The sequence below is a fragment of the Myotis yumanensis genome, unplaced genomic scaffold (genome assembly GCF_028538775.1).
Source record: "Myotis yumanensis isolate MYYU_CA2020_CCGP unplaced genomic scaffold, mMyoYum1.0.hap1 SCAF_14, whole genome shotgun sequence".
Taxonomy (NCBI): Eukaryota; Metazoa; Chordata; class Mammalia; order Chiroptera; family Vespertilionidae; genus Myotis; species Myotis yumanensis.
In genome coordinates, this window is record NW_027223765.1 from 27,102,856 (window position 1) to 27,165,559 (window position 62,704).

At 40.8% G+C, this 62,704-nt stretch overlaps 2 protein-coding genes across 17 annotated transcripts; one reads left to right on the forward strand and one right to left on the reverse strand.

Moving 5' to 3' along the window:
* Positions 1-6,971: 6,971 nt before the first annotated feature.
* On the reverse strand, positions 6,972-13,800 carry ANAPC13 (anaphase promoting complex subunit 13). Of its 4 annotated transcripts, none has more exons than XM_070433459.1 (3): positions 13,697-13,800; positions 11,088-11,213; positions 6,972-7,835 (listed from the first exon to the last, which is right to left on the reverse strand). In XM_070433459.1, the coding sequence occupies exons 2-3, from the start codon at positions 11,184-11,186 to the stop codon at positions 7,710-7,712; spliced, it is 225 nt and encodes a 74-aa protein (XP_070289560.1). In that variant the 5' UTR covers positions 11,187-11,213; positions 13,697-13,800; the 3' UTR covers positions 6,972-7,709. The 4 variants fall into 4 exon arrangements, with proteins under 4 accessions (XP_070289560.1, XP_070289562.1, XP_070289561.1 ...); XM_070433461.1 differs by having other exon boundaries at positions 13,701-13,791; XM_070433460.1 differs by lacking the exon at positions 13,697-13,800 and adding an exon at positions 13,553-13,689.
* CEP63 (centrosomal protein 63) lies at positions 13,479-55,829 on the forward strand. Of its 13 annotated transcripts, none has more exons than XM_070433449.1 (16): positions 13,843-13,894; positions 16,457-16,494; positions 22,396-22,464; positions 23,406-23,583; positions 30,882-30,977; positions 31,791-31,913; positions 34,271-34,384; positions 41,115-41,348; positions 41,583-41,722; positions 42,507-42,641; positions 45,500-45,614; positions 46,297-46,494; positions 47,895-47,981; positions 52,257-52,462; positions 53,429-53,708; positions 55,451-55,829. In XM_070433449.1, the coding sequence occupies exons 2-16, from the start codon at positions 16,466-16,468 to the stop codon at positions 55,607-55,609; spliced, it is 2,163 nt and encodes a 720-aa protein (XP_070289550.1). In that variant the 5' UTR covers positions 13,843-13,894; positions 16,457-16,465; the 3' UTR covers positions 55,610-55,829. The 13 variants fall into 13 exon arrangements, with proteins under 13 accessions (XP_070289551.1, XP_070289557.1, XP_070289546.1 ...); XM_070433443.1 differs by lacking the exon at positions 13,843-13,894 and adding an exon at positions 14,179-14,196; XM_070433450.1 differs by lacking the exons at positions 13,843-13,894; positions 16,457-16,494 and adding an exon at positions 13,479-13,562.
* Positions 55,830-62,704: the final 6,875 nt, after the last annotated feature.

Consider the following 62,704-nt stretch of genomic DNA (forward strand, 5'->3'; position numbering starts at 1 on the left):
GCAGTCTATTTAAAAGCCAAACCTACCACTAAATGCAGCAGTATTCTCTGACACACCCCCTTCCCCCCTTCCCCCCCAAAATATATTCCCACATGTTTCCAGACACACTAGCCCCACCCCTGAGTTGGAAGGATGAGAGGGAGGGAGGGGAAAACTGATATTGAATTAGAAATAACAGGATTTCACCAGAAGGTACCTTCCCAGCTCACTTTCTAATCTCTGGATGTTCAAGTCAAGCTTGTCTTTCAATGGCTATCTTTTCACAATGTCTCCATCCATCCATCCATCCATCCATCCATCCGTTTGTCCATTTTTCCATTATTTATTGAGCACTTACAGTGCACGAGGCACACTGACCACTTTGTTCTTAGATTGTGGCTCTTGCATAAGTGTTTTATCTGGCCCAGCACATTATAATCTCAGGTGTAATCCATGTCTGATCCTCCGCTGCATCTGCGAGTGCTTCCCACAGAGCTGATGTTCCTGCTGAATGTTAGTGGGATGAAAATCCCCGAATGCTGACACAAGTTTTAACATACATCCAAATCTCTATTCAAAGGCAGCGAGAATATTTTTCAGAACAATGCTATTTTTATTTTTGCAATATCTACATTATTATTTCTGAAAATTTCCCATAACCCCACCACTTTTTCAGAAGGAAATGAAGATGTGACAATTTCCTTCCTCAGCCAGTTTAGCCTTATCCTTGGAGGCAATGATTGCCAATAGTTTTTTGTCTTTTCTTCTTCTAGACTTTGCAAAAACAGTTTAATGCAAATTCACATGCAGATATGCCTATGTGTTCATTTATTATGTTTAAATTAGCACATATATGAAGAGCTGTATGAAACATGAGAATAAATTATGGATTTACAAAGTAAATATATTATGACGTTTAACGTAAGTGTATGTAGTTCTTTATAGCTACAGAAACGGTTTTGAATACATTGTACTCATTTTGGTCCCCAGCCCTGTGATGTAGGCTCAGAGAAGTTGACAGGCAGACTCCTGGTACGTGGTGGAGCTAAAACTTGAACCTAGATCTTCTACCTCCTAATTCATTCTGTTTCTACTATGCAAAATAATTCCTGAGGGTTATTTGGGAATGATTATTGACATAATTAAATTATTCTTTGTTTGACTTCAGAGCATCAATGTGGAATTCATTTGAAAGCTTATTTTATTATATTGAAAACAGACAAGAGCTGACATTTATCAGGTGCTAACCATGTGCCAGAAACTGTTCTAAGCACTTCACTTGCATTGTCCCTTTAGCCTCCAATAAACCTATCATTTAAGTGGCTCTATCAACCCTATTTCCAATGAGGAAACTGAGGTTCAGGAAGGTCAATAACTGGTTTTGGGATGCTGGCACATGCTATACTTTTTTTTTGTTTTGTTTAATTTTAAAAAGTTTCTTATTGTTGAAAGTATTACATATCTCCCCTTTCTCCCCCCTGCCCCCATTGACCTCCTCCAGCCCCCCATTCCCCCACCCCCACCCCAGGCTTTCAGCACCCTATTGTCTGGGCCCATGGGTTATGCATATATGCATACAAGGTCTTTGGTTGATTACCTCCCGCCCACCCACCCTCCCCTGCCTTCCATCCGAGATTCTGCACTCTGTTCCATGCTTCCATGTCTCTGGATCTACTCCGTTCGTCAGTTTATTTTGTTACTTTGATTCTACATATGAGTGTAATCATGTGAAACTTGTATTTCTCTGACTTATTTCACTTACCATGATACTCTCCAGGTCCCTCCATGCTGTCTCAAAGGTAAGAGATTCTTCTTTTTTACTGCTGCATAGTATTCCATGGTATAAATGTACCACAGCTTTTTTATCCACTCATCTACTGATACACTGGGTTTTGAACCTAGGTCTTTCTGCCTCCAAAGTCTGTACTCTTAGCCATTATACTTTTCAGTTTTGTTTACACATAATTTCAAATAAGAAACTAATATCCTATGTAATAAAAGGCTTATATGCAAATTGTCCCCACGGACAGGAGTTTGATCTACTGGGAGTTAGATGTGCACTGACCACCAGGGGGCAGCTCGGAACATGGTGAGTGTCCGTGATGTGGCGCTGGCGGCAGGTGGCAGTGGAGGCACTGCTGCCCCGATGGGCCCCGATGAGAGTGCGACCACGGTGGGATGGTGGAGCAGGTGAGTGGGCGGCGCCAGGCCACGGCGGGTGCAAGCAGGAGCCCTGATCTCCCCGCTGGTCACCTCACAGATTGGCCCAGATCGCCGGCCAGGCCTAGGGACCCTACCCGTGCATGAATTTCGTGCACCGGGCCTCTAGTATAAAACAGGGTCCAAACTTGATGTAAGTTGTACTTTAAAGGTACTTGCAATATAAAAGAAGATAAGTCTAGTGCATAGAGTAAGGTATTTAGATAAATGCTTGAATATGGGGAAGAAAAACGTTAAGAAAGGATGAAGTAGGAACACACACAGATAAAGATTGATTGCTTGGTTGATTGAGAGGAAGAGAGAAACTGGGCAAAGAAGTTGGAAGCAGTGAGTGGGAGGCGTGGGGACCAGAGCTGCAGCCCTTCTTGCTCCTGCCAAGAGCCCAGTCCATCTGGGACTCTCCAACCCAGCCGGATGCTCATTTTCCTGGGACTCCCAAAGCCAATGCTTCCTGTCCTCCTGGGCTCGGAACTGGGACACATGAGCACCTAGCCCCCCAGAGGGCAGCCCTGGGTGAGCAGGAGCTGTGAGTGAAGAGGAAGGCATCTCTCAACATCTGCACAGCCCCCAGAGAGGCTGGGAGGAGAGCAGTGGGGAACACAAGAGCTGGAAGATGGGCCGGGAGAGAAGTGCCTCAAGCCAGACTGGCCCATGGTCCTTTCTGTCTGGGCTGAGCCAGGGGTGGCCATGTGGGTCTTAGTTGACAGATGTTAGGGCAGTCCTACTGGCGAAGAGGTAGGGATGCTGCCACTTCACTCTGCCTCAGGAAGTGCTGCACAGTTAGGTCGGATGCCAGTTAGCGTGACTACCGATCTGTGAGCATGGGGTGGGGGCAGGGAACTGCTGGAGACCGAGATGAGGGTGGGAGGGAGCATGGCAGAGATGCCAAGAGAGTGGAGGCAAGATCGTGGCATGGGTGGAGGAAAACCCCTTTTGCCCTTGGGTGGTGGCACCACGATAAAGGGGATCTGAGTCACCAGGGAAGGCATGGAATAACTGGGATGGGTTTATACACCCAACTCCCTCACTTCCTTTGGAGTCACTTGGTTGTTTTCAAATTCTCCACCCTTTGCTGGCTCCCTGTCTCTACCCGTCAAATCTGGTTCTCGTGTGTGTATATATGTGCTGGCTCGAGGTAAGAATAAAATGAGCTCAAAACATAGAAAATGGTGACTGACAAGTTTTGATCTATAAAAACGTGTTTTGTTTTTTTTCATATGGTTCAACATGAAGGGGTAAATTAAATATCCAGGTAGAAACCTATCATAAATGAATGTGTTGATCATTATTCCAGCTCTGTAATTGTGCTTCTGGTAATTAATTTCAGCCAGAGGCTCTGTTCTGAGACAACTTCATTGCTACACCCCGGGCGACAGAAGATTCAAGACAATGGGTCAAGTTAGTCGCCATCCCCCAGGGAACCCCTACAGATGGTTGCTATAGATTTAAGGACCAGCTACATAACTTATTGGGCCTGGTGCAAAATGAAAACATGGGTCCCTTGATGAAAAATTATCTGAATGTGGGACCCTGTGTGACTGCACAGGTTGCATGGCCATGAAGCCAGTACTTGTTGGCTAAGGGTCAAAGGTCAAGGTCAAGATTACCCATTTGCCTTTCCATGACAGCCCCTAACCCCCTCACCCCCCAATTGCTTTCCTCAGGATCTGACCAATGGCATATGAAGTGGCAAGGAACTGGGGAAAGAATTTAACTGTGGGTAAATCAAGAAAGGAAGCTTTGGCCTGGCCAGTGTGGTTCAGTGGTTGTCAACCCATGAACCAAGAGGTCATGGGTTCGATTCCTGGTCAGGGCACACGACTGAGTTGTGGGCTCTATCCCCAGTAGGGGGTGTGCAGGAGGCAGCCGATCAATGTTTCTATCTCTCTATTCCCCCCTCTCTAAAAATCAATAAAAAACGCATTAAAATCTATTAAAAAACATAATCTCGAGTGAGGATTAAAAAAAAGTTAAAGGAAGGTCTGGAAAACAGTCATTCCATAATGATGGCTAAATCATCTAAATGATTTAACACCAAAACATGGGGAAACGCTTAATGAAAGAGTCCCCAGGCCTGAGGAAGAGTTGGGGTCACAGGTGAGCAAAGTTCTGAACTGCCCTCACCTTCCAGGTGCCCTCACTTGACCTCTTATGAAGCACCAGTGAGGAGCCCACTAGGTGAGCTGCCCAGCCCAAGGGTGGGTGGCCAGAATCCCAGGGCTTCACATATGCAGAATGACTTCCAAGCAAAACACATTTATTCAGTATCTTCAGTTTCAAGTTTACTGAGTGATCTGCCAGGGATTGACTTTCTTATAGGGATTGACGCCCCCTGCTGGCACGCTACTAACTAGCATGCCTACTAAACTGTTCACTCTCAATGTACCCAAATTGGAAAATACACACTTGGGATTTAACCTTGAACAAAAACCAGTGAAAACAGCATGACTCATGCGGCTATGAGTTATATATGGATTTGGTAATAGGTTGAATTTTTAAATGTTTCATGACTCCCAGGTTCCTAATAAAAATTATTCTTTAGCTCAATTATAGAAACATGGTTAACATTTTGAAATTCTGAATGTCCTGATGGAATATTCCTCCCATTTCAGAATGAAGTGGTCACAGTAGGCTTTACAGGGAGGTCGCGTGGTCCAGGGAGAGGACGCAGGTTTGGGGATCAGACAGCCTACATTGGAATTCATTTACAGTTTGAGTGATTTGGAGTAAGTCTTTAACTTGGAACATGTCATTTAAGTTGCCATCTCCTGATCAGGGAGGGTAAAAATATCCACCTTCAAAGTGGACACTGGGGCTAGAGATCATGTGTCCGAAGCACATGAAAGCATTCCGCTAACCGTCGTTATTGTTACTATATTATTCAGATGTGGGTCTAACTTGGGCTTGAAGGGATGGGGCTCCTGGACCCACATTCTACGCTCCCAGAGGACAGAGACTGCATCTGGAGTCCTGTGTCTGATTCAGAGAATTCACCCCTGGCTCACAAGGGCAGGGTTCACACTGGGCACGCGAGTCTCTTTTGAACCACACAAACACGATCTAGGTGCTGTCGCCATGCAATATGCCTCTCACTGGGCACATCTGGGTAATTCTACTTCTAAGAGGTATTCCAAGTTCCTTTATTTCCACCTCCATCCTGTTAGCCCAAGCCACCATCATCTCTCACCTGAGCCAAGCAAAGTTCTCTGTCTTCCAACTTCTACTCCTGCCTGCTCAAAACCAGAGGGACTTATATTTAAAAAGATAAAATATAATGAAGGGCCACCCCACCTCCTCCTGCCTGGCCTCCACCTTCCTTGTAATGCCAGTCCCACCTCCCGGATCTATGCAATTTGTTTTCTCTGCAATCACTCCTTATCCCGTTCTTCCTCTGGCTACTCCTACCCATCCTCCAGGTGTTGGCTCACACACTCAAGGAGGGTACAAGAAATATCACATGTCCTTCAAGTCTTCTTGGCCTCACTGTGCAGCACTGAAGCTGTAGTCATGGAGTGTTCTTTCCTTCTCTTAGGGTCTTGCCAGCATTTAGGATGCTCATGAATGACCTGGAACATGAGTGAGGACCTCTATTAGTACTCTCCGTCCACCAGGGTCACTGCTCCTGTCCTCACTGCCTACGCTGAGGGGCCCTTGAAGGAGGTGATTCCAATGCTGCAGGATCTTGGCCTTGGCTGGAAGACTCAGAATTGAGCTTCAGGTCTCTTTTTGGGGGCACCCCAAACCATGTTACTGAATACCACCAGTGACTGGGCACAGCTTTCTACTCCTAAAAGGCTCCTTCTCTCCTTCCCTGCTTCCCAAACAAGAGATAGGCTTGTTTTGGGGCATGTCTGCTTTCTGCTATGGACAGGAAGCATAAAGGGCCTGGCCACTTCCTTGGAGAGTGAGAAACATTCAGAAACACAATTCAACTTCAAATTACGTGCTAGAAAGCTACTTATCACAAGATCTACCCATAATGGCTCAATCTGAATCAGGTCCCCCCAGTCAGGGCCCGGACCCGCTTTACCTGGTCTGTGTGCCCATTCCCTGGATACTGTGTTGGCTTCTCAGGGCTGCACTGTTCTCTGCAGAGCCACATCCCCTGACCAACAGGCACACTGCGTAAAAGGCCTAGCCTCTGGTCTCAAAGTGGGACAACTCTTGGTGCCACCACTTTCACAGCTGCTGTGGGGTCTGCCTTAGGCTAGACTTCAGCTGAAGTCACATCTTCGCTCACCTTTCCCCTTGCCCTATCCTGCTGCTCCCGAGCACAGCAGCCTCTAGAAATCCTTTGCACGAGAAACTCTGCCTCAGGCTTTGCACCCAAGTGACATCCAATTTTTCTTCCTAGAATGTCACAATTTGAAATTATAACTTTGTATGGCTCCGGGTTCAATGCTTGTTTATCCTACTAAACAAAGGCAGAGGCCCTGTTTATTGTGTTCATTGCTGTATTCCCCCGCACAAAGCCTGTGCCTCCCACACAGAACACACACATGCTTGCACCTGGATGTTTGGATCACAGGAGAGTTGTTACACAAGGTTTCTACTGAAACCCCCAAATCAGCTTACTTGTTTGTGATTTAATTCTTCCTCCTAAGAGCTAGGTAAACAGAAGGACCCAGTGAAAACAGGATGAGAAGAGATTTCAATTACTCGGTGTTTTCAGTTTTTCAATGATGGATACGTAAGTATAAGCCAGGGCTTCCTCCCAGAGTTTACAATCTAGACAGAGAACAAGGCAGACACCACTTCACGGAGGCAAATAATTCCAAGGAGGTAATATAAGTGTTTTGCAAAGTACAAGTTCTCATACAATTTATAACTAAATACTGGCTCCATGGTGTTCTGGTTATATCTCAAAGGGCTCTGAGAAAGTAAATCCCATTACTAGATAAAACTAGTGGTTCATCTATCTAGCTGAAGATCCTTTCCAGAAGCATCGAAAGTGGTGGGGAGAGCAGAGGAAATGTCAGATTGTTTAATTTATAAAAGTATCCAAGGTATGAAAACATCACCGGGAATCTCAGGCATCCCAGCAGTCAGTGAATGGGCTTCAGAATGGCTAATACATCTCCACACCCACTCAGACTGCGTCTCCAAATGGGGTACATGGGAAGTTAGTCCTTCTCCTTAGCCTGGCTCCCTCCCTTCGCCTTTTCCTCTCATATCTTCAAGCACCTGTCACAGGACACACACAAGCAGATGGGAAGTGTTAAACTCGGACAGTAAAGCAAAATTAAAGGCAAATGTTTAACCAAACATGTTTAAACACAAGCTAGCAAATGAAGAACTTTAGGTTCAAAGAGCCAAATATTCTGCATTCCTGAGAAATCTCAACCCATTTCCCATTCTGGTATTTCCACACTGCACTTTGCCGCCACAAATTAAGTGGGTGTACATTTTTGAGTGTTGGATCACTAAAAGATTTCAATTAGGAGACTGATAGAAAACATTCTGTATCTCTGTATTAAAAAAAAATTTGTCCATGAGAAGGGAGCCAGGCGTCAGTTTCCTGCAGGGGGGACGTTCTCGTGCAGGTACTGTAAGGCCAAGTCGGTCCACTTCATCTCTTGTTCTTTAACAGATTCTGTGGTGCCACCGTTGTCCTGCTCAGGTTCAGGAAGCTCATTCTGAAAAGGTACAGTGGATATTCAGGACGACAGTACACTGTACATTAACAAACCCCTTAAAACTCAAGAGCACGTAGAATTAAACCGAGTTCCTAGAGACAGGTAGCATAATTGGCAGAAATGTATCCTAAAGAAAGAGCTAGAATAAAAAGGTGTGAGGAAGTATCATTCAGGTCCTCTCCAGAAGGAATGATGGTCTCATGGCTCTAGCATTTGTGCAGGAGGCTAAGGGCACAGCTTTCGGAAGCTACCAGGATCCAAGCCCACCACTCTACCGCTTGGGTTGCTCAGGCAAGGTGTTCAACCCCTTGGAGTCTTTGTTTCCTCTCTGAAAATAAGAGAAATGTAGCCATCACCTCCTAGGACTGCCGTGAGACTAAACACTGTGATTTAGCTCAAGTGCTTAGCACTATGCAGGACGTCCATGTTCAAGGAATATTTGCTATTATTGTTAATGGCTGGGAAAACAGAAAAGAGTCTTTTTTAAAATTCTATTAAGGGGCTGCCTTAATAAAATCTCACATTTGCTGGCATATTCCTTAAGCACAAGAAATGTATTAAGAAACTACCCTGCACCCAACATGCCTAGATTATAATGGAGCTAAGTGGGAGCAGTGAAAATGTAGCATAATATGAGACTACCCCCTAGTGGTGGAGCTGGGCAAATGACAAATGCATATCCTGCCAGCATTTTCTTAAAATGGTAAGCCATGGGCCACACTTAGTGTAGAATGTGGAATAATTTCCATATATATTACCCCAGCTTTATTGAGGTTTAATTTACATATAACATTCTGCAAGTTTAAGGTGTACAACATGATTTGCTACACATATAATGTGAAATAATTACCACAATAAGGCTAGTTAGCACATCCATTACCTCACATAGTTACCATTTTTGTGTGTGTAGTGAGAACTTTTAAGAAAGTTTCCTTATATTTTAAATGTAAATGTATTACTACCAGGACTCTGCTTGGTATCAGAGTTCACTGATACCAATATATTTCTTTTTAATTATCTGAATTTACATTTCTTTTAGGGTTAGCAAATTGTTATTCACTATCCAGACTTATGATTTTCCAATGGATTCCAATTTGCAATATATGAATATGTTCTTCTCCTTTAGAATTATTTTAATATATATATAACGATTTATTTATAATATGATAAGCATGTTTGAATCAGATACATCCTGCTCTACAAGCTGAGAGAAACTATCACTTATTGTAAAGGAATAATATACGTTAACTTAAAGTGAAAGTTTGGTTCCAGTAATTAGTTATAGCTGACAAAGCATAAACAAGTTCTTGCTTAATGAATTAGTTAATTCAGAGGCAGGCAACTTTGCTTAATTTCATCCCATCTGTGGTATGTGTTCTAAAATGATGTCTTTAATCTGGTCACGATTGTCCCTTGGCAATGAATACCAACATATAAAATTGCATATGTGCTTGGAAAACAAACACAAAATATCATAAATGCAACCATCTATTATGGTACACTGTAAAAATGACCACAATTCTTTGCAGCTACTCTATGAAAAGGCAGTGTATTTCCCCATCCCTCACTCACTTTCAAAGACTTTAAAGCTCTGAGCCTCTGCACAGTCCCCACTGCTGGAGTGCCCTTGTCCACCCCCACTAAACTGCTGGTCCTCCCTTATGACCAGCTTAAACATTACTTTCTCTCTGTGGCTTCTCCTAGACTAGGAGCCACTTCCTATACCACGGTGGCTGTTCATGACAACCCCCTTAAAACCCTTATTATAATAATTTTTTGTTTTTGTGTGCTTCCTCCCTAGACACGCAGGGGCAGACACTGTATCTTATGTTTACATAATCTGGCACACACAAGGCTTCCAAAGACACACTTATGGAATGAAAGAAATCGAAGTTCACAGGACAGGATCTGGAGCCTCACAGACCCAGGTGTGAAGTCCAACTTATCAGCTACCCAATCCTGGGCAGGTTCCCCTCTCTGATCCTATTCCTTTCCTGTAAAATGGGGATAACAGCACCATCTTGCAAGGCTGTTTCAAGATTAGAGATAATGTATGTCCAATTTCAACCTCCGTCCATGGCATAAAACTGGTTTTCACTAAATGGCAGCTATAATTCTCATGACCCTCTCTTTTGACTATTTTTCTAAAGTTGAAATAAGCTGTGATTATGTGATATGTGTATTACTCATTGAACATATTATCATCTCTTATTCTTAAATGAAAACATTGTTGAGCTAGATTTTCTTTCTCTGTAATAGCAGCAGCAGTCTATCCGTAAGCTCTATCTTAGTAACAGCTCTTGTCAGGATAGTTGGCATACTTCAAAGAAAAGCATTCCTCTATGATATAAATAGAATATTTAATAAGCACTTATACAAGCTAAGCTTTTAGATAATTTACTACATAAGTTTAACAAACTCTTTGCAGGGCAATTTCACAGAGAGCAGACAAGTGTATTCCAGGAGCCTATTGATCCAAAGGCAAAAGGAGAAAAGCCAGATTTTTTAAATTATTTTCCAGGGAACTTAGGATAGGTGTATGTTCTAAGCATGTGAGTTTTTAATAATATCAACAAGCCAGTGGTAGGGAAGTAAGAAATACCATATAGCTTATATGGCACTGCTTTGTATTCTTTCCCATCTTATGCATTAAACCCTCATTATCTGGCTTACTGGCTTACTGGCTTTGGTGTAATTGACAGAAAAGGCTCAGAAGACCTGGTTCCAGTCCTGGAATGACCCCTAACTAAGGTCACATCAGCTTTCTGAACCACATTTTTCTTTAAGTAAAAAGTCTAGATCAGTGGTTCTCAACCTTCCTAATGCCGCGACCCTTTAATACAGTTCCTCATGCTGTGGTGACCCCTAACCATAAAATTATTTTTGTTGCTACTTCATAACTGTAATTTTGCTACTGTTATGAATCATAATGTAAATATCTGATATGCAGGATGTATTCTCATTGTTAGAAATTGAACATAATTAAAGCATAGTGATTAATCACAAAAACAATATGTAATTATATATGTGTTTTCCAATGGTCTTAGGCGACCCCTGTGAAAGGGCTGTTCGACCTCCAAAGGGGTCACGACCCACAGGTTGAGAACTGCTGGTCTAGATGCTCTCCGGAAGCTTCTATTCAGTGGACTCTACAGCTTTGATTTCTTTGCCTTACTAGTTTATCTGCCCATTGATATTCTACCTCTACCAGGGCCCTCTGACCCATTCCCCCCAGCACAAATGACAGCCTACCAGTGGTATTGCCACATCCTCGTAGGGCAGCTTATCTTCTCGCCAAGCATCATCAATCAAATCCAAGATCCTTCCATCTCTCTGTACTTCACTGTCCATTCTCCTGCAGCTCTGATCTTGTCAAATCTGTCAGTCAAAGAGGTTATTTCTAAAACACAGACTCAGGAGGTGATGTAATCCAGCACTAGGGTCCCCCAGGTTTCTTAGCTTGGATGTGTCGTCTGACATATAAGCCTGGGAAAGACTCGTCTTCTCATCTGGGTCAGGTGACAACTTATTTATATGTAATCACAGTCCCTCCTTTCTCTTTCCCCTCCAGCTGATAAATGCTTTGTAGTGTACACTGAACAGAGGACATGGCCCAGACCAGTGGCATGTGACAGGAAGGCAATACATTTGAGGGCCTCTGTTCTAAGGCCACAGCACATCTCGAATGCAGCTTTTCTTTCCCCACTGGCACATTCACCTTTCCCTTTCAGGATGCCTTTGGCGAGTCCCTGGCTCATAAGCAAGCCTCCTCTCTGGTCCCTGTAGCGTTTCCTGCACCATTTTTACAAGAGTCACCACCTGCCTTGCCTCGAATGTTGGCATTCTTAGCCCAAGAAGCTAAATGATAACACTGAATTATACAAAGTGACCAACCACAGACCTGACAGAAATCCTCAGCTGGGCTTCTAAATACATGGCCTCCTATCTTAAGGTGGTACTCAGGCTGGGCCCTGAAAGCAGCATCTCCAGGTGAGCACTAGTGGTAGGGCTCCATGCTGCTTGCTTTTCCTTCCCTTTGGGGTGACTCTTAATGCTGCACGCCCTTTAATGCCTGGTCAAGATACTTACTTGTCATGCTGATCCCCCCCCCCCCCCCCCCCCCTTTTACTTTTCCCTACACAGCTTTCGCCAGCCTGGAAAGGTACCTCTGGGTTCCTTGTTTCCAAGTTTGGGCTATTCTTCATCACAGGCATCACTCTATTGTGCTCCCTGCTACAAAACACCCTGATGGCCTGCTGGTCAATGGCACCAAAGGTACTCGCAGTCACTCCCACCTCTAGGAGGATGAAAACTCATACAAGAAACCAACTTTGGGAGAGGAATCCACCTCCTTCATGTAGGCCTGTGCTTGTCTCCAACAGTATGACTGCAAGATTGCCCTGACACGTGGAAAATAATTGTGCAGGTGGGACCAGGGGAAGGGTTTTTACCCCCATGATAAGGATGCAGACAAAACTGAAGCCCAGCTACTTCTGCACCAGTGAACCAGATGAGGTCTTAATGTTTCCCACAAGAATTAATCCAGTATTACCCAGTAAATAACTCAAAACAAGGACCGCGTCTTTAGAATATTTACACACAGGGGGTCCTTACCCTCAGCTCCAGTTATGTTTCTGGAGTCCCTGTATTACAAGAGCCCCCCTTTTTCCTGCTGCCACGCCTCTGACCTTGATGCCCTGGCCTCTGGGATACCCTCCTCCTTATTCTCTGCTGATCAAAACCTGATGATCTTCCCGGTGCCCACAAAGATTCTACCTTTTTTTGTACATTTTTCTCAAATGACCCCAGCTTCAGCAGCATTCTGCTCTTGAACACTTCCTTCTTGTTCTTATTATCCACTAACCATACTTGGTTGGCTCCGTGACAGACTGCTCAGGGATTATCACCTCCAACTGTTAATGTGTACATTTTGTAACAGTGACTCAACACATCTTTCCCCTATTTGGCCTCAATCTTTTTTCACCTGTCACTCTTTCCAACACCTCTAAGCCTATCCTACTGTCCGTCCTCTACACTTCAAAGCCTCTATCCCCCATCACTAACCTGTACTTTTCCTTTCAAACTCAACGTGGGCCTAAGATCACCCGGGTCAACACCCCATTTCTAGAGTAAGGAGCTAAGGTGTTTCCTTAAGGGGCTGGAAAGCATCGAGGCAGGCACTGCGTCCAGGACGCGGCCCCTGTCCCAAGCCCTTGCTACACTGGGCAGAATGAACCACTACCAGTTTCCTGAACAAACTTACACGTGTGGTTGTCCCGATCCCGAAATGCTCGTTCCTTTCTTTTCCCCCCAGCTGCTCTAAAAAACTTGGTTCCTGCAGAAGGCCTTCTGCAAGCCCCCCGGCAGAGCACAGCGCCCCCTCCTGTGCAGGTCCCAGCTCCCAGTGCGCAGAGTGGTCCCCGATTGGGAGCTGGTCACACCGCCGGTTCCACACACTTCCCAGACACTCGGTGCGTGCGTTCGCCGGGGCAGGGGCACGTTTTATCCATCTCTGTGTTTTATAAATACTCAGTGACACGATCAAAGCAAGAAGGGCTTTTCCCTTGCTAGAAATGACCCTCGCAGGCCACCACCATCGGTACGGCTGTGTGGGGCCGCCCACAGCACCCACTTCCGGCTTCGGGCTGGATAGACCAAAAGTGGAGGCGGGGGAGGTACAGGTCCCGGCCCACCACGCAAGCCCCTTTCTACCCGACCTGGCCAGCGGTAAGGGCAGTGAGGAGGAGGACGAGGTGAAGACAGCGGCCTCGGCCGATGGGAGTGGAGGGGAAGTGTGACGCTGAGGAACGAGCTCGTTCCCGCTCTCCAAAAGCAAGGCTAGGGGCGCGGGAAACCCTTACCAACCCGGCGCTGCACCACGTGACCGGCACGCCTCTTCCTCTGGGCCCCGGATGTGGACGAGCCCATTTGCTTGCACGGCGGGGAGGTCAGGAAGAAGGTTGTTCCATTAAAAGTAGGGGGGCACGGGGCGGAACAAGCGTGCGGACGGCGGAGGCTGGACGTCAGGTTGGGCGTGACGCGCGCGCGCCCGGCCGAAGGTAACGGCGGGAAGACTCGGGCGCGCGCGCGCGCGCGGCGGCCCCCTAACCGCATGTGCGCTCGGAGGATGGGCGAAGGGCGGGCGTGTCCTAGTCCGGAGGCGGCCCTGGCCGCGGCGGGGCCCTCGGCCGCGCGGGTCTATGGCCCGGGGCTGGCCTCCGCGGCAGCCCGCAGGCCGTCAGGCCCGCCTGCCCCGCCCCGGGCTCGCCCCGGCGCCCCGCCCCTCGGCCTCCCCGCGTACGGCCGGCGGACCCGCGGAGGCGGACATGGCCTCGCCGGGCGCGCTGTCCGGGCCAGCCAGGTGGTCAGCCCTTCCCCGAGGCCGGGCCGGCGGGGGACGGGGTGGGCGAGCTGCTCCCGAGCCCTGGGCTCCCCCGCACTGACCCTCCTGCCTCGTCTGCCCTGTGTGGTTGGTCAGCTTGCTGCTGGCGTTGTTGTGATTCGGGGCAGGTGATGCCGTTTCGCCTACGGTGGGAGGGTTAGCCATTTAAAACAAGTGGATTCGTTTAAAAACATGAATGTTAGTACAGGAGGGTCTGAAGTGGGGGAACCTTGAACGGTGGATTGCTCCATGCAAATCATGGCTGGGAAGTCAGTGATGACTGAGGGTGTGACGGGGATGGTGCCCTAGGGACACTCTAATAATGAAGATGTCGCAGAGAGAAGATGAGCGAGAATTCGGTGACTAGTCTTCATTTTAGTTGCAGTACACTTATTTGCACAAAGTCGTTTTTCTTGAGCCTTACATCTGATTCCTGAAACTTTTTAAAGTGTTATTCCTTTTAATAAATCAGGGTTATAGGGAAGGTACCCTATAGTTTCACAGTTCCCCACATGCTTGCACTTAATTTTATAGATAAAAGGAAATCATAACAATCATCAGCCACACGTTACCTTCAAATAGTAACGTTTAGATTTATAGCTGTAGCTTAAAGATGTAGTAAAGTGCATTATTTTATTACGTGGAATGTAGATTTGGAACCTTTAGATTGACTTTTATCCTGACCTTGTCCTTTGTATATTATCAGTGATCAATATAATTTCTATATATAAAAGGCTAATATGCAAAGTGTCCCCTCAGGAGTTCCACCCTGAGACCGGGAGTTCGCTCACTATGATGTGCACTGACCACCAGGGGGTGGTGCGAAGGAAGGCCCGCGGGCAGCTGGCAGCGGGATTGCTGGCCAGGCCTAGGGACCCAACCTGTGCACGAATTTCATGCAGCGGGCCTCTCGTGTCATAATAAAGACAATGTAAAATGTGTTAAAGCTTTATAAACATTGTCACACTCACTGCCCTTTAAAATGTATGTAGATTCAGGTTTTAAAAATTATAATTGTGTATGTCAATTGTACTGATTCCATTTTCCTCCCACTGAAAGGATGACTGCTTGGTCCTTCCTGTTGCCCGTAGTAGAGGTGGCCGATGTAGTCCACTCTCAGAGCTTCCTACTCTAAAAAAAAACGTCAACTTGTTATTGATTTCAGACACTGATTTTTTTTTTTTTTTTTTTTTTTTATGTTAGGGTTGTGTTTTTTCTTCTCTCCAAGAGCTAGGCTTATGTTTTTCAGTTTTGCAAAACCACAGTACTGTCATCCACCTATGAAAATTAATAAAAATTCCATAATGTCAGTATTCAGTCTGGGTTCAGATTTCCCCTGTCCCTTAAACGTCTTTTTATAATTAACTTGTTTGGGTCAAAAATCCCATGGAAATCCACATGTTGCATTTGATTGATACACCTTTTAAAGCTTTTAAATCTAGCCGTTCCCTTGCCTCCCCTTCCCCTTAACATTCTAGATTTAGCTAATTACATCTGTATTAACATGTACATCTGTTTCCTTTATTGTCATTAAACTAGTAGATCTAGAATTGTACTGTCCACTATAGTACTCACCAGCCAGCTGTGGCTATTTAAATGAATTAAAATGAAATAAAACCAAAAATTCAGTTCCCTAGTCACATTAGCCACATTTCAAGGACCTGTAGTCACAGGTGCCTTGTGGCTACTGTTTGGTGTAGATAAAAAATGTTTCCATGATTGCAGAAATATCTGTTTAACAGCACTGATCTAGAAGTTTGATCAGATTCAACCTTGATTTTTTTTTTTTTTTTTTTTTTTTGGTTGGAGCAGGAAGGGGGGGCACAAGGGAGGAAGCTAGAAGTGGGGGGAGCAAGGCGATGTCCTTTGGTGCAGTACACTTCCTGTTGCATTAATTATTAGAGAGGCACACAAGGAATTGTCCCTCTTTGTGATGTTAAGATTGAGCAGCATAGTGGGTTCAAGTGTTGTCAGCCCCATCCATTCATCATGAAATTCCCTGTGAGCCTTTCCCTTAAAAGGGAAGTCTTCTCATGGATTTAGATTGCCTACATCCATTATTATATCAGGAGTTTAATGTGGTGATTTTACAATTCTATCATTCCTTCAGTATTTATTAGCTGGAAATCTTTCATGAAGAACTTTCTCCCACCAGCTATTTGACTACCATCAGTTGTTTGAAACACAACTTGTACAGGAGAGGCAAGAAAAATGCTTAATTCTTTCCCTCTATTTTCAGACTACAGTAATGAGTTGGTGGCCTAACGACCTCCAAAGGTAACCATGAGGGTTTTTGCCTTTTAAAAAATCATCTTGAACTTAATTGACTTGAATATATTTAAACTGTTTTAACCTCTTGCAGTCATTTTTTATTTTTTGGATGCTCAAATTGTCCCGTCTTTTGGCCAGTGGTGGGCCCTTTAAGTTGGCTCCTGTAGACTTTGATGTGTCTCGTGGTCTCTGATAATTTCCTCATTTTCTGGTAAAACATGTTCCTGGCCCATTTATATATTTCTGGCCACCAAGGAGCCTGGTTCCTTTGAGTGGGCGATGGTATAGAGAGACCATAGTCTGGGTGCTAGAGGTACTCTTGCTGCGAGGTTGGTCATTAGTTCTAGGTTTACAGTGGCCAGAGTTAGTAAATACATTTTTTAAAGAGATATATAGAGAATTCACACTGATATTTCCAATTTAATAGGTTTTTCCTGTATTTGATTTTATATTTGTATCTTTTCCTCTTTTGCTAAAAATATTGGTACCTAATGTCATTAACATAATTACTTTTTTCTTATCCTATATTTTATATATAACTGTTTCAAATTAACATCACCGATTTTATTATCAACAATATGATTCCTGAATAGTGTTCAGGATTTCTTTGCAGTTCTTTTTTATCCTTACTATATATATCCATTTTTTTGGATATATATACAGTGCAATTATTGCATTTTGAAAACATGAAACAATTTGGTATATTGTTAGGCTGTCAACCTGATATCTAGATGGTAAGTTGGTTTATTTAATTTTGTTTTCAGTTTTTCAATCTTGCTTTTTCCCCATTTGGATTTGTTTTATTATATGTAAACCATTAACATAGTTCCTACAAAACAAGTACCTGTAAAACAAAGTACATCCCTCTTTTCTCCACCTGACTCCCTTTTTCATAGGTATCATATTTACTAGTTTTGGGTTTATCTGTTCCTGTAAACAAATGCATCACACACACACACACACACACACACTCCCTTCTAAGATAAAAGGTGGTTTTCACATATACTGTTTTTATCTTGCTTTTTTTTTTTTTTTTTTACCTAATAATATATGCCTTGTAGAGCCCTCCACAGAAGTATGTAGAGATTGTTACCCCTTTTTACAGCTTCATAGTATTTTATTGGTGGATGAATATTCAAATACTTCCCTGTTGATAGGCATTTGTGTTTTTTCCGACTATTGCAAGTAGTTGTGCAATGTATATTCTTGTGCATATGTGACTTCGTATTTTTGCCAATGTGTCTTTGGGATAGTTTCCTAGGAGTGGCATTTTTTGATCAAAGGGTAATAAATGCATGTATATCGGTTTTAGGTATTGCCAAAATCTCTATAGTAGTTGTACCACTTTATATTCCTACATGCAATGTACATGGGTGCTTATCTTCCCATACCTCATGAGTGTGTATTGTCAAACTTTTACTTTTTGGTTACTATAATACAAAAGAAATGCTAATTCAATGTAGTTTAAATTTGGTGAGCAAGGTCAAGCATCTTTTCATATGTTTAAGGTCATTTGTCTTCTGCCCATTTTTCTATAGATTTCTTCCTCTCCCCCCCCATTTTAGGTTCTCTGTATATTTGAATAATTAAGCCTTTATGATAAAACTTTCAAATACTGTTGTCATTTGTCTTTTAACTTTGCTTATGGCATTTTTCCCATGAAAAAAATGTATTTTTTAAACACCATATTTTTATTGATTTCAGAGAAGAAGGGAGAGGGAGAGATAGAAACATCAGTGATGAGAGAGGATCATTGATTGGCTGCCTCCTGCACCCCGTTTACTGAAGATTGAGCCTGCAATCCAGGCATGTGCCCTTGACTGGAATTGAACCTGGGACCCTTCAGTCCACAGGCTAACACTCTATCCACTGAGCCAAACCGGCCAGGGCAAAATGTATTTTTATTTACTCCGATTTCTCAGCCTTTCCTCTTATTCTTTCTAGATTTTGAGTCACAGTGTAAACAGTGTTTTACACTTTTATTTTGGAAAATTTCTTTGATACTTTATCTGCTGATTCCCCCTGTGCAGCCCCCACCTCCCCCCGAATCCCCACCTTAAGTTTAATAAGTAGGGACCTTTCTGGGCAGTGGTAAATTATAAATTATTGATTTTTTTTGGAGCAGCCATAATATATCTGACAGAGCCATCCATCTTTATAATCATAGTAACACCAAGGCAGGTAAGGGACAGAGCATTATATCCATCTTTAAATGAGAGTTGATGGGTACACATGTCCCTTCTTTTAGTACACATTTATTTATAATTCCACCCAGAACTTTTTTCTTCCTGTGTCCCATTTTGTAAATAATTTTATCTTGGCCATATACCCTAGATATTTTTCCTGATCTGTAAAATGAAGAGGTTAAATTGGAGGTCTCAGATCCTTTCTAGCTCTTAAATTCCCAGAAATATGTTAATGAATTTCAAGGATTTGCCCATTATCAGTTATCCTATTTGGATTATTCCCCTTAAGATTAAAAGTGAAAGTCTGCTTTCCAGACTTGGTGAAAAAGCTTGTATTTCCTTTAATCATGCTATCCCAGATTTCACTGATTTAAAACAGCTTTGATTTCAAAGGATAGTTTTAATTAATAACTTTTGTTTGTTGATGTCTTGCTATAAATGTAGAAATGACTAAGATTGCCGTGCAATAATTGTAGAGCTATACAGTTTCCATTGAACCACATTAGCATTTTATGTTAGTGGCCAGGAGTGGCAGATTACCAAACAGTAATTACTTAAATTTGTATTTAATATTATGAACAAAAAATAGTTAACTTTACATAATTATCACATGGCACAGGCAAAGTAGAAAGCAAAGTGACATAGTGCCTAGAGTTGAATGAGTGCCAGATTGGTCAGGAAAGAAAGTAGTGATATAGCTATGAGAAACTGAAATGAGAAAAGTCCTCAGAAAATCTAAATCCTTGCTGTTTACCTGATCCTAAGGAATGAGAATAGATGGTGTTGACTGCTACTCAAGCAGATTGGTGAAGGTATTGTTAAAGAAACATAATTATACGTTAGTAAGATTATTTTACACGGAGAATGCTGCTGCTCCCCCTCACAACCTACCCCCACCTTTAAAAAGAAGGATCTCTTTGACTTAGACCCGTGGTCAGCAAACTGTGACTCGCGAGCCACATACGGCTTTTTGGCCCCTTGAGTGTGGCTCTTCCTAAGCCTTAGGAGTATCCTAATTAAGTTAATAACAATGTAGCTACCTATATAGTTTGAATTTAAAAATTTGGCTCTCAAAAGACTTTCAATCGTTGTACTGTTGATATTTGGCTCTGTTGACTAATGAGTTTGCCGACCACTGTCTTAGACCATTATTTTGAATTCTGAAATAGCACTTTTCCTCCTCATGTGGACTATTTTCACTATTGTGCTGCTGCCACCTGGTGGCCATGATAGTGATGTCATACTTAGTTTATATTTTTTCCTGTATTCAGACTTTTTGATTTGGTTTGATTTTGTTTATTGCCGAGAAGACTCTATTGAACCAAAAGAAGATATGAAGGTATTTTAAGATCTGGAATACTGTAGAATACATAATATTGTACATTGGCTGAGACTCAGCAGTCACACTGCCTATGTTTGAATCCTAGGACTATAATTTGTAGTTTACCAGTCAAGTTATTTAACCCTCGAGGTCTCAGTTTCATCAGAGTAATAGTATCTGTCTTTTATGAGTGTTGTGAAGAATTAGATAATATATACAAGGCAAAAACAGTTGGTACATATGTGTTGACTTTTTGCTATTATAAATATTGCTAATTATAAAGTAATGTCACCCAGAAAATATATCAATGTATTTATATTACTAAATGTGTATTATTAATATATATATTACTAAGTATATTAATGTTTAAGAATAGCATGATCTAACTAAATGTAATTTTACTGATGATAATTTTGAGTAATAGCACTTTCCTACATATTTAATAAATAACCATGTCTAGTTATCAGGAGGAAGCTAGTTACCCGGAACATTTAACTGGCTACTAGAATCCCATGGAAAAGCTGGAAGAAACCTTGGAGATTATAGTTCAGAGTCCTCATTTTACAGATGCAAAAACTGAAGTCCAGGGACACAGCTAGATAGTTGCAGAGCAGGATTGCATCCTGGGTTTTCATCTGCATGGAACTGGGTGAAGCCTGCCCTGCCTCTCAGTTCCCTAGAGTGGGAATCTGGGCTGTATGGTAATTGACCATATCATAGTTTGAAAGAAAGTAGAGTAGAACATGAAAACCTTTCTCTCTAGGTTTTTATTTTGTCTAATGAAGGACAAGCCAACTAGAAAAAATGCTCTCTGTCGTATTTATGTATGAATAGTTTAACACTCCTGATAGAACTTTAGAAGTAGATGCAAATAACACAGTGGCCGTATTTTCCACTTTTCTCATTCTCCTCTGTGCTTTCAGGAGAATTCCTCTGACTCTACATTTTCATTCTGGGGAAAGAACATTTTTGGTCATTTTTTTTCTTTCCATACAGGATTATTAATTCCTTGAAAAGGGCCATATCTTTCATCACTATATATCTAGTGGTTAATGCACCATTGAATTCTTTGTTGAATGAAAGAATCCTTAGAGAAATAGAATTTTTAAACAGGGCATTAGGACAAAGAGGCAAAACCTCCACACCACAATATTTTGGAATTAACTAAAGCAGCGGTTCTCAACCTATGGGTCGAGACCCCTTTGGCAGTCGAACAACCCTTTCACAGGTGTCGCCTAAGACCATCCTGCATATCAGATATTTACATTACGATTCATAAAAGTAGCAACATTACAGTTATGAAGTAGCAACGAAAATAATTTTATGTTTGAGTCACAGCATGAGGAACTGTATTTAAAGGGCCAGAAGATTGAGAACCAATGAACTAAAAGATTAACTCAGGACTGAGTCTTTGAAGGTTTAAGAAAAAAGCATTATTTCAGGGGTGAGAAGTGATTTCACATGACTAATATTTTGAAGATTTGTGATAGTAGGGAAAAACCTACAAGAGGTATTACTAATCATGGGCACTTCTGAAATTAAGGGCGGTCTTTCCTCTCTCCTCATCTTTCTTTATGGTATCTTTCTCTTTCTATGACAGTCTCTTCTGTTTCCCTTCCCTTCTTTCTCTACCCGGCCCTTCTCTAGTTCTCCAGCTATGACCACTTTGCATAGGGGGATGGGTAAAAGGGAGGGGAACTGACGTAAGTTCAGCCCAAAGCATCTAGCACATGCCCTGTTGAAATGCTACACTAAGCTCTGGAGCTGCAGGGATGAATAACATTGGCTTTCTGTCCTTGCGGGATGGACCGTAAGGAAAAGGATGTATTCCACTGTGAAGAACCTGTTAAGGACTAGGAAGGATGAAGTGTGGAGGAGGGCAGCTTTCAGGGGAGGGAGGGTCTTCTAGGAAGCTGCCAGGGTTTGTCCTCCTGAGGTTGAGGAGGCTATCCTGTGATGGACCAGGGAGTTCAAGCTCAGGGCATTGAACCTGTTTATAATATCTCAACCCGCCCCCCCCAAGCTACACCTTTTCTCTTGCCGTGTGTGACCCCTAATTTCTTATGCATGGGGGTTTATGTCAGTGTCCCTCTGATTCCAGCATCCCACCTCCACCTCTGGCCCACTCTTACGTTAGAAAGTAGGCATACAACAATGAGGCATTTGATTTCAGGCATGCAGGGAGAGTGTCAACAGCAGTTAGATCCCTTTAAATCATTTTGTTTTAGTCTGAATGTATTTTGTCCTAATATTTTTGGAAGTTATATGCCCCTACAGTCATCGTAAGAAGCACTGCATTTTCTCATTGTTATTTGTATGTGTTCATTCACATTCTTGTCAGTTGGAATGTTAGAACTTAAAAAATGAATTTTCTCCTGACTGATATTTTTCCTTTTCCAGTTGCCAAAACAAAGGGGATTTGGCGATGGAGGCTTTGTTGGAAGGAATACAAAATCGGGGGCATGATGGGTAAGTTTGCTTTTGACCTTAAGCGTCTCACTGAATTTAAGCAGCGTATTTGAGTGCTGCCTCTGACCATTTTGTGCTTTGGATACAGAAGCAAAAGCGTTGAACCAAAGCTAAGCTGATTTGTGTTGTTTGTGAAGAGCGTCTCTCTGGGATGTTGGCCTCATCGCAGCCTTGTGAAGCTGGACGCTTGCCTTCATCCCTCTTTACATTTTCTACTCTTAAAAAGCAAAAGTAGAAGTACAGAGGTTTTGTGACACTAAGAGCAATGTTTTTTAAAAAAGTATTTAAGCCTTAGTAGTTGTGGCTCTCTCTGACCACTCTTGGAAGCCTTTTTACATCCCTTACATCTGTGTCCACTTCTGTCTCCAACTCTGAAATATCTGTCGTCTCCTGAAACTTTGCAGGACATCAGTAAGTTTACGATAATCAGATAGGTTGCAGCAGGTTTCTAATAAGGTGGGAAAAATAATTGAAGTAAGTCTGACTCAAGGACGACTTTCTTGAAACAGCTCTTAAAAATGTATTATCATTTTCCCAATAGCCTAGCTGCTTCCAAAGCTTTTTATTTTGACTAGCTGAGACTGTGACATAAGCTGGCCGGGATTCTTCCTGAAAGCGTCCCTAAAATATTACAGAAGTGCTAGTTGTTGGTTGTCAAAGTCTAACTTACAAGCCAGACTCAAAACATCAATTTTGTCTTTGACCCCAAAACTTAGGCTTTAGGTTGGCTGTTAGAGGAAGATAAAATATTTTGTGGGATAAGTCATCACCTTAATATGAACATTAAAAGGAAAAGCTCAGAAGTCCTGTCCTTTGCTTCTGATAATTTATTTATTGGCATTGTTTCCCCCCAGGTAGGTTTATATCTGCTATATTTTTGCATCTGAAAGATGAAAAGCCACTCTGACATGTCTGTGTTAAGGGTCTGTTCTTACTTATAGGGGATTTTTGACATCCTGTGAAGCAGAACTGCAGGAGCTCATGAAACAGATTGACATAATGGTGGCTCATAAAAAGTCTGAATGGGAAGGGCAGACACATGCTTTAGAAACGTGCTTGGACATCCGTGAGCAGGAACTTAAGTCTCTTAGGAGTCAGTTGGATATGAAACACAAAGAGGTAAAGCAGTTGATTTATTCCTCTTTTTGATATTTTGACATTAAAGATATTTCTTAAATATTTGTTGAAGAAAGCATTTTTGTGTCTTTAGTTTCTATGTTGTCTTGTAATTCTAGTGGTTTCTTTTAGAAGAAAAATTCATTGTGAAAATACCCAAAAATATTAATATTTATTTCAATGGTCTTGTTACTTTGGTCACATATAATAAATACATATATAACTTCTTTATGAAAATGTGAATTGTGTCACATGATCTTTGTATAACCTCCATACTATATGTCTGTATTTAACATTCACTGAATTTAGTGAACATTGTTTATGGTCTCACTGTATGCCTAGCTTGAAAAAGTAAGCCCAGAATTCAATAATTTGCCTCTTTTGATTAGATCTAAAACAAAATTCAGAAAACCCTTTTTTAAAAAAATTATATTTGCCCCTGTTCAAAATTAGGGGAAAAGAAAGAACAAAGGAAAATAAAAATTACTCAGAATCTCACCACCCACAGTTTTTGGTGGTTTGGGGGAAAAGTTTAATATTTGCTGTTAGCTGGTACAGTAAAAGTCCACTGACTATTGGAAGGGAAGCAGAAAGCATTTATGTAAATGCAAGAATTGCCTCTGAATTTCTGGCATGGATGGCAATCTCAGAAGGATTAGAAGAGTTGTAGAGAAACACTGGTCCCAAGCCCCACTCTGTGTATATATATCTCCAAGTCATTTATTGTGGTATAAACCCATGAAAGAAATTCCTGTGTGTGTGATTATGAGAACATTTAGTCACTTTGAGGCTGTTTGAACTTAATTCTGTAGCTTAGTTTGGATGTCAAGGGCATTATTGCTATTTTTTAATACCGTAAAGAGAAATTATAGGTTCCATGTTAAGAATTTGAAGATTACAGGTTTGTCCTGGCACATAAAAGAAATTTAGAATTGTAGCTGTCTGGTCAATTTGCCGCTTCATTGAATGGGCTGCTTAAAGTAGATTAATTTTCTAGAACTAAAGTGCTTTTACCAAAAACTAGTAATGGGAATCTGTTCCATAGTTTGTGAAATTGTGTTGAGCCCTAGCCAGTGGCTCAATTGGTTAGAGCGTTGTCACATACCCAGAAGGCTTCGGGTTGGACTCCTGGTCAGGGCACATACCTAGGCTGCAGATTTGATCCATGCAGGAGGCAACAGATAGATGTTTCTCTCATGTTGATGTTTCTCTCTCCCTCCTTCCCCCACCCCACTCTCTCTCAAAAGAAAAAAAAAATCAATAAACATATCCTGAGGTGAGAATTAAAAATAAATTGTGTTGGCAACACCATGTTCATATTCTACTTGGAAGAGTAAATGACATAAGAACTAGAAAATAGGGCTGCAAGTTTTTTTCATTCGTATCTGTTTGCCATCTTAGAAGCAGTTAGTCCTGTGGTATAAACCAGTGCTGCTCAGGTGATGGGCCCATGATGAGATCAAAATCTTGCAGCAGAATGTCAACCAGTGCATTTCGTCCTTCACTTCATAGAAGGTTTTGCTATAGAAAAATGTCATTTGCACTAAACTGTGTGTTTGGTGCCACAGTTGATTTACATTCTGCCTCAAGCTCCTGGTACCTGCTGGATTGCTGTTGTGACTAGCGCCAGCCCGTCTGCAGGTCATCCATATGTGGAGGAGTACTAGTATAAACAGCCGTTTTGTAAGTGGATGCTTTATGACTTCTGATTATACTGTTGGGACTGGGTTGGTTTTCACGGACATTCTGCTGCTGTTGCCTTCTCATGTTCCACAGAGCAGGTAGACTTAATGAAATGAGTAAGGAATTTGGAGTCCTGGCTCTGCCTCTTTTCAGCTGATTGGCCTTGAACAAGTAATTTAACTTCTCTGAGCCTGCTTCTTCATGTGTAAAATTAGGATGAAAACCCTAAGTCCCAGTGTTGTTGTGAAGATTGAGTTACTGTTTAAGAAAGCACTTTGAAAACTATAAATTGTATCTAGAATCAGTTATTTCAGCTCTTTTGTCACCCATGATGACCGTTTCAGACCTTGGCTCCCATTTCTCTATCTATGCCGTCCCTCACTCTCAGCATTTAACCTTTTTTTTTCACCTTTTAAGAAATTTAAATATTTTGAGTGCCCACTATTAGCCAGACCCTGGTACATTAATAAAATTAAACAATATTTTTTCATTTAATATTTATATTTGCCATGTATAATAAATACAAAAAAAAAAAAAAGATTCTACAAGTCTCATAGAGGAAAACAGAAATTATCTGTCCAACCCCCGAACCTGGGATTTCTGCTTCTCTGAAGCAATCATTTCAATAGCTTTAACTCTTTCTTTTGTATTCTCCCCATGTTTCTAAGTAACATTTTATACTCACATATCCTAGTTTTCAGGCTTAGCTATTTATCTAATGACTTTCTACTATGAAAATTAAGGGTTTTTCTCTCTTCCATGCAATTTCCACTTCCTCATCCTGCCAGGATCGTATGTCTTAATTTTTGGTTAAGCTCAGTATTCAGTATTTACGTCATGAAGATGGTGTAAATATTACTCACAGCTGAGTCAGATAATGATAATTAAACTACTTCTTGTATAATTTTTTGTTTTCTGGGAATTAATAATTGTCTCATTTTCATTTGCTTTTTAAAAATGAACCTATCATTGATTCTTCCCAAATTCTCTGATACAAATGTAAGTCTTAGTGTTTTCAGGCATATCAGGTAAAGTATTTTCCTTCTTTTTGAGTTGCCATTCTCAAATATGATTAAGTGACTCTCTAGACTAGCAGTATAGCTTCATCTTGGAAACTCTCTTCATTATTATTCTGGAGCTTTTATACATTTCTTCATTTTGGTAGAACATACTTTTATATATCTGAAGATATCTTTATTCTCTTTTCACATCTGATTGAAAGTTTGATTGTAGAATTCTGCTTGAGAAGCAAATTTCACTCGGGATGTTTTTAGTTAAATGTGAATCTTTCAGACTTGAACATTTGATAATGGCAGACTAGGCAATTTGGGCCAGTTCACCTTCTGAGGACAAGTACGTTAGATTAAAAAAAAACAACTGCTTGAAGTAGAGTGCTCACAAGATAGTGAAGGCCAGGTCTAGGCTGGTCTAGAGGTCCACAGAGGTGAGTTCCAGGGTTTGAGGCAATTATTAGCTGAAACTAGAGAAGGCAGTTGAGAGGATAGAGACTGAATCGGTTTTTTAAATAATTTCAAGGGGTTAGGAAAATAAAGGATTTGATGTCTAAGGTGGCTCTGAATCCTTCCTCATTTTCAGTCGGAAACCTGAAAGGAGTAAGAATGGGCCAGATGTAGAACAGGTCCTCTTCAAACTGCTACCAAAGTGCAGACTCTCTGTCCCAGCATCTTCCCGTACACCTAGAGGTTGCTGGTTCAATTTCGGGTCAGGACACCTACCTGGTTTTGGATTCGGTCCCTGGTTGGAGCATGTATGGAAGGCAACCAGTTGATGTTTATCTTTCCCTCTCCATCTCGCCCTTCTTCTTTCTAAGCGTGTCCTCTGGTGAGGGTTAAAAAAATCTCTGAACTAGTTTAAGATGATCCTAGAGTGCTACTGTCCCCGCAGGCAGCTCGGAGTGCTCGGGCTTCTAGGAACCTGGAAAAAAACAAACTTACATTTTCTCCAAAGGAAAGGAAAATCACCATTCTGGGTCTTGAATTATTTCTTCAAATAAGTTTGCAGATATAATGCTTGATAACCATTGAGATAGTAACCTCAGACATATAAGAAGACAAGACAACAACAATTTTAAAAAGGAGGGGCAATAAATTATAGAAACTGATCCAAGACAAATCTAGATATGGGTACTATTATGCTTAGACTTTACAGTAGTTATATGTACTGTGTTCAGAGAGACAGAAGATTAGATCAAGCAATTGAAAGAATTGGAAACTAAAAACAACCACAATGAGTATTGAGAAATAGAATAATTGAAACCAAGGTCTTAATTAGTAAACTGGAAGATGGCTCAAGAGAAAATGTTTAGAATACAGAGTAGACAAAATGATAGCAAATATAGAAGAGAAAGTAAATGAAAGAGGATACAGTGAAAAGGTCTAGTATGACTGCTTTTGAATCTCTGAAGGAGAAAAAAGAGGAAATGGGCAGAAGCAATATTTGAAGATAAGTTGGCTGAGGTTTTGCCAAAAGTAAGGAAGAACTTGTATTTAAGAAATCCAATAATCTCAAGCAAAATATAAGAAATATTTACCTAGATTGAAAACTAAAGACAAAGTAGAAATCTGAAAAACAAAGAAAAAAATAAAACCAAAAAGATTATCTTCCAAGATAAAAAGACATTATCTACAAACAGTTCCTAACAGTTGACTTGTCAGCTAGAACAGTGAAAGCCAGAAGACAATAGAATGTTATCTACAAAGAAATGACTTGTTTCCCCTGCCAAACCAGAAATCTATACCCAGAATAAAAATGAAAGGAAGATATTTTCAAATCAACAAAAATTGAGAGAACTTGTCACTGACAGACCTGCACCAAGGAAATACTAAAGAATGTTCTTCAGGCAGAGGGAAAGTGACCCCAGATGGAAGCTTAAGAGATTAAGGAAGAAATGAAAGGAAGTAGTAAATATGTGGGTAAAGCTAAGTGAATATTGACTGATATAACAACAATAACCTTTTCAGTTAAACATATGTAGGATTATGATGGCATTTAAGTCAGGTTTGGGATAAATGGAATTAAAGTATTTCTATAGTCCTTGGGTTGCCTGGGAATTGGTAAATCTACTAATTAACATTAGATTTGTTCAATCATAGACACGTTTTAATCTTGAGAGAACCATTAAAAATACACATTAACATGTTAACAGAGTATGTATCTTCCAAGCTATAGGAGAAAAATGAAATAAGACGTTATCAGTTCCAAAGAAGGCAAGAAAGGAGAGAAAAAGGAACATAGAGTTTATTAAGTACAAATAACACTCAAGATAGAGATTTAAATCTGAATAGGTCCATTCAATGTAAATGCACTAAATGGCTCAATAAGAAGATAAAAATTGTCCAACTGGATAAAAATAATTAAACTCCATTATTTGGGGTTTACAAAGGTACAAAGGTACAAAGTTGAAAGTAAAAGGTAAAATAAAATTATATTTCATGTAAACACTTTGAATAGAAATATTATATAGGTATATTCATATTAGAAAAAGTATACTTGAAGCAGAAGCAATGAACATTACTCAGGTGAAGAGAAATCCTTCATAATTATAAAGTACGAAATTTCAGTACATATAACTGCAGCAGACATTCTTTGTGGCCAGTACCACATCTTCTTTGCCTCCTGATTTCATCTTGGCTATTATGCATCTCCTGTGCACTGCCAGCATCTCACTACACTGGGCTTCTCTCTCTGGAGCCTTGGAAGTGTGGGGATGTTAACACTCACAGGGCAACTTTTAAGCAGTGGAGGAACTGGAATCTGTGCATAAATTCTCCAGCTTACCATCCTTTAGATAGAGGGACAATTCTGAAACACGTTCTGTCTGGTTCCCTGGTGAGTTCCCAAGTGTGATTTAGCCGCAGCTGCTGAACTGCAGAAATCCACTCACTAACACACCTCTTTATTCCTTCCCTGGGTCTCTCTTTTCATTTCCCCACTGTGCTAACTGGGATCACTTCTAATTACTTGCCCCGAAGTCCAAGTCTCAGGCTATGTTTTGGGGGAACTCAAACTAAGACAGAAAACCCCCTACTAAATTTGTAAGTATCTAATAAAACAGTCTTAAAAGAAATTTCTTTCTTTCTCCTTTATCTGTATGGAAAAAGACGCAGAACTACAAGGAGAAATAGAATAAGTGACAGTTGTAGCTGGGGATTTTAACCTGCTTTTCTTAGTAACTGATGGAACAAGAGACAAACATCAGTAAGGATATAGACTTGGCCTAAGTTATACATACAGAACATTGCACAAGAGGACTGTGGAGTACACGTTCTTTTCTAACACAAACAGAACTCCTTCCAAAACTGACCATTTTCTGGGCCGGAAAGTAAGTCTCAACGCTCAGAGTATGGTCTCCGAACATAGTGGAAACAAGTTAGAAGAAAATACCTAAAAGTTAAAAATCCTTTGAAATATATTTATAAATGTTTTTCTCAGTTTATTTGCTTTTTAACTTTATGGGGTTTTAAAAAATATAGAAGTTTTGCATGTTTACATAGTCAAATCTATTCTTTTTAAATGACTCAGTTTTAAGCTCAGAAAGTTTTGTCCTACCCCAGCAATCCAGTAAATATTCACTTAGATCTTTATTAAAGAGTAGTTTTATCTTTTCTATTTTATTAGCTACATTTAATCATTCTTCTAGTTTGAACTTCAGAACACCTTTTTCAAGTTAAAAAAAAATCCTAGAGTTTTTTCATTGGAATTGCATTAACTTTTTGTTCTTATAAGAATTTTTTCTTTTCTTTTTTTTAAACTGAAGTATAATTGAGCTATAATGTTATATTAGTTTCAGGTGTACAATGTAATGATTCAATATTTGTATAAATTGCAAAACAATCACTGCAGTAAGTCTGCTTAATCTCACCATCATACATAGTAACAATTTTTTTTGTGATGAGAACTTTTAAGATTTTTTAAAAAATTACCATTCTATATCATATTTGAAATTACTCCTGATCCTCATTCTTCCTCTCCGTCCTCACTTAGATGAAATTCTAACTGGAAGAGAGGTCAAGAAACATAGATGGATATTGATGGGGGTGATGGCTGGGCATGAACTAGCTGTGGCGGGTATCAAACCATTTGAAATGGGTTAGGATAATGTCCTTGCTCTGGTTTGTAGAACTGATTTCTCTGAACTGGGATACATGGTAAAGCAGGTGCAAGTCTCCAACTATCTTTTCTGTCTGACATTACAATTTTGCATTTTGATTTAGAAAACTTATTCTTGATGTCTCAGATTTTTTGTTTGTTCAATATTCTTAGTTTCCAAGGCTCTTATAACTTTGTATCTCTTAATTTTTTTATGTATTTTTTTTTTTCTTTTTATGAAAAGGGTTAGGGAGAATAAATCAGACAGTGAGAGCAAGTTTTCATCTAAACCTAGAAATAGAACAGAACAGTTGTTTTCAATTTTTCTTGGCAGTGTTATGGATCATTAAGTAATTAGATACTTGACTTAACTGAGAAGTGGGGTAATATCATATACAATTGAGAATTTGTGTTTACAAATAAGTACAAAGGTTATTTTCTATTTTTATGTTTCAGGGATATTGTTTCAATGCTAATAATGAACAATGCTACCACCTGTCTACTTGTAGGTTGGAATGTTGCGTCAACAGGTAGAAGAAAATGAAAAAGTCAAGCAGGAGATGGCCATGGACTATAAGCAGGAGTTAAAGAAACTACAAGAAGAAGTGAGATTTGATTCTGTTAGGAGTTGTATCATTTTGTCTCTTTAACCTTGATAATTTTGTTAACAGGCTAGTTTTACTTGGTAAAGTGGAAAGTATATATTTCATGGGAGGAACGGGGGCGGGAATTGATTTCTCTGTTCTTAAGTCCAGGCAAAGAATCTTGCCTAATTATATGTTTGATACAACCTAGAACAGAGATTCTAAAATGTGTTTCTCAGTTGAGTTCCTGAAAGAAATAGAGCTATTTTTGTATAATACTGTGACATATTGATACCAAAAACATACTAAATATTATTTTTGAGTTAAATCAGTTACTAGATTTTAAGTAATGGAGGATCTGATGCATTCAGAAGCATTTTGGGATAAATAAGAGAAGTAAAAAAATTCTGTTGACTCAATTTTATTCTTCAGATGGGAAAAAATTACTTTTACTTAATTCCAAATTACTTCTCTCCTGCTTACTATCAGTGTCCCACAGGAGAATGGCTCAAGAGCCACAGCCTCGCTGCTTTTACTCGGAGGCGGGATGAGTTGTGGGGCTGTTAAGTACAAGGCTTTTGTAATCACAAAGTTTTGTTAAGAAAAATATTTTCCCTTTATTCTGTCTTTGACTCAATGTAGTTCTTCTCTAGTATTTATGTTTTCTATGTAGATTTGAGTTGTTTTGTATTTTAATTTGCAAAGCAAACATGCTCTTAATCTACTTTCAGTAGTACTACTTAGTGCTGTTCTTGCTTTCACAATACCAATTTGTTCCACCACCACTGTTTACAAATTCTTAAATTTTAAGTCTAGAAATAACTGTGTCTACAGTTAGGCAGACTGAAGAGAAGTTATGAAAAACTACAGAAAAAGCAAATAAGGGACTTCAGAGGCAATACCAATAATCACAGGGAAGATCGATCTGAAATTGAGAGGTTAACCGGAAAAATAGAGGTACGTTCACAGTACTAATTTCTTCTTAGTGATTGTCAGCCTTCTTGGAGTAAAGTGCTATTTCTAGTAGCATTGGTTTCTGAAATCAATTTTCTACCATTTCCAGGATTGCTGCCAAGCTATTTCAAGGTCGGGGGTGATCTATGCATCCTATCATCATATGGTTCCCTGTGGTTGATGGGGTTACTAGCTACCAGTAATTCTCCACAGGGCAGTACCACCCTTCAAGGGCATTTGGGACTGTATGCAGACATTGCTTTGGTTGCCAAAATGACTGGGAGTGAAACTAATATTTAGGGGACAGGGACCAGGGACACTAAACATGCTGGGAGCTGTTCCATAAAGGAAGGATTGCTATACCCAAAATGCTAATACTGGGAAACATTGACCATCAGTTACTAGCAGTCTTTGGTGGGCAGTGTCCTTGTCTTTCTTACTGATGGGAGTAGGGGCTTAGTAAATGTTGAAAGCCCACGGCTCTTCTGTACGGAGTACTCTGCATATCAGATTGTTTACCCTCAGTTCCATTTAGATATAGTAAACCATTTACCTCCCTCTTTGCCGACCTCATTGTATATTGTATGGAGTCCCTGAAGTCCTTAAGGGACGTGGTGAGCTAACATTGCCAAGAGTAGATGAAGGAGCAGCACGGGGCTGACACTCTTTCCCCTGGAATCTGCCATCCCCCTCCTCTGCCTCTGCCATTGGTTCTCCAGTGCAGCTAGGAACCACCCAGGGCCCTCTTCAGGCTCCCAGAGATGCTGATCCAGTGGTATGGCACAGGACCCAGGAATCTGCATATTAACCAGCTCCCCTAGCTGATTCTAATGTGAGAAACATTGATCAACATCTTTGTATGATTACTTACAATGTTTCTACTCAGAGCAACCTATTAAATGACAATGGCCAATGTATTATTACTACCTAGAATTACAGTTTCTGTTCAATATTCTTCTACATCTCAATATTTTTATACATTTGAAGAGCTTAGAATCTGAGGACTACAGAGATACTGCTTCCTCTCTGGCTCTCTGCAGTGAAACCTGGACTCCCCCGCTCCCAAGTTCCTCATTACTACTTCCTGACCAATCTCTTTTCTTTCTACCTCAAAAACCACATTTTTGATTTTCATGTCATCAGCCTATATCACCGACCAATGTACATACAACCACAGTAGTCATACGATGAATGTATTGTCTATTGCTCTCACATTGAGTGGGGCTGGGATTTTTGTTTGTTTGTTTTGTTAGCTATTGTATCCCTAACACCTGGAACTATACCTGGCATATATGATTGAATGAATGAATGAATGAGCAATGATCTGACAGTTGGTTAACAATAATTACCCCAAGCTAGTATGAGACTTCTGGAGGACAGTAACAGGAAGACTGAGTTTTTATTCCCTTTGATTTGCCCTGTTTTCATAAATATTGGGCTCATTTTCTTGATCATGTAACTCAAAGTTACTATTGATCTATCATTAACTTTAAACTGTTTGCTTTGGGTTATCATATCTGTTAAAATTTGGTACAGATTTCTCTTGTTATTCAAGTCTGTGCAGTTGTTCTGTTGAGATAGTAAAAATTTGTATTTGAAAGGATATTGTGTTATCTGGATCTGTTTGGTTCCTGAGTTTTTGATACTGAGAAATAAGAATTGGGCTACCAAAGGACTTACCTGGAAATTTATTTGAATCTGTTCAATTCTGGGTTTGGATATCAAGACTTTGGATAGCGCCCTGGCTGGGTAGCTCAGTTGGTTGGAACATCATCCCATACTCCAAAAGGTTGTGGGTTCAATTCCCAGTCAGGGCACATACCTAAGTTGTGGTTCCATCCCAGATAGGGGTGAGTATGGGAGGCAGCTGATCAATGTTTCTTTCTCACACCGATGTTTCTCTCTCTCCCTCCCACCCTCTCTTTCTAAAAATCAATTAAAAATATCCTCAGGTGAGGATTAAAAAAAGAGAATTTGGCTAGCAAGGGATATCTGTAATCATATTTTGAAATTTTAGTTATCTTAGCATCAGTTTTCTGAAAAGTCACTAAAAAATTATAACTGCCTTTAGGTGGCAGCAAATCTATGAAAATCTCCATGAACCAGTATTAGCCTCTGTGTTTCATTCTCTTCACCATTAGAGTGTTAAATTTAGGAAGACAGATATCCAGACACACAGTATGTAAGGAATTCAGTATTACTCTACAGTCCTATCAGCTAAGTGAGTAATGGGGCTCCTGCTGTGGGGAAAGGTGCATGTGTACCCAGGGATGTGGGGGAGAATTAAAGGAAAAGTGAGTCTGTGAGGTATGACAGCAAGGGGAAGCACTTAGAAGTTAAGTACTTAATTGCCTCTTCAGGAATTTCGTCAAAAATCACTGGACTGGGAGAAGCAGCGTTTGATTTATCAGCAACAGGTATCGTCTCTGGAGGCTCAAAGGAAAGCTCTGGCTGAACAATCAGAGATCATTCAGGTAGGATGTAGGCATTTTAAAAGAATTCGAGGCAGAGAGGTTTTGATTAAATTAGAACTGGCTTGATGTAATTCTCGTGTGCTTGCCCACATCCACTGTGTCCTCATGCCCGCTTGCTCCTTTGCCTTCTTCCCTGGCTTCCTTTCCCCCACTCATGCTCTCTCTCTTGCTCTCTTACTCTGTCAACTTCTTGCATTCTCAGTCTCGCTCTACTCTCACATTCATGTTCGTTCTCCTAATCTTGGTCTCCACCCCTCTTCCTCCACTTTTCTCTTTCTGCCCCTGTTCTCTGTCTTTGTGTCTCTGGCTTACTTGTTCTGGCTGTTGCTGGCTGTGTCTTGCTCTGACTCTGGTAGCTGGGGCACTTTGGCTGAGGTACCTCAGCTGGGAGCTTCAGCAAGTCTCCCTGTGAATACAAGTGCTAAGTATTCACACTGCATTGATGTGCACACTCATAACAAGCAGTATCATTGTGGCAACAGAAACACTTTTTAGAACACTGGTACAAACTGTTTTTAATGAAGAGCTAATGGCTTAAGCAAAACCAAAATATAGCCACCAATTTAGGAATATTTCTTTTTGGGACAGTTTGTTTGCTTTTTCAATTAAGAACTAAGAAAATAATGGGAAACATTAAAGGAAATGAATATTTGTGACCATCTATTATGTGCTAGACACTATCCAATGCCTCTTCTAGATGCAGTTCTCTAGAATATATAGTTTTATGTTATCTGTTTTATATGATAATCTGTCGAGATTGGTAATTATCTGTTTTATACAAGGAGGGAATAGGCTGAATAAGAGAACTGGAAGGAAGCTTTTTTTAAAAAATAAAAAATAATCTGCTTATTCTCTGCTTCAAGTCTCAGTAATTTTTTTAATATATGTATTTTTTTTTAATTGAGGAAGGGAGAGGGAGGGAGAAACATCGATGTGAGAGAGCATAACATCAATTGCTGCCTCCTGCATGCCTTCTACTGGGGATATTGCCTGAAACCTGGGCGTGTGCCCTTGACTGGGATGGGATGAGAATCAACTGGCAACCTCCTGGTGCATGGGACAACGTCCAACTGAGCCATATTGACTAGGGCAATATATTGGCCTTTGACTATCCCCCTGAAGTATCAGCCTGCCAATAAACTACCACCGATGGCTCTGCTGTGAGTATCTCCATTGAGAATGGCAGGAGGGGCTCACAGCAACCTCAGGGAAGAAATTTGTTTTCAAAGCTGCAGTGAGCTACATAACCAGAACGGGCCAATACAATCCTGGATGTCTGGATCTGAGTTTTTTGACCTGAACTAAAGCGCTAAACAAATACACATAAGATATCGTTATATTCTAATTGTAGCCTTCAGGTTGGCAAAAAAGAAAATTGAGCTTTTAATAGTTGTCAATTATTCATCTATAGAGTGTACTTATTATTGACTGCAGACCCTTTATTTTCAAATTACTATTGTGATTACTCTGCATAATTAAAACTTTATTGTCAGTAAAAATGAGATTTTTAGGTACCAAAATTCAGCTAGGGCTAGAATAATAGGCCTTTTTAAAAAGCCAACATTTGTTTTCTAAGGGCATTTGAATTATTCTTCTCATACTTTTATTTAAGTTAAAACATGTTACTTATATTTCTCTTTCTCCCTTAGCAAACCAACCAAATGAAATCTTTCTGTGATTCAGTATGTAGCAGAGCTGTATGGTCCTCATTTAAGAAAAACAAACTTTTAAATAAACTTCTGTATACCATTATCCAGCATTAATAGTTCTCATTTTGCCAATTAAAAAAAAATTGTGGTAAAAAGCACGTTAAAATTTGCCATCTTAACTATTTTAAAGAGTATATAGTACAGAAATGTTAACTACATGCAGATTGTTGAGTAACAGATCTCTAGAACTTTTTCAACTTTCAAAAAACTAAGATTCTGTACCCATTGAACAACTCATTTGCTACTCTTGTTTCAGCCTTCCCTACTTTTATTTCTGGCTGGAATATTACAAAGTTTGTAACAGACATTGTCTTTTTTTTTTTTTTTTGGCTTTATTATTATTTTTTATCTTTAATTTTTTTATTGGCTAAGGTATTACAAATGTGTCCTCATCCCCCTATTAACCCCCAACCTCTCCCCAGCCCCCCACTCATGCTCTCATCCCCCTGTTGTCCCTGTCCATTGGTTTGGCTTATATGCATGCATACAAGTCCTTTGGTTGATCTCTTCCCCTTACTCCCACCCTCCCCTACTTTCCCTCTGGGGATTGACAGTCTAATCGCTGTTTCTCTGTCTTTGGATCTGTCCCTGTTCATCAGTCTGTGTTGTTCTCTATATTCCACAAATGAGTGAGATCATGTGGTATTTATCTTTCTCTGACTGGCTTATTTCGCTTAGCATAATGCTCTCCAGTTCCATCTGTGCTGCAACAGACATTGTCTTATTTCCCAACAAAAAGAATTTAAAAAATCATGCTTTTAGTATACCAGTATCACATTATCAGAATAAATAATAACTTCTTATGTAATTTAATATCCGGTGTGTTCAGATTTCCGTAGCTGTTTTTTTACAGTTCTATGCTCAAATTGGAATCCAGTGAAAGTTGACACATTGCATTTTGTTCATTTGTGAGTCGCTTTGAACAATGAGATAGAAAATCTGGGAAATTAGATAATTAGGTATCAACATATTTCCCCCCAATTTTAAAAAAATTATTGATGTAAACTTTTTTCTTACGTTTCTTAACATTTAAAAGTAGAGCTCAGAATACCTTCTCACACTTTGAGTTATATATTTGCTTGAGTTCTTTTCTTTTAGTCAGCTATTAAAATTACATAATACATGTTCATTTTAGAAATACAAGAAAATGTAGATGAAAAGAGAATTAAATAAAGTTAGCTATAATTCCATCCTTTAGAGGTTTACTGTGGTTAATATTTTGGAGTTAATTTCTTCCAACCTTTCCTATGCTTATATGCAGTGTACATTGCAATCATACACATTTGGTAGAAAAGCATGTGCATGTATCACAAGAGAGGAATAGTTGCAAACTTTAAAATTTACCAAGAATGGCAGAATGGTAATTGTTGAAGATAGGTGATGAAATACATAGGAGTTCATCATCTTATTCTCTCTGTATTTGTACTTTGAAAAATTTTTATAAGACATAACTTTAAAACATAGAGTGCTTACTCTGTGACAGACTCTATGCTAAGCTCTTTATAATACAGTATTTTATTTTCACAAGTTGAAAAGTTTTCTTTTTAAATATGATATGTCAACAAGTGTGTGGTCTTAATGATTGCATAGAAGTTCAGTCTGCCATTAAATGTACTATAATTTATGTAACCAATCCCTTGTTGCAGACATTTAGTTTTTTACTTTTCCACTCTTGTATATAGTGATTGTTGGGAGAACATCCTTATATAAATATTTAGGAGAACATGTTTACTTATTTTCTTAGGAAATGGCCCTAGAAGTGAAATTGCTGCATCAGAGTAGTTGTACATTCTTAAAGATTTTAACATACATTGTCAAAGTGCTCTCAAAGATTTATTGATACAGACTTTCACCAGCAATATTTAAGAATGTCCATTTTCTCACACTTTTCAATATTAGACACTATTACTTCTTTTAATTTTCCCTACTTTTAGGCTTGTCTTTGCCAGTCTGTTGGGTAAAAAACAATGGTGTCCGATTATTCATTTTAATTTGTATTTCTTTTTTTTTTTTTTAAATCTTTATTGTTCAGATTACATTTGTTCCTCTTTTTCCCCCCCCCCCCATGACTCCCCTCCTCCCAGTTCCCGCCTCACCCTCCGCCCTCACTCCCCACCCACTGTCCTCATCCATAGGTGCACGATTTTTGTCCAGTCTCTCCCCGCATCTCCCATTCCTCTTTCCCCCCCCAAGAATAGTCTGTCCATTCCCTTTCTATGTCCCTGATTCATTATAATCACCAGTTCATTCTGTACATCAGATTATTTATTCACTTGATTCTTAGATTCACTTGTTGATAGATGCATGTTTGTTGTTCACTATTTGTATCTTTACCTTTTTCTTCTTCCTCTTCTTAAAGGATACCTTTCAGCATTTCGTATAATACTGGTTTAGTGGTGATGAACTCCTTTAGCTTTTCCTTATCTGTGAAGCTCTTTATCTGACCTTCAGTTCTGAATGATAGCTTTGCTGGGTAAAGTAATTTTGGTTGTAGGTTCTTGCTATTCATCACTTTGAATATTTCTTGCCACTCCCTTCTGGCCTGCAAAGTTTCTGTTGAGAAATCAGCTGACAGTCGTATGGGTATTCCCTTGTAGGTAATTGAGCCTCTTTCTCTTGCTGCTTTTAAGATTCTCTCTTTGTCTTTTGCTCTTGGCATTTTAATGATGATGTGTCTTGGTGTGGTCCTCTTTGGATTCCTTTTGTTTGGGGTTCTATGCGCTTCCTGGACCTGTAAGTCTATTTCTTTCACCAGGTGGGGGAAGTTTTCTGTCATTATTTCTTCAAATAGGTTTTCAATATCTTGCTCTCTCTCATCTTCTGGTACCCCTATAATTCTGATGTTGGTACGTTTGAAGCTGTCCCAGAGGCTCCTTACACTATCTTCGTCTTTTTGGGTTCTTTTTTCATTTTGCTTTTCTGTTTGGGTGTTTCTCGCTTCTTCGCATTTCAAAACTTTGACTTGATTCTTGCCCTCCTCTGGTCTGCTGTTGGGAGTCTGTATAATATTCTTTATTTCAGTCAGTGTATGCTTACTTTCTAGATGGTCCTTTATCACACCATCGAGGGTCTCATTAGATTTCCTGTACATCTCATCAAGTTTATCGACAGACTCTAGAAGCCTCTTGAGAGATCTCAAAAGTGTGGTTCAGAACTCAATATCCTCCCTTGATAGTTTTGTCCTGTTTCTTTTCTCCGCATTTTTTACGCTTTCTTGGTACACCCCCTAGTAGTCTTTGTGCACAGTCTTGTTGTAGTTAAGCCCTGATTGTTGTAGTTAATACTAGAGGGATTTGACCACCAGGCTGACCGGCTGTGAGAATCAGCTGTGTGGAAAACTTCTGTCCTCTGGGGAGGTGCTAATCTAGCCTTTGCCTGAGGCGATCCAGCAAATGGCTCTGCGCAGGGCTTGGGCAGGGCGGGATCAACAGGGCGGGTGGAGGGAGCAGTTATGGCTGCTCTCAGTCCCGGTCCTAGAGGCTCTGCTTCTCAGAACCCCGGCCGCCACTGCAAACCTTGGAGAGAAGGCTGCCCTCAGATTCCAACTGATGCCGGACAATCCCGCTTCTCCTGTCTGAGTCTGAGTCCCTAGAGACTCGCCCGGATCTGGAGCCCAGAGTCTGAGACTCCCTCCTGATTGAAAACGACAACTGCGCCCTCAGCCACCAGCCCACTTTGTGCGCGCACCTCGGTACCTTTATATTTTCCACACTGCGCCTCTTCTGAGCTTCGGTATGCTGTTCTCTTTCCTTCTAGTTGAAGAGTCTCTCCTCAGCCAGCTTTCCTGTGGTTCTGGGTGATGTCTGTTCCGTCTTTTAGTTGTATTTTTGAAGTGGTTGTTTGCGGCAGCAGTCTCTGGTGTTTACCTATGCCGCCCTCTTGGTTCGGTATCTGTATTTCTTTAATTATGCATGAGATTGAACATTTTTTCATCTGCTTATGGCCATTTTCATTCTTTTGTAAATTGTGTCCTTTGCTCATTTTTCTTTTGGGATATTTCTTTTGTCTTAGTCTTTACCTCTTTATATAAACTTTAGAATCAGTTTGTTGATATCCATAAAGTAACTTGATGGGACTTGATTGAATCCACAGTTCACATTGAGAACTGACATCCAGACGATATTGAGTCTTCCTATCCGTGAACATGGCATACCTTCCTATTTATTTATGAAATCACATCTTCTTTGATTTCATTCATCAGAGTTTTATAGTTTTTCTCTATAGACCTTGTACATATTTTGTTAGATTTATACTTACTATTTAATTTTTAGGTGTTCATATAAATGATATGTTTTAAATTCAAATTTCACATGTTCATTGTTGGTATGTAGGAAAGTCATTGACTTTTGTATGTTAACCATGTGTCTGCAACCTTGCTATAATTGCTTATTAATTTCAGGAGTTCTTTTAGTTGATTTCTTTTAGATATTCTACATAGATGATCATATTATCTGTGAACAAAGATAATTGTGCCTTCCTTCCCAATCTGCATACCTTTTATTTCCTTTTTTTTTTTTTTGCCTTATTACATTAGCAAGGACATCAGTGTGATGTTGAAAAGGAGTGGTGACAGGAAACAACCTTGCCTTTTTTTTCTTTATTTATTTGTTTTTTAATTCTCTTTTATTTTTCAATTAGAGCTGACATTCATTTTTTATTAGTTCCAGGTGTATAGTATAGTGTCTAGACATTTATATAATTTATGAAGTAATCCCCCCAGTAAGCCTAGTACCCACCTGACACTATGCATAGTTATTACAATATTATTGATTTTATTCTCTATGCTGAAGCTGTACAGTTTTTATAGTCTTTATCAAGTCGAGAAAGTTTTTATCATGAGACGTGTTTTTTTTTGTTGTTTGTTTGATGGTGCTTTTCTTATATCGTGAATGGTTATATTTTTGATGAGCTGATGCTTCATGTTTTTATGAAAGTAAAACTCAGTTTCATTTTAGTTTTCCTTATTTATTGGTTATTCTTTTATCATTTCACTTTTACCTATTGGTAATCTGTGTTCCTAGGCTCAGCTTGCCAACCGGAAACAGAAATTAGAGTCTGTGGAGCTGTCCCGCCAGTCAGAAATTCAGCACCTGAGCAGTAAGCTCGAGCGGGCCAATGACACCATCTGTGCCAATGAGTTGGAAATAGAGCGCCTCACCATGAGGGTCAATGACTTGGTTGGAACCAATATGACTGTTGTACAAGAGCAGCGGCAAAAAGAAGAAAAATTGAGGGAATCTGAAAAATTGTTAGAGGTGTGTTTTAAAATTACTCTAATTGGGGGAATGTGTGTATGTATGTTTCAAGAGAATAATTAACCTAGAACTATTTCAAAAATCTGGTTTCTTCCCTATTCTGTAGCTGATGGATCAGATATTGCTAGTCTTATTAATATTGTGCCTGTTAAAGAACTTACAGTCTGATTCCCTGGTTCTCTTGAAATAGAAAAATTGTAATAACATCTGACTTTTTATCTGAGTATTTTGTAGGTTCTGCAGGAAGAAAAGAGACAGTTGAAGGCAACTCTTCATTCTCAAGAAAATGTCATCCATGAGACAAAAATGCAAAAGGAGACTCTACAAGCAAAATTAAGGGCAACCGACATTCAACACACAGTAGAGGTCATAAGGTATATTTCATCTTAAATATTAATCCAGTTTTAATGTTGCATATTTATTAGTATAAATTTGTGTTTGATTATATTATGGGTTTTCTTAGTTTTAATTTCTGAGTTAAATTTTTATAAAATTTTGTGTGGTTAGTCTTTTCTGCCTTCAATTTGGGTCCCTAACCTAAAGACTATGATGTTTAGAAAGTTAGGAACCGCTTGGTCAATCTGTACCCATGACCAAACTCCAAAGATGGAAGGAATTATAGGCCACATCTCTTGGAAGGCCTCCCTTCCTTGGTAGATTAGGTCATAATTATTAGCTGTTTATTATCGATAAGCCAGCTATTGAGATGGCCCTTTAAAAAAATTCTAAAGCTGGTTTTATTTCTGAAATGAATTACTGCTGTGAGTTTGCATTGGAAAGATATAGAAGGAGCAGTGCTCCCTTGGCTTGATTTAACTCTGGTGCACATTTCTATTCTTGCCAGAACTCTCCAGTAATTTTCTAGTTTCTTTGACTCAAGGTATCAAGTGTTAACAAAGTGATTTTTGTCATTTTGTCTTTTCCCCTTGAAAATCAGGCCAAGTTCCAGTTGGGAAAGGAGTGAACTGCTGCCAGCGTTTTTGAGAAATATATCTCTTGCCTCTTTACTCCCACAGTGTCCTTTTCCTAAAGAGGAGACAAACTGGAGTCCCAGAGAGTTTTATTACAAAGAACAGTTGGGAAATGTGAACGTGTTGCATGTTATTTTTGTTGGCAAAGATAAAAGGCCTTTAATAGTCCTCTTGTATTTCTCCATAGGTCACTGGAGGAGTCTCAGACGGAAAGGCAGTACACCACGCATGGTCAGGACTTAGATAACGTGCTCTCCCAGCTGGATTTGACCCACACCAGTGAGGAGCTTCTGCAGGCAGAGGTGACTCGTCTGGAAAGCAGGTGGATACTCGTATATACATTTCAGAAATGGCCAAGTCATTAAAAATGGTGTTGATCATCATATTGATAAAGTACTAATATAACAGTCAGTGAAAACACAATATTTTTCCCTCTAGCATCCACAAATGGCCTAACTTCTTATTTCTTTGAGAAAACAGAAGCAATTAAAGGAGAATTTCCTAATCTTTCTGCCACCAAATGTACCAGTCTGCCTGCATCTGTGTCCATAATCTGTTGCAGAGGCTTAATTGATGGGTGACATGTCTGCTCCTAAGACTCCGCTTGTGTACTGTTCACAGTTTTTCTCTCCTCTTTTGCATCATAAAGTTCTTCGTCTCTGCATAAAGCATATTTCCAGTGGTATAAAATATGCTTTAATATTTCCTGTCTTGGGGGGAAAATTTAAACCTTCCTTTAATCTTATATCCCCGTCAAGTTACTTCCATATTTCTCTGCTCTCTTTCAAAACCAAATTCTCAAAAGGGCTGTCTGTGCTGACTGTCAGTACTCCTTCACCTTCCACCTACGTGGAGCCCCTTGCGTTATGCTTTCCTCTCCACCAGCCAGCTCGTGGAACTGCCTTGGACACACTGGACACGCGTGTTCCTTCCCTCTGTTCTGAAATGCTGTTGGTATTTCCCTGGGTGTTAATTTAATCCTGACTTGTGTCATTCCATGCTCAGCTCACTTGTATCATTGTCACACTGGTGAACTCTTGTTTGTCATATCGCTAGACTTTTTGACTGGGGAGAGTTTGATATTTTATTTTAAACACGAATCATGGTCATTTGTACACTAACATTTTCTGTATCTAAAAGGTAAAATATATAAACTATTAGATTTTAGGCAAACATCAAAAAATTGTTGCTTTACCCTTTTAAGTTTATCTTTAAGTAAGACATTTTTTGTTTTTACTTTTATTTCTGTTTTTGGACACCACCAAGTATTTTCTTTACATATTAAATATACATGCCTACACATATCCATGTAGTTTTTACTTTATTTATATTTCACCCTGGAATACTTAAGATATTCCTGGTTATCATTCTTGAGGTGTTTATGTACCCTTTAGATTGAATAAAATAAATGAAATCTTATTCTTTTTGACAGTAGAACTAATTTGACATTTTTACTGTAGCTTTTCCATTGGTTGGTTTCTGAGCAATCTGTTGCATGTATGTGTGTTTTACTCTGCTCTCCTCTTACTCTGATGTGCAGGGTGACCTGGGACACTTAGCCTCTGTAGGCCCCGACTTCCCCACCTGTACAAAGGACAAGGTGTCTCTGATCTCTCCACTCAGTGTTTGACATACCAAGTACCAAATAAGTGAGCACTCTAGGATTTTCGGAAATAGGTAAAACTGAAACGAATGGATACAAACACCAATGTTCAGTACTCAAGCACTGGATTTAAAAAATTCTTCTTTTTTTTTTTTTGGTATCTAAAGGCAACTAGAAAAAAAGGAACCCTTTTAGATAGTTTGTGTTGTTCAGTATGAATAAAATATTACTTAATTGGAGGGACTTAAATAATTGTTTTTGTATTGTTGAATTTTAAAGATTTTTTAAATGATAGTGTATCTGATAAGCTGGCTGTGTTGCTGGAACACTCTAGGTAGTTACTAAGCATTTATTGAACAGTCTGGAACCAACGATCCAGGTGCTGAGAGGATGGTGGGCAAAGCCAGAGGAAAATAAGAATAAAAAACATTATTTTAATCATAGAATTTGTAGTTTGAGAGACAAAATATACACATTAAAGGACCTGAGAGCAATTTAAAATAGTAGATTTAAGTCCGGTCCCCAGTAGGGGGCATGCAGGAGGTAGCCAATTCTTTTTCATCATTGATATTTTTATCTCTCTCCTTCTCTCTTCCTTTCCGAAATCAATAAAAATATATTAAAAAAATAAAGTAGTAGATTTAAGGTAGAAAATTTGCACATTCAAGCTATAAAAATGGAAAATAGACTACATTTAAGGTGATTAGGGAAATGACCAGGAAAACGCTGGTCTGGTTCTTGAAAGGATGCTGACCATCCATTGCCAGGCAGCAGGGGAAGCTACTTCGTGGTCAAGGGGATGGTCTGTGCAGAGACAGGAAGTCAGGTGCAGCAAAGGGCACACAGCAGAGAGGAAGCCTGTTGACTCAGAAGGAAAACGATTTTATTAGTAGAAATGTGCAGTGAGGTAAGAGAGGTATGGTGCCCATGAGGTTCCTATACCTGATAAGGGATTGATTCTTAAGTAAGGGTGACAATTTGGAACTCTAACGAAGATTTTTCTGACAGCTGTGTGTAGAATAGCATTCTAATTAAGTGTAGAGAGGATTTAGAGTATGATGGCAGTTCCTGTACAGCCAGAAAAGGAAAATTAGCTACAATCTTTAGCATGTTGTAACCAGTTAAATTTTAAGCAGAAGGAAAGACTATAGGTAAATACAGAAATCAAAAGTATTTCCATCCCTGACCGATTTAGCTTAGTGGATAGAGCATCAGCCAGCGGATTGAAGGGTGCAGGGTTTGATTTCGGTCAAGGACACATACCTCAATTGCAGGCTTGATCCCTGGCCCTGGTTGGGGTGTGTGCAGGAGGCAACCAATCGATGTGTCTCTCTCCCATCTATGTTTCTCTGTCTCTCCCCATCCCTTCCAACTCTAAAAAAAAAAAAAAGTATCACCAAAAGTTTGAATTGGATTTAGCTGCCTCAAGTGATAAGGAAATTGGAAATGAGTTTTAATTTGGGGTGGGAGGTGATGTTTGTGAACATGTCTTGGACATCAAAAAGGTAATTTAGATACTTCAGTTGGTGGGTTTCGGGGTTTTGTTTTATATATGTGATCCTGTTTTTGTCATACAGCTTGGAATCTGTGAGTACAACATGTAAACAGCTGAGCCAAGAACTAATGGAAAAATATGAAGAATTGAAGAAGATGGAAGTACATAACAATGAGTACAGGGCAGAGATTAAGAAGGTAAAAATCTGCATGCGTGGGATCGCCAAGTTGTTTGTACTTATGGATTGAGTTCTGGGTTTTGGAGGTTGTAGGAGTTATTTTTAATAAGAGAAAAATGTAGTCCAAGGGGCCACTTGCTATTCAGGAGTAGATGGTAGTTACGGATATGTCGCCTCTCTGTGCTGACTGTAGTTAATATTCTTGTTAGCTGTTGAGGTGTACAGAGCAGTTTGTGTCTGCAGTAATGGGTCTTGGCTGTCCTGTTTGTTGACTCAGATTTTTATTACTTCTTTGAGGTTACTTCTAGCCCTTCTCTTCTTATCTTTCTATTATCATCTATGGACCAGGAAACCATGTTAGCAAAATTTTTAGCTTTGTAGCTAACTAAAGAATGAAGGTCCCAGGTGCTGTCCTCTAAGTAATGTGTGCATAGGCTTTGATACTGGTTCTCAGTGTTTGAACAGGAGGGACAGTTGTATCTGTCCTGTTTTGAGATATAAGTGATTGTGGGTAGAACTAGCTGACCTTCAGTACAGATATGCAACTTGGTAAATTGCTAATTTTCTGCAGATTTAATCTAGGAAATAATTCATGTCTTAAAGTTAGGTAAAAATTACCATATTATTTTAACTATTAATATACTTTTCAATCTATATGCTTTCTCTTAATATTTTATGCTTTCCTTTCTGTTTCTTCGTAGTTGAAAGAACAGATTTTGCAGGCTGACCAGAGTTACAATTCTGCACTCGAAGGAATGAAGATGGAAATCTCCCAGTTAACTCGGGAGTTACATCAGCGAGATGTCACTATTGCTTCTGCCAAAAGTTCTTCCTCCGACATGGAAAAGCGACTCAAAGCAGAGATACAAAAGGCAGAGGAGCAAGCAGTAGAGCACAAGGTGACACTCCAACAAAACCTCATTTTACTTGAAGTTTGTTTTTGAAGAGTGAATTTATTAAAATTATAATTTCCATGGTATTTAATTCAGTAGATTATTATTAGACACTTGCTTTGAGCTGAGAATATGCTGGGTAATGAGCATTCTAGGGATGACTGGTGGGGAGGTGAGACTAGACAGACAAGTGAGGAGGCTGTTGCTGTGGAGTGTGGTGAGAGTATGACATGTTCTCCGTGACAGACTAGAGTACAAGTGGGGCAAGTGGCAGTGGAGGGGACTGGAAAGCAGGGGCTAGCTCCTGAAGGGTCCCGTCAGTCATGCTTAAGAGTTGGAGTGTCACCTTGCGTGCTGTCAGTAGAGAATGGCTTCAAGTAGGATAAAAGATCTCTGTGGTCATCATGTGTGGAAGAAGCAAAGAGGCAAAGAGACCACCCAGATGCAGTTCTAATAGTAGAATGGTGGCCTGAGCAGTGGGCAAGGGAGGTAGAGGGGAAGGGATGAATTCTGGAGATATCTGGCTTTGTTTTTGATTGGATGGGTGTGGGGTGGTGTGGGTTGGGGGTGAGTTAAAGAAAGATGTCACTGGATTCCAGTTTGGGCAACTGAGTGGAAAGTGATGCTTCTTAGTGAAATAGAGAAAAGATAGCAAGCAGTTTGGGGGAGGATAATGAATTTGTATGAAAGGTATACAAAACAGGGAAGTTGGTAGAGGGGACATTGGTTTGGCACATTTGGCTTGTGATGAAGTCTGGACTTTCACATGGAAATTGCTAATAGTCAATTCCACAGAGGGCCTGGAGTTCGAGATTAAAATCAGGATGAGACATTTAGCTGTGGAAGTCTTTGCATGAAGCTGGCATTTGAAACATCCTGAGAGACTTAGTGATTATAACGAGAAAGCATAGAGTATGAGGGGCAGAGACTTGAACCAAACTTAGGACATTACTCATTTAGGGTAAAAACGGTGTTGGCATGGAGCTAAAAAAAAAAAAAAAGCAGCAATAAGGAAGGAAAGTTTCACTTAGGAAGCAGGAAGCCAAGGAAGGCAGGACTTTTTGGTTGAGTAGAAAAGCTGAGGAGAATGAGGACTGAAAATAAGGTATTATTTTATGAAAAGAGTGCAGTGCATGCAATGTTGGAGGTAGAAGCCCAATCAGAGGAGGCTAACACAGGGAGGGTTAGGGCTCTGCTAGTGAATTGACTAATCTTCTTAAAATAATATTTTAATTACATGTATGTTGATTCATCTTGAGACACCTTTAAAAATATTTTAAGAAAATATTTATATATTAATGAAGAATATAACTTCACCTAATGAAAATTACACGTGAAAACATTGTGTAAGATGTACTTGATTTGTTATTTCTGTGTATTCGTGTTTTCTGCTTTTTCCTTCTCAGGAGATTTTGAATCAGCTGGAGTCACTCAAGTTAGAAAATCGTCATCTTTCTGAAATGGTGATGAAACTGGAAGTGGGTTTGCATGAGGTACATAAATAGAAACTTGAGTTTTTCTGCTACCCAAGCCTTTAAAGAAGTCACTTTGTAAATATTGATATTGTAAAGAGAGTTAAGATCAAATATGGAATGATCTTTCTGCAGAAACCTTCTCAAACATAGTGATGGAAGTGAGCCAAACTTGATTCTCTCCTCCAGCAACTGGAAGATACCTTTGATATTATGCACATGTTAAGATACATATATGTATATAAAGGATTTAGCATAGTGCTTGGCATTTAGTAAGTACACAAAAAGTGTTAGATGCTGTTATTATTATAATTATTATGTTCACAATGTATTTTCATTATAAAGTATATCATCTTGTTAATAATTTAGTTTTAATTATATTTCTATAAGAAGGAATTAATTTAATCAAATATTCTAAAATCTTTTATATTCAGATCATTTTACTAGATGATGACACAAGGACGAATAAGAGGATTTTTCTCTTTAAGACAGGGGTGGGGAGCCTTTTTTTTTCCAAGGGCCATTTGGATATTTATAACATCATTCATAGGCCATATAAAATTATCAACATAAAAATTAACCTGCTATATTTGATCAAACATTTAATTAACTCACCCCAATGCCTTGGCAGGGCCAGACCAAATGATTTCGTGGGCCCTATACGGCCCACGGGCCGGACCTTCCCCACCAGTGCTTGAGATTGAGAATAATCTAGTAGGGAGATAAGAAATGTGTACTAGCTCCTATGAAACCATACAGAGCATGATTAACTAACAGTGAGTTATAAAATGTTAATGCTCTTAACTATTTTGTTATAAATTCTTATAACTTGCAAAATAACCCATCTATTTTAACCCATCTTTTTTTTAATATAGGTCAAGTGCTCAAGGATATAGAAATCTTTTTTTTTCTGTACTTCCAAGAGAATATATGCCTCCAAAGATGCATAGTTACTCAATACCCCTATTTGCTCTCATGTAGTTCTAATTTCACAATTATGGATTATGGAGGCTGGGTGGGAGGAAGTGTAACACACTAGATGACCACTTTATTTCAACTAAAAGAAAATATGGGGAACTATTTTTATAATCTTTTGGGAGGGTAAGATTCTCTTAACATCATGAAACCGTAAAGAATTTACAGTGTAAGGAATTTTACAAAATAAAAATGTAAAATTTCTGGGTGGCAAAAGATCCCATTAAAAAAAAAGACTTATAGACTGGGGAAAACAATCTCTAAACAGACAGATGGTTAACATAAAATATTAATATATAAGGATTTCATACAAAGATAATAAAAGATAATTCAGTAGAAAAATGATCAAAGGACATAAATAGATAATTCATAGAATACAAAAATCCAGAAAAAAGGAGAGCTGTTCAACCTCCCTAATAATCAAAATAAATAAATATTCTATTGCTTATTGGATTGACACTGATGTTTACAGACTAATTAATATAGCCAGTGTTGGCAAACACACAGGGAAGCAGGGCCCTTTCATGCTCTGTTAATGAGAAAGTGAATTGATAAAGCCTTTCTAGGAGGCAATTTAGCAACATCCATCAAACTTGTAAATATGTATAGCCTATATATCGATTTGTTGCCTCCCGTATGAGCCCGCACCAGGAATGGGATCCCAAGTCATGTGCCTTTCTGAAGTTGTTAGTTATTGCTAAATAATTCCCCAGAAAGGTCCTATCAGTTTTCATTCCCAAAGTACCCATCCTATAGGAGCAAATGTGCAGAAGTGGTCATTTTATTGTTGTTTACAATACCCAAAAATGTGAAATAAACTAAATGTTAATCTATAGAGGGATGGTTCATTTGTGGCTTCCTATACTATGAAATACTATGCTGCCACTTAAGGTAGCAGATGAAAATATGCCTCTAATCTTGCTCACTCTTCCAAGCCCTCTAAAACGATAATGAAAGGAATTACTTTAAAGCACGAATTTACAAGATGGTAAAAATAGGAAAGGAGACAAGAGCTAAATATCTTGTGCGGGGGAAGAAGGGAGGGATGGAAATGACTTTATACGCCCCGATAAAGCCAGTTCTCAGCTAGCGGTGGAGAGAGCCCAGAGCTAACTGGTGTATAACACAGAATCTTCAGAAGGCCCAGGAGTTGGCAATAACTGGTTGATAGGATCTTCTCTCATGCAGTGAGGACCTGTTCACACATGAGTTGGGAACTCTCAGGGGCGCTTAAGCCTGACTCTGACCCGAGATTCTGTTCAGCTCTGTTTCTCTGAGACCTCCACCGAACGGTGGTAGTACCGCCCTTTCTTTGTACAGCCAGGTGTGTGCTTGCTGCAGTTTTTATATTGCCTCTTACGTTCACTTATCTGCAATTGTTGTTAATAAAATAAAATCTGGGAAAACTTAAAAAGATGCCTGGCAAAGGCTAGCATTATCTTTTAAAAAAAAGTATATTTGATGACATCAGACTCAGGCTGGTGAAAGTGCTGTCATAGTTTAAATTCCCTCTGGTTTTGAGGTTACACACAGTGGGAATATGTTGTACATATTAAGAATAGTTATTACAAAGTGTCTTTTTGTATTTTACCACCTAGGAAGGCAGAATTGCTTTTACAAATGAATGTTTGGGTTAAATAACTATTTTTTAAAGATTTTTTTTATTGAATTTGAGAGAGAGAAACATCTATGTGAGAGCAAAACATGAAGCAGCTGCCTCCTGCATACCCCCTACCGGTGATTGAGCCTGCAACCCAGGCCAAGAATCAAACTGGCAACCTTTGGGCGCATGGGACGATGCCCAAGCAACTGAGCCACACTGGCCAGGGCCTTTTTTTTTTTTAAATACTCACCCAAGGATAGATTTTTATTGATTTTAGAGAGAGAAGTAGAGAGAGGGAGAAAAATCGAAACATTGATTGGTTGCCTCCCGTATGAGCCTGGACCAGGAATCAAACCTGCGACCCTTCTGTTCATGGGCCAATGCTCCAACTAACTGGCCACACTGACCAGGGTTAAATGACTATTTTAGTAAATCAATTACCTTAATGAAAACAATAACTCTGGTAAGTAAATTATTTACCACATCTTAAAATAGTTTTAAGTTTGCAGTTTTGACAATAGTATGCAGTTTAAATCCTGTGTTCTGCAAATTCTTTTAGGGGGTGGAATTTAACTGGCATTGACAATTTATTGAAAGATTTTGTAACTTATTGTCACTAGTGGTACACAGATAGTTAAAAGGTTGTATTTTAAAGTTTATGCTTTAGTTGGGTAAATTCTGTATGTCAAACCACTCTTGATCAGTTTATTTTCAAAAAATTCTTTACAGAAAAGACCAAGCTAAACGTTGTATTAAACTCCAGAGATTACCGTAATTTTTCAGACTGCTAATGAAAATATTTTGTCATCAGAAAAAAAAAAATAGTCCAGACACCCCCCCCCCCCCCCCCCCACGCAGGTACTGTGTTACCAGGCAATAACATTTATGATCAAAACTCAGACCAGATCATAGTAGTAATTTCCAGTTTGTAGTTGAGTGCTGCTTTATCATGTCCAAATATATTTCACACACAAGATTAGGTGCCAATGTTATATAAAAATATCTAAGGCTAAAGAGTATTTATTTAAAAGTTGTCCCTGCTGGCCAGAATTCCTTTTTGGAAACTTCTGTTCAATTTCTTTCTTTCTGTCTGTCTCTTTGTTCTCGATATTCTTCCACAGGAGTTCCAGGGCTATTCAACCTTCTCTTTCTTTTTTAATGTATTTTTATTGATTCCAGAGAGGAAGGGAGAGGGAGGGAGAGATAGGATCATCAGTGATGTGAGAGAGAATCATTGATTGGCTGCCTCCTGCATGTCCCCTTCTGGGGATCGAGCCCACAATCCTGGCATGTGCCCTTGACCAGAATCGAACCCAGAACTCTTCAGTCCACAGGCTGATGCTCTTTCCAGCCAAACCAGTGAGGGCCAACCTTCTCTTTCTTGAGGAACCCATGACTGCTATCTTGTTTTTTCTGTTTCTGATCCTCACCTGGAGCTTTCCTCCCTGCTAGCTCTGAGCCTTCCTCTACCTGTGCATATTCCTGACACAGCAGGAAAGCCCATTGTGCTCCAAGTGTGCATCCATTTACTGCAAGAAACAGAACCCTTTTCTCTCGTAGTCTCAAGAGAGCCAAAAGGAAATCTTCACTTTTTCCACGGAAAAGGTATAGATGAACTAGTTACAACTAAAAAGAAAGTAATTTTCCACTGGCAGGGATATCACAGATCACAAGTATTCTTATACAAATTAAGTGACTCTAGTATTCTTTTTTATTAGGCAAAAGGGATTTCACTAGCAGACCTCCAGGAGAATTATATTGAGGCATTAAATAAATTGGTGTCTGAAAATCAGCAACTACAGAAAGATTTGATGGATACCCAATCTAAGCTGGAGATTCCTACTCAGATGTGCCAAAAAAACCATGGCATGCTTTTAAAACCGACACACAGCAGAACACCTGGGTCCAAGAATACAGAGTTCAAGTAACATTTCTTCACAATCTATTAAAAATGTGTATCATTGTGATATAATGCTCATTTCTTTGAGAATTCTGACTTACAGATATTAAATCTTCAAAGGGCTGTATGTTTAATTCTGAAATACAGCGTGCACAAGTAAGGCTACTGTCAGGTTAAAACATGGAGGGGGTTATAGAGCGCTTCCATAGGTATAAACAGCATCCTTCTTCCCCTGAGCCTTTCATGTTGCCTGCCACCTACCTCCCCAGCCCCACTTGCCCCATAAGTTGGCTTTTTAGAAAAAGCTTGCTTTGTATTTTTGGTTAGTTATAAGCTGTTACCATAAGTCAGCCTTCAATGAAAAACGACCTGGCTTCCGGCCTTTCTACATGGTTTACATATTTTCTTCCCCAAAGCCTTTGTCGACACCTTCATTGCTCTAACCTTCCTTCATCCCAGATAAGGGTAGGTGCTTTCTTTTTTTTTTTTTTCAATCCTCACCTGAGGATTTTTTTTTTTTTTTTTTGAGAGAGAGAGAGAGAGAGAGAGAGAAACATTGATGAGAGAAAAACATTGATTGGTTGCCTCCTGCACATGACCTGACTGGGGATCAAACCTGAAACCTAGGTATGTGCCCTGACCAAGAATTAAACCCACCACCTTTTGGTGTACAGGATGACGCTCCAACCAACTGAGCCACTTGGCCAAGGCGAGGTGCCCTTCTTATGTACACAATACCTCCCCTTGTCCTGGCACTAACCACACTAGGTACTCTGGCAACTTGCTTGCCTTCCTTGCTATGTTGTGTGTGAGGGCAGGGGCCTGGCAGTGGGGATGGGGCATTTGGAACCTGAAGGAGTGAAAACACCTGCTTATTTTACAGCCTTATCTAATTAACCTTCTATTTTAAGTGAACTTCCTACAACATTTCTGTTTTAAATGAGAAAAATTGCTCCAATTTTTACTTTTGTTTCCTAATCTGCTATCCAGGCCATCCCATGGCCAGCACAGGCATGATGGAATGAACACTGAGCACTACAAAGCAGGTCTTCATTCTGCACGAGGACACGCGCCAGATAGGGTAGAGCCCGTGGCCAGGGCCCTCAGCTCTGTGAGCTCTCACCTGAGCCCTTCCAGCTCCTTCAGCTCTGTGCCTTCCAACTTTCTGTACAAAGCCCACTCGTTGCCTTCAGTGCTAGATCCAAGTGAAGTCCCTTTTTCTGACACTATCTCTGAGAGTGTAAATGACCGAGAGGCGTCTATGTGTTCGGTATGGAAACTTCCTGATCTTCTTAGTTTATTAAGGTTACTTAGTTTGATTTTATCTTTTATTTTAAGGGGGAATAGTGTGATATGTTTTCACTTTGTTTTGTTTCTTACTGGTTCTCTATCTTAAGTACTAAATACCCTTTATTATTCTCATGTATTTCTGTCTGACAGTTTTGCTTATGAAGACACATTCAGCCATGATTACTTTGCAGAATCCATCTTCATTCTGAAATATAAGTTCTAGATATTCATTTGGTTTTACCCTAATTGGAAATTCCCTTCCTTTCTTTTTTAGAGAGGGTCAGTTTGTATTGGAACTGTTGGTTTAAGGAATACCTCTGGATGGCAGGATAGTCCTGAGACAGTGAAGCAGGAAAAGGGAACTGTTGGAAAGGGTGAGGGGGTGGGCAGGGGTGGAGGACGGAATTGCATCTGACGTGTCAGAGCCACACAATGGTGGCCCTGCCGGCAGAGGCTGCCCTCTGACACTGTGCTGGCCCTTGGTTCCTGTGCAAACGCTGGCATCGTTTTTTGCCTTCTGTACTGAAGCACTGGCCTCAGCCCATTCATTCCCATCATCGGTTTCAAAACAAATCCCCACTTCACCTCTATGTAATTCTAAAGTCCAAAACAGTCCTGAAACCTAACTTTCTTACCGAGTTTGGCAGCAGAACCTACTAGGCACTAAAACCTGACCTGAATTGATGTAATGTGGTTTTATTTGTCCCATTAGCATTTGACTTAAGCAATATCACTGTGTTTGATTATAGAATGTTACCTCAGACTACTAGGGAATACAGTCCGTCTCATTAGTCACAGATTCAGTATTTGTGAATTTGCCTCCTTGCTTAAAATATTTGTAAACCCCAGTCAATAGTTCTGCCACCTCACTCGTGGACTGGAGCAGAGCTATGACAAATATGAGTGACCTGACTTGCACATTCCCAGCTGAGGTGGCCACGGCAGCCCTGCCCTCTTGCTTCAGCTCTCCCTACAGCGCACTGTAGCAGGAAGCTCCGGCCCAGGGAGCAGGGTTTGAGTCTCAGCACTGGCATCCTTAGTGGGCTGGATTCTGTATTCGCCAATTCAATTGCTTGAGGTGACTTTATAGAAAACAGCTGTTGCTGATGAAGCTCTATTGCGTGTGGCCTGTGTTTCCTTTCTAAAGTCTGAGCTCTGAACTATGACTGAGCCCAAGGGGTCAAACAAGGGACTGCGGACAGAAATTTTGGAGGAGGGAAAAATAATTGGTTTTAACTAGTGTCTAATATATTATAGGTAGATACTCTGTTCTATAAAGTGAAAGTAACATATTCAGAGTTTAAAAGTGGGTTTGAATAACAGGCATTAAGTGTATTTTCTTTTGGGGTAAAGAGGATGTACAAGTTTAAAATGAGATATTCTTCGGACCAGCAATTAACATCTTATATAACACTTTATACTTATACAATTTGGGTCAGAATGGAAGAAATCTGCTAATTTTTGCAGAACTATTTTTTAGAAATATTCTTTTTTTTTTTTTTTTTTTTTTTTTTTTTTGCAGGATCTTGGTTTATTAGTTTCCTGTTTCTAGACAAGAAATATTCTTGTCATTAGGAAAAAAAACAAAAACAATCTATTAAGAGGAAGAAATGTTCTTTTAAAAATCACCTCTTAATATTGCTAGTTAGAAAATATCATGCAGAATGTGTCTTAGAAACAGATTATTCCACTTATGTATGTCAAAATCTGCTTCTCCTCTAGTGTACCTCGCCTGTGTCTCCCCTGGGTTCAATAGCTACAAGGTTTCTGGAGGAGGAGGAACTTCGGTCTCATCATATACTCGAGCGTCTGGACGCCCACATTGAGGAACTGAAAAGAGAGAGTGAAAAGACAGTGAGACAATTCACAACCTTAAAGTAGCTTCTTCAGGAAAATCACAAACTTGGAAATAAAAACAGACACACAAGAGTTACTATCATCTGAAGTAGTAGCTCTTTAAACATGGAGATATAAAAATCGTAGCGCTGTTGTGAAGAGATCTGAAAGACGGATCCTTCTCCAAGGCATTTCCACCGCATGATCTGTTTTGAAGGACCTTTCCCAGCAACTAACTTTTGTAAGAATAAACCAGTTTGCTAGACTTGTTTCTCATTTATGTTTATTATCGTAAAGTGATACTTTCTCTTGGTCACTTAACTGTGACTAGCTATAGGCTAAAATAGAGATGTTATTGTATGTGTTGAAAATCAAGTAACTACAAGAACATCTCTGAGGGAACTAGGCAGGAATATGGATTTAGTCACACTGATCTGATTGATGTGTTGGTTTTGCTGCTTTCTTGCCCTTGAGGTCCCCAGGGATCTAGTTGGTCCCTGAGCATTATTTCACACAGTTGCTTCTCCCTCTCTGTCTCCCGGTTTCTATGACCTTACGCTCCTGGTTTCCCTCCTATTTCACTGGCCACTCCATCTCATTGTAGTTTTCTGGCTTTTCCTCGTCTAAAGTCCCCCCTCTACCCTGGACCAAGACATGGGTTTTCTCACTCAGCATACTCCCCTAGAATATTCCATTCGAGCCTCAAGCTCTGACTACCATCTACAGGCCAGTGACCCCTGCCTTAAAAACTAATATGGAACTCTCCGCAGAGCTGCTGTCTTAGATGCCTGCTTATGGACCATCGTCACCTGAATGTCGGATGAGCATCTCTGCATTCTCACAATATTCCATGCCAGGACGGTGTCCTGTTTGCCAGTTGCTAGAAGTTGTCCTTAATCCCTGCCTCACTCACACCTCCATTTCCAAACCTTTGGGAGGCCCTGTCAGTGCTGCCTCCAAAAATCTATCTCAGATCAAAACACTGTCTCTTCTCCACCGCCATCACCCTGACCCAGGCTAACCCATCTCTCACTTAGATTCTGGTGGGAGCCTTCTAACTGCTATTATTCCTATCTCTGGCCCCAAGAATTCGTTCTTCTCAGCCTTTAGAGTTATCCCTTAGAATTGGAAATGAGCAGTGTCACCGCTACCTCCCTTGAAACCCTTCAAAGGGTCCTTACAGCCCACAAGGCCCCCATCACCCACCGCATCATCTTTCCTGCTCCAGCCACGCTGGCCTCCTTACTGTTTCCTGACTGTAGCCAGCTTCACCTGTGAGGGCCCGTGCTTGCTGTTTACCTGGAATCCCTCTCACCTGGCCCGTGATTGGTGTTTTCTCCTCTCAGCTCTGCACTCACAGGTCCCTTCCCTGATTGCTGCACCTGAGACCTGCTCCGCCCAGTTTCTCCAGCTCATTCCCTGAGTTATTTCCTTCTTGTGCTCACCCCTCTCTGAAATCATATTTTTATTTGGCTTATGTTTTTATTGTTTATTTCTACCTTAGGATTAGGCTTCTTGAGGACAAGGACTTTTTCTCATTTGTAGTAGGGTCTCCATCCCCCAGCCCAGCACTTGGGCGAAGCTCAGATGGTTTGAATCAGCAGGTAAATGTGCTTTCTCAGATGCACTGCATTTTCCCTTCGCGCCTCTGCACGTGCTGTGCTGTGGTTCAGAGTCCTCTTCCCACGCACTTTCACGTGTCTCTGTTATCTTGCTGCGGAAAGCGTTCCCACACCCCGGTCCAGACCCAAGGAGACTCTCTCCTCATTTCTCATGTGTGGGCTGCTCTCAAAGCACTAGCCACACTGTGCTCTTCTCTTTGAATGGAACCTCCCTAAAAGCAGGGGCCAGGTCCTGCCCAGAGCCTCAGCATGCTGCCTAAGACACAATTAGTACTAAGCAAAGTACTGGATGGATGAAAATCACTACCCTCCTGGGCTTTCTTGTACTAACCTATAAAATGGGGTCATTACCTCATGGGGTTGGGAGGGTTTACTGCAAATATAGTTCTGGCCCCACCAGTGTGGCTCAGCCATTGAGCATCGACCCATGAACCAGGAGGTCAGGGTTCGATTCCTGGTCAGGGCACATGCCCAGGTTGCAGGCTCAATCTCTAGTAGGGAGCGTACAGGAGGCAGTCGATCGATGATTCTCATCATTGATGTTTCTATCTCTCCCTCTCTCTTCCTCTCTGAAATCGATAAAAACATATTAATATATATAGTTCTGACAGGGCCTTGCAGACTCGAAAAATACTATACCCATGTGGGTTGCTATGAGGGGATTTCTGAGTTTCAGACTGTCCCAAACTTCTGCTTAAACTATGCAGAGTTCAACCCCTGCTTCTGAAATTGTCACAGGACACACTGACGAGACAGTGACAGACTCATCATCGGACATACCTAAGGCATCATGAGGTCCGATGTACTTCCTTAATGTACACTGTTGTTTAAAGTTGAAGCAGCAAACTGGCTAAGTTTGGCAGAGCATTTGCCTGTAATTTAATCTCTCAGCTTCACTTTTCAGAAAGATGATGCCAGATATTAAAATATGTCAAAACAAAATTTGAGTTAGTTTCTTAATACACATTTTAGAAAGCCTCTCAGCGATCAGGTACCCGCATGAGAAGGAAAGATGGGGTGCTGCAGTCCACTTTCGGTGTTTATAGGTAATGTTTTGTTGGGTGAGTTATGCCTCTTGGCCTGGATGCCTCCTGACGTTTTGTCTGGATTTTGGTGCTGATTTAGCCCAAGAGGACAAAGTTGCGTTCCCATTGTGGGATGGACACCAGCTGTCCATGGAACCTCATTTAATCTCAAGTCTAGGATGCAGTGGATGTCATGGTCCCCAGGTGACAGGGAGGATTTAAGTGGCTTGCCCAGGGTCCTAATGCCCAGGCTCCTTCTAGCAGAGCCTAAGGATAGAGTGTCAACTGCAGGCAGAGGACCCTGTACCTAATCCTAGCTCTGCCATTTACTCGCTTTGTGACCTTGGGTAAATTAATTAACCTCTCCATGCCTCAGTTTTCTCATCGGCAAAGTGGGGGGAAATAAAAAATCATACCCAACTCACAGGGTTTTTGTGAATGTTAACATGTGGAAAGCTCTTAGATCAGTGCCCAGCCTAGTAAGTGCTATGAAAGTATCTTGTTGAATAGAAAAAAATACAACACTCTGTGTTTCTGTATGTCTACAAAACAAATCCCACCTTCCCTCTTATATGCAGACACACAACACCTGGTAAATTATGGGTGAGGATTATCTGCTTGCAAAACACCCCGAGTCCAGTACCTCGAAGCTGCAGGTGAGAAAAAGAACTATAAAATAAGCGCCGACACTGAGAACATACTAGTATATCAAGCAAACAAACAGTGGTCATGAATTGCATTCAAGCGCAGAATGGCAAGGCTAGAAAAAGAAATGGGTTGACTTGTTCTAGAAGCAGTTTGAGATAGAAATAGAAAAATGCATCAAAAAGGAGCAAATGGTGGATTTAAGGCCAAAGGGGAAACAAGGGCTATAAATGTTGATTCACAGGCGAGCAGCTAGTCCGTCCAGCTGCTGGAGGCAGGCGGAAAAAATGGCCTCCGAGCGTCTTAAGAGCAAAAGTAAACCATGATGACTTAAAAGCATTATGGTGCCACCAGATGAAAGCAGACTGGGCTCAGGAGAAGCATTTTCCTGCATGTGTGCTGCACTGGGCTGCGTGCATGAGCACGCGGAGAGGTCCCACGGTGTTTCCATAACTGCTAGTTGTGGGGAGCGGCTACAGTGTTTGGACAGGTTCAAGCCTCGGACTAATGAGAGGGCACAGTCCTCTCATGGCCACGTGCAAGTCCCAGCTTCGAGAGCAGAGCCCTCCCAGCACAATTATAGCCAAAAGCTATAGTTGTAAGCTTGAACCTATGGTCCGAACACATGGCCCCACGTGCCTGAGGGAAGTGGGCTTGATAGAGTTCAGGTGCATGTAATTGAGTAGATTCGAAACCCAGGAGAAGGTTGTAACCACGCCCTTACTTTGCCTTGTGGAATCTGGCTATAAAATAAAGACACGGCTTACAAGCTGTGGCACTGTCTCTCTCCATCAGAGTGGGCAGTGTCCCACCCAGACCCAGCTTTCTTCCCTTGTCTGTGTCTTTTCCAAATCCTTCACTGCCCCCTCTCAGGTTCACCCTCGGCTGAGCTGGTGCGGCACATAAGGCGCCCTGGGGCTGAGTATGCCATGGCCGTGCCGGCTCGCCACAGCTAGTGACAGGAGGGTGTGTACCGCTTCCTTACAGTTGCTTTAGGACAGGCCGATGGCATAGACTGAGGTGCAGTTTGGAGGAAGCTGTCCTGAGAGGGTCCTGAAGCTCTGGTGTCCTGGCTTGATCAAGGGGGACATTTAGAAGAATGGAGGGCTGCAAACTTTTGTAAAGGCCACTTCTCCACAGTGCAATTTTGATACTTCCAATAACACAGTTCCCTCTCCCACCCTCTCCCTTCCCCCGGCCATGGGAACCTAGAATTTGGAAATTTTATGTTGTCCATTACGGCCACATTCAAATGATTTGACAATCCGATTGGAAGAAGTTTATACTCCTCTTACTGGAATGAAAAGAAAGAACCTAATCAAGGCGATGCTCGAGTGGTGTTAGGCCCAGGGGCTTCCTTATATTAAATGCAATGCATAAATCTGCATATGTGTATTTCTCTGAGGGAGAGAGTCTACAGTTTTCATCAGACGCCAGGATATCTGTGAGCCAAAACAAGATTAAGAACCACAACTTTAGGGACTGGAACTCTCCCAGAATGGTGTTCTGGAGAGAGATGAGATTGCAGGAGCTCAACTAAGTCCGTTGAGGCTGAGTTTTAAAGTGAACAGTCATTAAAAGGTGAAGGAATGATCTGTAAGTGCACAGGGTTTCCTGTTGCAATTATGAAAATATTCAAAAATCAATTGTGATGGTTGCCTAACTCTGACTGTAACACAAGTAAAAACTATTGCACACTTCTAATGGGTGAATTATACGCTATGTGAATTACAACTTAATTAAGATCTTACCAAAGAAAGACTCTGATGGGTAGCACTACCTACAAATCCAAGCTTACATTCAGAAATCATCACAGCACACGCAGCACAGGCTGTTCCAACATTTCCTATTTTCCACTCTCCGCTCACACTCCGGAGTGACGGTGGCAGCCATCTTTGGGGAGTTGGCGATCAAGCTCCGTATGAATAAGTGTTGTGGGTGGGGGTTCTGCACCCTGAGATCATGTAGGGAGGGGCTTTGCCAGGGCCCACACTCTGCAAGGCTCCTCTCCCTCTAACAGCAGGGTCTTGGGTTGCCTGTGAGGGGAGCAGTTTTCAGGATTACTGAGGGTTCTGGCAGCCAAGCCCCTAATAACCAGCCAGGCCGAGCTTCTGGGCTAAGCATGTTGTACGTAGGGGCTGCAGGAATGCTCAGCACCAACCTCAGTGGTGAGGTGTGGACTGTTTACAGAACGTTTGAGAGAGGGTTATAGACCACTGATGGGAAATGTGGTACAATGGGGGCTGTGCCCTAAGACTGCTTGGCAAGTCCCCCAACATCTGCACAGGCATGGCTGGGCAAAATAAAGAAAGAGAAGCCAGGCGCGTGACGTGAGCCCACGCCTGCCTTCAGCTGTGGAAAATGGATCAGCGGTGAGGCTAGTTTGCCCAGAGCTTTCACAGAACAGCCATCCTGTAGGAGGCATCCGGTGTGGGTGAGCTCACTGCCCGTTCCCAGCGCTGTCCTGATGCCCATGGAATGGGCTTGGGGAAGCAATGGGGCCTCTAGGTAGGCTGTCCCTTGGATTTGTTTTACCTCAGATGAACAGCATAAACTAAAACCAGTCCCTGGACCTTCTTGCAATCTAGGAGACATGTCTCAGATCCTCAGCCTAAGCTTATGTGGAGAGCAGCTACAGTGTTTGGACAGGTTCAAGCCTCGGACTAATGAGAGGGCACAGTCCTCTCATGGCCACGTGCAAGTCCCAACTTGGAGGGCGGAGCCCTCCCAGCACAATTATAGCCAAAAGTTATAGTTGTAAGCTTGAACCTATGGTCCGAACACGTGGCCCCACGTGCCTGAGTGATGTGGGCTTGATAGAGTTCAGGTGCATGTAATTGAGTAGATTAGAACAGTGTAAACATTTGACCACGCCTCATGGAATCTGGCTATAAAATAAAGACTTGGCTTGCGGGCGCCGTCACTGTCTCGCCACCAGAGAAGCAGCATCCCACCAAAACTCAACTTTTGTTCTCTTGTCTGTCTTTTCTCAATCCTTCACCGCCCCACTCAGGTTCACCCTTGGCCATGCTGGCGCGGCACAAACTTAAACGTAGGAGTGCCTTCTACCGGTTAATCTCTGAGCCATGATTGAGCATAGTCTTTGCTGCCAGCAGGAGCATGGACTGCAAATGTGCAGGTCCCTATGTATCCCTATAGTGAGCAGTGGCTGGGGCAGGAGTCCAGTGGTTTCCCTGGGGACATCCCTCCTGGTAGAGAGGCCCCTCAGCCCAGCATAGCACCCTGGCAGCAGCCTGTTCATATGAATATGTGCTAGACTGTGGAAAAAGAATGGGAAAGTTCTAGACTGCTGGTAGGTTCAACCTGCCACCTTCGGCACGGGCTAACATTTGTAGACGAAGATCTCTTCATTTGGCTCCAAAAAGGTTTAACACTAACACATTTTTTTTAAATAACACCAAGCAATTCCAGTATCTTCCCAGGCTAAGTCATTCCTTAAATCCACATTTCTCAAACTGTCTTCCAGAGATCCGAAATTTTTCAAAGTGTTAATAAGTGTTCCTTAGAAATATGCCAAAGCAGAATGGGAAAGGCTATGCATCGTAGCCCCAGGCCCAGGGCCAAGTTAGAGCTGGGAGAGCTGCCTCTCTTCCTCCCACTGGCCAGATCCCTCCATCCCTCTCCCTGCTGGCCTCCCGATTGCTTCCCAAGTCCCTGGAAGCTGGTGGTCTGAACTCTACGTTAAAAACTTAGGGTTTGCCTTCCGTGTGCCAGCGACTTCTTTGGCGTAGCCTATGGATCCCTGAGAATAATGATTAAGTGCATAACAATGTTAAAAAGAAAACCAATTATATCGGCATTCAGTTATCAACACCTAAGAAAAACAA

Coding starts and splice junctions, on each gene's coding strand:
- ANAPC13 (XM_070433459.1), bottom strand. CDS start 11,186: ATGGACAGTGAAGTACAGAGAGATGGAAGGATCTTGGATTTGATTGAT. Junction 7,836..11,087: donor AGGATGTGGCAATACCACTG/GTAGGCTGTCAT, acceptor GTACCTTTTCAG/AATGAGCTTCCTGAACCTGA.
- CEP63 (XM_070433448.1), top strand. CDS start 14,162: ATGGCCTCGCCGGGCGCGCTGTCCGGGCCAGCCAG. Junction 23,584..30,881: donor TGGATATGAAACACAAAGAG/GTAAAGCAGTTG, acceptor GTCTACTTGTAG/GTTGGAATGTTGCGTCAACA. Junction 30,978..31,790: donor TAAAGAAACTACAAGAAGAA/GTGAGATTTGAT, acceptor CTGTGTCTACAG/TTAGGCAGACTGAAGAGAAG.